The sequence below is a fragment of the Aquarana catesbeiana genome, linkage group LG01 (assembly GCF_042186555.1).
Source record: "Aquarana catesbeiana isolate 2022-GZ linkage group LG01, ASM4218655v1, whole genome shotgun sequence".
Classification (NCBI taxonomy): Eukaryota; Metazoa; Chordata; class Amphibia; order Anura; family Ranidae; genus Aquarana; species Aquarana catesbeiana.
Window position 1 is genome coordinate 844,371,098 of NC_133324.1, and position 72,089 is coordinate 844,443,186.

Below are 72,089 nucleotides of genomic sequence, written 5' to 3' on the forward strand. Positions count from 1 at the left end.
AATGGCGTTCCTGCTGTAGCAAAAGTACAGGAACCTCGTTCCCACGTGTTCCCACAGGACTCGAGCCCTGCATGGAAGGCAATGTTGTGGCATCGTTAGGCAAGGTAGTCAGCCGCAAGGTCCATGCTACTGCTGACACATGGTCCAGTAAGCATGGTCAGGGATGCTATATTTAGTTCACAGAACACTGGGTAAGAGGCCCAGAGATGGTTCACACCATGCCAGCTGGAGTCAGGAATGGTGGTGTGCGATATATGGCTGGGACTAGTCTTCAGCAAACAGAAGTCCTAGAACTCACATGCCAGGTCTGAAGGCAGGGTGCATGTACTGTGCCTGGGTCAGAACAATTGAAGTGATAGGCCCGGTCCAATAATGGATGTGCCTGGACGCATCGGTCTGCTTGGCAGAAGTTGTAGCTAGTTTTATACCAAAAAAGGCGTTGTCTCTGGCAGAGATCACAGGGGTACAGATCACTATAACCCACCAGATGGGATTACTTTTCGCAGATATCCCTGGGGCCTCTCCCCATGAGCAAAAACTGTCCCACACATTATTTAGTGTGGTCCACTGGTGTATAGCCTTATTTTGGCGCACCCCCGGGGTCCCTTGGGACCAGGTCCTTAGACGTATGGCTGCCATCCAACTTATGAAAAAATTTCTCATACAATTACGGACACTATGCACACTTATGATCGGAAATGGAAATCATGGGTTCCATAAACACTCGGAGTCCTCCTATACAATCTAACACTGACCCCTTAATTGAATGGCACTAATTTCTGCTTGTCCAAGTTGGTCTCCCGTAGCCCACTCAGATCCACTCATTAGTGGTTGTAAACTCACTGGTTTATGTTCTTTTTGCTTTTATGTTTTATGTTGTACAAATTTTCTAGCTTTTACTATCACCGCATGAGTGTCAAAACTTCTGTCAAAACTTCTGAGGAGACTCTCAAGTACTTTCTCAGGTTTCAGGACCTTTCCTTTCTGGAGTTCTCCTCAGCTCAATATGTCTCTTTTCGTAACTTCTATGTATTTGACAATTGAATGTATATTTGGTATACTGATTTATAGAACTGTCATATTTCTAAGGTATTCGCATGGACTTTGGACAGTTATTGAGTCTTCAGTTTCCACAATTAATGATACTGACACGCTATGTATTCTGATCTGATCTTCAATAAAAACGTGTATGAAAAAAAAAAAAGGCGTTGTCTCCAGGAAAGCAAAGAGGTAAGGTAAGTCCAGTGGACTGCGTAGGGTAAGCGACGTAGAGCCTTTTCAGCCCATCAGGGAGAAGAAAAACCCCAACAATATGTGTGACCTAGTTGGCGGAGCTTATCCAAGAGTGGGCACAGTAAAGCCTGATGCTGTAGGGTGGCACAGGACCGATCAGGAAGAATCTTCACTGTGGCTCCATCTAATTAAATTGGGTCCAGGGTCCAGAACTGTCAGAGAACAGTGGCGTCTCCAGCTTTCATATTTAGGGCGGGCACATGGGGGGGACAGGGACAAAAGTAGCAAAAGTAGGGGGGCAACTATAAAATGCAATTATATATATATATATATATATATATATATATATATATATATCCTGGGGCCCTTTACTGCGATCCTACAATGGGCCCTTTCACATGTTCTACAGTGAGCTCCCTTCCTACTGTATTGGGTGTATTGGGACCCCCCAGGGTGGCAGAAAACAAGAGATATATGTCACCAGCATACCAAGAAAATATAAGGGTCCAAAGCAGTGGGGGAACTATCAGGGTTGCAAAGGTTGCCTTGCCACCGGGCCCTGGTGTTCTGCCACTGTGGGGTTCCCCAGCCTCCTCTTGCTGTCCTGCCCCTGCTACTGACAGCACTGCTCTGGCATCTCTTGGAATTTACAGGCTGGTTCTCCTGTCCTAAGGACGGGAGAAATCAATCTGTTTTTTCAGTAACTGAGAGTCCTGGTGGAGTCCTTCTTGCAACTCGCTCTTCTCCCTGCCAATGAGGATGCAGGGGAAGGAGCAGATTGGGCGGCCATAGTTGTGTGAGCACTCACATTATGCAGTGTCAGTGAGCAGAGGGAGAGGGGAGGAATCACCCACAGGAGCTGACTGGGGATGCTCTACCTCTCAATAGAGACTGTGTTACTCCGAGTAAGATGCGGTGCATCCAATACGAATGCAAACAAAAAGACATTGCCTTTTTGTAAAAAAAAAAAAAGTTTTTTTTTTTTAATTGGGGGTACATGGTGGGGCACAGCATAATGTTGGGGGGGTCAGGGACCCCTCTCTCCCCCTAGGGACACCATTGTCAGAGAATAGCTTCCTTATGAGTATAACGGTGTAGCCTACAGATGATGTCTCCTGGTCTTTTGGGGTATGTTGGTTTTGGACCCAGTGCCCTGTGTACTCTAGTCAGTTCAAAAGGCTCCAACAGGGCAGAATTCAAAATGCACTGAAATGTGGCTAGCACTGTGTCATAGAGGTTTTCTACCTCTATGGCCAATGGGAAGCCTCAGCAACAACCTGTGGCTCCGGTCCTCAAGATCCTCCAGGCGCAGCTGTAATGCCACAGTGGCAGCAGATCGTGAAGACCATTTCTGTTCCAATATAGTGATATGTTATCCAAGACAGCAAGAGAGGTCTCCCCATGGAGACATAGTCTGTAAGTGATTGCATATACGTGCAGATGGCCTTTATGTCTCACCTGTGGGTTTCCTCAAGCGGGATGATTAATTTTTCAATGTCCGCCTTAGTCAGCAGGGCCTGAATCAGCTCTCTAAGCTCCACATTCTCCCGAAGTGGAGGAGATGCCACTGCATGAGAAGGAGAGTAGGGTGATCTACAGAGAAAAGAGCACTGAGAGGTCTGAGCAGGTGTCTGAGGCCATTAAAGGGGCCAGAAAAGCCAGGAGCACCTGAAAGGAGGTTGGGTCTGGAGTAGCACCTGGTGCTTCTGCCATGTTCACTTGTGGTCTAGAATGCAGATTACTGAGGAAGAACTGCTTGATCTCTGTTCTGCCACAAGTCTTATATATTCTTCCTGTTGCATCCCCGCTCTTGGATTTTATATGGTTTAAATAGCGCTATTTATACGCGCTTTCACATGGACTGTATCTTGACTTGTTACATAAAATAAAATATCTTTTGAGCCTTATGGAACGCTCTTAGATGTCCCTTCTTCTTTTCCATTTTACCGCACCCTGGAGGTAATTTTATCATCTGTCACACTGGAGGATAAGCTGTGGGCTGTCATCTTACACCAGCAGATCATCTGATCCGGGCGTATCCAGCATTGGTGGTAATTATGCCTACTTTGATCTTTCATCTGGTAAGCAGTGTATTTGTTCAGTCACTTTGAAGAGCCTCAAGTGTTTTATAGTAAGAAGATACATTACAGAGGAGAAAATTTCTGCCCTATAGAGGACTTTCTTTCTCATGTTTTTGCGCTGCACTTTTATTGTTTGTTTTTATATATTCTTTTCACTTTCCGCCATTTGATTGCTCTCCTGCCGGGGAGAAGGCTGGATCCTGCCCTGTAGAAGTTGGCCCATCCTTTCAATTTGCATAATCAGAATTACATTAACCCAAAACGTGCAAAAGCAGTTCCATTTATATTGTTATTTTGAAGTTAAACAGATGTAGCAGGACTTTGAAAACCACACAGTCATTGCTGTCAGGAGAGTGGGTTTGAGCATAACTAAGATGGTAAACATGGTCATTCCTGTTTTCCATTAATGCTTCTAACTCTGAGGTCTGGGTAAAACAGCGTGTTCCTGTGTGATTCACATGCAGTTCTGTGTGGTGCAATTTCAGCTCATTCACTTTGAATTCAGCCACCGCATTTAATGATTGGTAAGCTGCAATATGTTACATTTTTGGTTTTGGATTTTATACCGCTGTAAACATTTCCTATGATCACCATGACCAGCCATTATAATCACATGACCAGAAATCTTACAGATTGGTTCCCATTAGTCTGAGACCTGCAGCTATCAGTGACAGGTTTGTGCTCCTAGTTCAGTGCTGCAGTGTAGTTTAACCGTTTTAGAGCATAGGAACATGTACCTTAGAAAATGTATTTAAAGATGTAACACAGCTAAGTGTTTCATGGTACACATTATACATATCATGAATTCCACCATAACCTGAGTTTTCTGTCGCACAATAAAGAAAAATAAACAACAGAAAATGCAACAACAAAAGCTCAGCAAATGACCATTAAATTGGTTGTTCCCCTCTTGAAAAAAAATATTTCATGCATTTTGTACACAAGTATTGAGTACACAAGTGAACTAAAATCATTTTTATATAAACTGAAATCGGAATGTTATGGGACATTGCCCTTTGCATATCATCATTGCAATGTGCATACATTAGTGAATAAGCCCATTTGTTTTTTTGTTTTTTTCAGGTTTTTGATTTTTATGTTACTACAGCATATACAGTATTTAACCTTTCTTTAACACAATGTTTTTAAAATTTGAATCAAGCAAATTGTAAGGAAAACATGAATGAAAGCGTGTATTCAGTGTATGAATATTTGCACACATCTTACATTTACATTGTTACCTATTTGCTCTTCATGTTTAATTATTAGAAAAAAATGTTTTATTGAAGTAGTTTGTACTTGACATTTCATGTTTTGATTGGCATTTGTGTCTTGCCAGCTGTCAAATCTAAAGCCTGCAATACAAGCCAGCAGCAGAATATGCCTTTTTAGGCAAGATATAACATTTTTACAAAAGATATATAAATAAATAAAAGAAGGGAAACTGTAATGATCCATAAAAGGCTAGGCTTTCATTAGAGTACTGCTTGCAAAGATATAATTCCCCCAGGACTTAAATTCCTCACTTTCACACAGAAATCAGAAATGTAAAAAAGGGCAATATTTATTCCATTAATTGACACAACTGTGTTTATTTTGCAAACTAATTAGCATATATATGTTTCAGCATACAGTCTTATGCTGAAATAACAACCACCATGTAAGATAAATTTAGCAGTTTATTTATACCAAGTAATTTTACCAGTCTGTTTTTCTAATTAATGTATAACTCCAAACTTTCTCACCAATAGGAGTAGCATGTAAGGTTTGTTAGAAAAAGAAGGGTTGGCAAGATTTGGAGAGATATGCGTGGTTGGCTGGAGTAAATTAGATGTAGAGAGGAGTGAAGTGGTAGAAGGAAAGCGTGGGAAGGAAGATTGAAGTGTGAAGTCACAATGTAGGGGTGGTGGTGACTAGTACTTGTCCTTCTTAGTGGGGCTCAGGAGGATAGTTGAATATAACCTAAAGAGGAGCCTATAGTGAGTGATGAATTTGGACTAGGTCAGTCACAAAAAAGGAGTGAAATGGGCAAAATGTACTGTTAAACATTGAACTCTTTTGGACATTGGACTGTAAAATGCAACTTTCTATTAATAAAATATCAACTCCCAGTCCTAGAGGAGGTAAAGCCTACACATGGAGAGCAGAGTCTTTGAGACTGGTTGTAGTTGGGAAACAGGTGGTGACCTAGTTTAGATGAGCCATTCTGTCTCGAATGGGAAAATATTCATGTACAGCAATTCAATGTGCCAGTAATCTGCCCCCCCATGTCACACATGCCCAGTAGTAGAGTTGGACCCCCCCATAGACTAGGCTTGGAATTATCAGATGCAGTGGGACCCCTCATGTGTATGTTAATGAGTGTTTCCTTACATGGCTTAAAATCTGAGGAAGTAAACTAAAGTGATTTCCTTGCATAGTCCTGGACCCTCCATCACAGAAAGTGTGCAGTGGACCATGTTCACGGCTGCTGTTAGAAACCCTGTGCAGCCTACCTGACAGATCCTCCCTCTGTGTGTAAATTAAGACTTGGGGCTCATTCATAAAGGTGCTGTGGCCTGTACAGTGTGAATCAGTTTTTTTTTTCAATGTGGCTATTGCTCTGTGCAGGCAGCCTATATGGGGATGTAGCAGCTGTACGAACACAGCCTCAGGTCCTTATTTGACAGGCGTGTGGATGCAGGTATATAGCCTCTGAACATTGACAGTGTGCATTCAGGGCCACTTATCCACACCTGCACTCTCATAAAGTAACAGATGGCTCCCACCGCACAAACAAAAAGCTCATTTACACTTTTTGGGCCGGAGAACCCGTGTGAATTAGCCCTTCATTTTTTTCATTCACAGTTTTTTCAATTGTTTTTGACAATTTTATTTATTTATTTATTTTTTTTTACGATTTGTTATTATTTTAAACATTATATAAATATTTTTTTAAAACTTTTTTTACAATGCTGTTTGAGGGGGGGCTTTGGTGAGATATCAGTGGTCTAAACAGACCCCTGACATCTCACCTTTGAGACATGGAAAGATATTGAGGACACAGATTCTTCATTTCTTCTCTGTGTAGCCTCAGGTACACTGAAGATGAATGTGCCGCCAGCTCCTGTTTATGAAGATGAATGTGCTGCCAGCTCCTGTTCATTCATAAACTGATGCATAGTAAACACAGTTTACTACGCTCAGTTATCAATAGACACAGGGATGATCAGTAGCGATCACTCACTTTATCCATTCAAAAAAGGATGCTCCATCATGACATATGCCCTGTACCCGAGGCAGCCAGTGGGTCAGGGAAGCTGGCAGCACTGTGGAAAGGGGAAGGAGGAGGGGGCAGGCACAATCCTAGACCCTTCCATTCCTTCCCTGATCACCTTACTCAGTCAGAGGGTACGCCCCCTCACTGCCCACAGACTATGACCTGGGTCTTTGGCGAGTTTTATGATAAACTCTATAACTGCTTATCTTTCGCTCTTCATCCTGTTTGACCATGAGACGTTCAAGAGCTTTCTGGCAGATATAAAGCTACCTAAACTGGTTGAGACCGATTTACAAAAATTAAACGCCCCCATCACTGGGGAAGAATTAGCAAACGCTATTAAATATCTACCCTCACACAAATCCCCTGGTCCAGATGGCCTCCCCTATTCTTATTACAAGACATTTATACCAATTTTATCGCCCCGTCTGCTATCCCTATACAAGGCAATATCCCTCATCAATCGTTTCTGTGTTCCTATATTACAGTCATACCTAAACCAGGTAAAGACCCATCCCTTCCAGACAACTACAGACCGATTGCACTTCTAAATTCAGACTATAAACTTTTTTCAAAAATCCTAGCCAACCATTTATCTCAATTTTTGACAAAACTGATTGATAGGGATCAAGTGGGCTTTGTCCCTACTAGACACCCAGGGGACAACACCAGACGTACTATTGATCTTATCGACATGCTGAACAGAGTCCGCAGACCTGCTTTGATCCTTAGCTTAGACACCAAAAAAGCATTTGATAGATTAAGCTGGCCCTACATGTTTGCCACCCTTACTAAATTCGGCCCCTTTATATCTGCCTTAAAACCTCTCTATTCTAACCCCTCATAAAAGGTCCAAAAAGCCTCTTTTATGTCCCAGACCTTCTCAATGTCAAATGGCACCAGAAAGGGCTGTCCTCTATCCCCACTGCTTTTCATCCTGTGTCTAGAATCCCTGGCAGAGGCTATCCGGTCCCACCCTGACATCGGAGGGGTTCCCATGCGTCATAGGGAATTTAAACTATCTGTATTTGGGGATGATATATTACTGACTCTCGCCAACCCACATATACCCCTTCCGTCTCTACACGTCCTCCTATCCTAGTTCAGGCTACAAAATCAATACCTCTAAAACAGAAGCTATGCCTCTTCACATCCCACCTGAGGATTTATTTTCTCATACCACTATCATTGGTGTACCTCCTCCCTCAAATACCTGGGCGTACAACTCACCCCAACCTATTCATCCCTATACTCAATTATTCCTCCTTGCTCAAGGACATCAGCGATATGTTGAAATGTTGGAAACCACTTCCAATATCCTGGATAGAAAGAAACACTAACTGACTAGGTGGGACTTTATATGAGGACATTAAAATAGAAATGTACCTCCATCCCTAATATGTGAATGTAAAAAAGGAAAAAGGGTTTGGGACTTTATATGAGGCATGCAGCTGGGAAGGTAACACAACATAATACTAGTGAGCATAACTGGTAAATACACCATATCTGCGACCACATCATTTGCATAGTAACAAATTGTGTACAGTAGAATATAGTAATTCAGGGAAACTTTATTTCATAATAAAATACAATTTCTTTTTTATCTGCTTTTTTGGGGCTCTCCTCAGGGACAGGCATTTAGTTATGGCATGGGTGTTATCAACAGCCTTGTTTTGTTTCTACATTTTTTGCTGACAGAACCCTGTAGTGGGGGTGTGGTTGGCCTTTGGGCTGCTTTACTTGCCGGGGATCTCAATTCCGGGAGTTGCGATGCACACTGGGAGCCCACCCCTTCCCCTCTTCATCCTTGTGACGCGAGGGTCCGGGCGGACGTCCCACTACGCAACAATGCCACGTTCCCTGTGTCTCAGGTGTGACTTCAATATTTGAGGTCATCACGTCGACCCTGTGCGTTGCACATCCAGGCGTCTATGAGGAGAATTGGCGCCAATTGTTGGGCGGCTTGTTCTGCTCTAACAGCCAGTTTTCTCCTCTGTTTAGCCACCCACGTGACATTGGCGGTTACCTATTGGCGGCACCTGAGTACTTATCAGTCATCATCTTTATTCTAAGATTAAATTCTACATGTTCTTGCCTGCCCTCTGGTTAGTCCCTAAAAATCTTCCTATACATTTTTTATAGATAGCTACACCACATCTGCTCCTGAAGATTGGAAATATCCATGAAACGCATTGAGCTATTAGATGCCTTTCACACTAACAACCTTTTCATACATCTATGATAACATGCCGCTTTGGACCCCACCAACTGTTACTATGCTATTGTGAAGACATGCAACAATGAGTCTGAGTTTGTTATTTATTCACTACTGCGATTGCATTATGTTGCTATGTTGCCATGCTACATTGCTACTATGTATTATTGTGTGGAATATAGGTTCATAAGTTTTACTATATCATACTGTATGCATTCTGGTAGTATGCAGGTTATTTGGTCACCAGTATGGTCTATTCATCAGACATTATTATTATTATTATGTTGCAGTCACGTGCAACGAACAGTCTTTTTATTATGGTACCATTATGACTACATTATACTGCAAAACCATCATGCTGCTTTATCTTTATGTATTTTATTATGAAATAAAGTTTCCCTGAATTACTATATTCTACTGTACACAATTTGTTACTATGCAAATGATGTGGTCGCAGATATGGTGTATTTACCAGTTATGCTCATTAGTACTATGTTGTGTTACCTTCCCAGCTGCATGCCTCATATAAAGTCCCAAAGCCTTTTTCCTTTTTTATATTCACAATATCCTGGACAGGTAGGATCAATGTGTTGAAAATGTTATTCCCAAACTGTTGTTAAACTAATCAAACGTGGTTCCTTAATGTTATCTGGAGGGACAAGGCTCATAGAGTAGCAAGCCCGATGATCTTCTCTCCCAGAAACCGAGGTGGCCTAGGGGCCCCCGGATATTTATAAATATTACTTGGCCTCTCACCTCCGTTCAGTGATATCTTGGTCGAGTTTATCAGCACCAAATAGGTGGTCAGAAATTAAGATGAGCTCTTTGGTCCCTACTCATTCCTGCTCCCTAGTCTGATCGCCCACCCTGCATCAAGACCCCAAAATTCCATAGTTTGTGTCTAGGCCCTATGTTGTTTTCCTTAAAGATTTGGCGTACTTGTATCGCCAAGTTCTCTCTCTCTTCGCCATGCCCCCTGTGACGGACCCCGTAATCAAGATGTCCGCCGCAAATGCTTCCTCTGTCCGGTACCACACAATCCAAGACCCCTTAGCTTTCCCATTTCCTAGTCGTAGCTCAGTGTAGGGTAAAATATGAGACCACACCAGTCTTGGAGTACATCAGGAATACCCTTTTATTTGAGATTTTCACACAAATATATACAGCAGGATGACAAACTGTAACCAGAAACCTAATTAACATGAGCTAATTATCTAATCCTTTAGACAGCCTAAGTGACTAATCGACATGACCTTTAGGACAGACTTGCAGTCTCTTTTAGCTCAGAAGACACAATCAACATTATCAACACAGAACTCCGTCATACAATTGCAGGGTTAATTAGAACAAACAACAATGGGTGAAATACTCTTAGAAGCTGTGGCAAGCCAGACTAGACTCATTTACATTATAGAAGACAACAGACAGGTGGCTAGAGTTGATGACATTAGCATCTAACAGTATGTGTCCCAACAGTATGAATCAGTCACTATTTGTAATATGGCAAATACAGGGTTCCCAGAGTCTGTGTCTCTTGGGGGGGATATGGACCTGAATCCAAAGTAACACCACCTCAATGGTCCCCAGGCATACAATTCACAAAGAACACCATTCCCCCAAATGCCAGGTCCCATGATCGGTCAGCAAGAGGCTAGCATTCAGTCCCCTCCAAAAGCCTCTGTCCTGGCTAGGTCTGTCACACCCCCTTTATCTAATGTACTCTTCAATCCTCTAATCTCAGATGGCCTATCTCATCTCCAAATGATCCCCTGGGTACAGGTTGGCCTGTTTCAACTCCGCCATTTTGTTCACCCAGTCACTCGTAAATTACAAACCTTTGCTGACCTAGATACCAAAAAACATGTTCTACTCCTACCTCCAAATAAACCATTACTTATCGACTCTCTCCCTGTCCCTTACCCTACCTAAACCAATGGCCTTTGAACCCATTTGTTCCCAAGGTCCCCATCAATTGTGATTAATCTCTGCTATCTATCAACTACTTCAGGAGTCTTCTCCACTCTCAGATGAACTCCACACCTACATGCAAAAATGTCCCAAATCATACAACAACCAATCTCCCTTCCTCAGTGGGATAACATTTGGCTCTCAACTTCCGAAATATCCAGGTGCACGGCACAGAGAGAGACAGCATTTAAGGTATTATTTTTCTGGTATAGGACACCTGAGGTACTGTACCGTTTTGATCCATCTCTTTCACCCCTATGTTGGAAATGTAGTAAAACTAGAGGCACCCACTACCATATTTTCTGGCAATGCGAGTTGATCACACCTTTCTGGTCCATGGTGATGTCTCTGCTCCAACGAATATTTGAGTCTCCTCTCCCGCTGGATCCATTACATCACCTTCTAGGCCTTCCTTTTCCTGGTTTAGGGAAAACTTTGAACAATGTAGCTTCATATATCTTATTAGCCACTAAGAGAGTTATTCCAATGTGCTGGCTGTCTCCCACCCCCCCCAAGATCAATTTCTGCAGGTCATTGCTGAAATACGCAGAATGGGGCACATGACAGCCTTAATAGAGGATGCTGTAGCCAGGTTCGACGGGATTTGGGACTTGTGGGACAAATCTGAATTTGGTTCACCTCCCTAATTGTGTCTGAGCCCCATCTATCTTTTCAGCGTTACAATTCCCTGTCTTTACTCATCCTCATTATTATTATGCGTATTCAGTTACAACTCACGGCCTAATACTTTATAACCAAATGGTGTATATTTTTGATATATATTCTTTTGCACTCAAGTGTTTACCTGTTGTCGCCTTTGGGATGTTCGTCATGAGTCGATCTCAACTTTGATATATATCTGTATTCGATGAGTATACTTTTATTACATTTTTGTTTAATTTTTCTTTCTGGATTTTACTGTGCACAATGTGCTTTATTTGTATTCCATAAAACTTAAAAATACAAAAATACAACAAAAAAATGTATTTACAAAATAAAAAAAGGTTTTTATTTTTTATTTTTTGCATACATTTCATTTCATTTTTCTGATATTGCATCGGTAATTTATAGTTCTTACTGATTTAACCACTTCAGCCCCGAAAGGATTTACCCCCTTCCTGACCAGAGCACTTTTTACAATTTGGCACTGCGTCGCTTTAACTGCTAATTGCGCGGTCATGCAATGCTGTACCCAAACGAAATTTGCGTCCTTTTCTTCCCACAAATAGAGCTTTCTTTTGATGGTATTTGATCACCTCTGCCGTTTTTATTTTTTGCGCTATAAACGGAAAAAGATCTAAAATTTTGAAAAAAAATGATATTTTCTACTTTTTGTTATAAAAAAATCCAATAAACTCAATTTTAGTGATACATTTAGGCCAAAATGTATTTGGCCACATGTCTTTGGTAAAAAAAATGTCAATAAGCGTATATTTATTGGTTTGCGCAAACGTTATAGCGTCTACAAACTAGGGTACATTTTCTGGAATTTACACAGCTTTTAGTTTATGACTGCCTATGTCATTTCTTGAGGTGCTAACCCCCCCAAATGACCCCATTTTGGAAAGTAGACACCCCAAGGAAATTGCTGAGAGGCATGTTGAACCCACTGAATATTTTTTTTTTGTCCCAAGTGATTGAATAATGACAAAAAAATTAAAAAAAAAAAAAAAAAAAATTTACAAAAAGTTGTCACTAAATGATATATTGCTCACACAGGCCATGGGCATATGTGGAATTGCACCCCAAAATACATTTAGCTGCTTCTCCTGAGTATGGGGATACCACATGTGTGGGACATTTTTCGGGAGCCTAGCCGCGTACGGGGCCCCGAAAACCAAGCACCGCCTTAAGGATTTCTAAGGGCATAAATTTTTGATTTCACTCCTCACTACCTATCACATTTTTGAAGGCCATAAAATGCCAAGATGGCACAAAACCCCCCCAAATGACCCCATTTTGGAAAGTAGACACCCCAAGCTATTTGCTGAGAGGCATGTTGAGTCCATGGAATATTTTATATTTTGACACAAGTTGCGGGAAAGTGACAATTTTTTTTTTTTTTGCACAAAGTTGTCACTAAATGATATATTGCTCAAACATGCCATGGGTATATGTGAAATTACACCCCAAAATACATTCTGTTGCTTCTCCTGAGTACGGGGATACCACATGTGTGGGACTTTTTGGGAGCCTAGCCGTGTACGGGGACCCGAAAACCAAGCACCGCCTTCAGGATTTCTAAGGGCATAAATTTTTGATTTCACTCCTCACTACTTATCACAGTTTTGAAGGCCATAAAATGCCAAGATGGCACAAACCCCCCCCAAATGACCCCATTTTGGAAAGTAGACACCCCAAGCTATTTGCTGAGAGGCAAGTTGAGTCCATGGAATAATTTATTTTTTGACACAAGTTGCGGGAAAGTGACAATTTTTTTTTTTTTTTGCACAAAGTTGTCACTAAATGATATATTGCTCAAACATGCCATGGGCATATGTGGAATTACACCCCAAAATACATTCTGCTGCTTCTCCTGAGTACGGGGATACCACATGTGTGGGACTTTTTGGGAGCATAACCACGTACGGGACCCCGAAAACCAAGCACCGCCTTCAGGATTTCTAAGGGCATACATTTTTGATTTCACTCCTCACTACCTATCACAGTTTTGAAGGCCATAAAATGCCAAGATGGCACAAAACCCCCCCAAATGACCCCATTTTGGAAAGTAGACACCCCAAGCTATTTGCTGAGAGGCATGTTAAGTCCATGGAATATTTTATTATTTGATACCAGTTGCGGGAAAGTGACAATTGTTTTTTGTTTGCACAAAGTTGTCACTAAATGATATATTGCTCACACAGGCCATAGGCATATGTGGAATTGCACCCCAAAATACATTCTGCTGATTCTCCTGAGTACGGGGATACCACATGTGTGGGATTTTTGGGAGCCTAGCCGTGTACGGGGCCCCGAAAACCCAGCACCGCCTTCAGGATTTCTAAGGGCATAAAGTTGTGATTTCACTCCTCACTACCTATCACATTTTTGAAGCCCATAAAATGCCCAGATGGCACAACCCCCCCCCAAATGACCCCATTTTGGAAAGTAGACACCCCAAGCTATTTGCTGAGAGGCATGTTGAGTCCATGGAATATTTTATATTTTGACACAAGTTGCGGGAAAGTGACAATTTTTTTTTTGCACAAAGTTGTCACTAAATGATATATTGCTCAAACATGCCATGGGCATATGTGGAATTATACCCCAAAATACATTCTGTTGCTTCTCCTGAGTATGGGGATACCACATGTGTGGGACTTTTTGGGAGCCTAGCCGTGTACGGGGCCCCGAAAACCAAGCACCGCCTTCAGGATTTCTAAGGGCATAAATTTTTGATTTCACTCCTCACTACCTATCACAGTTTTGAAGGCCATAAAATGCCAAGATGGCACAAACCCCCCCCAAATGACCCCATTTTGGAAAGTAGACACCCCAAGCTATTTGCTGAGAGGCATGTTGAGTCCATGGAATATTTTATTTTTTGACACAAGTTACGGGAAAGTGACAATTTTTTTTTTTTTTTGCACAAAGTTGTCACTAAATGATATATTGCTCTCACAGGCAATGGGCATATGTGGAATTACACCCCAAAATACATTCTGCTGATTCTCCTGAGTATGGGGATACCACATGTGTGGGACTTTTTGGGAGCCTAGCCGCGTACGGGGCCCTGAAAACCCAGCACCGCCTTCAGGATTTCTAAGGGCATAAATTTTTGATTTCACTCCTCACTACCTATCACAGTTTTGAAGGCCATAAAATGCCAAGATGGCACAAACCCCCCCAAATGACCCCATTATGGAAAGTAGACACCCCAAGCTATTTGCTGAGAGGCATGTTAAGTCCATGGAATATTTTATTATTTGACACAAGTTGCGGGAAAGTGACAATTGTTTTTTGTTTGCACAAATTTGTCGCTAAATGATATATTGCTCACACAGGCCATAGGCATATGTGGAATTGCACCCCAAAATACATTCTGCTGATTCTCCTGAGTACGGGGATACCACATGTGTGGGATTTTTGGGAGCCTAGCCGTGTACGGGGCCCCGAAAACCCATCACCGCCTTCAGGATTTCTAAGGGCATAAAGTTGTGATTTCACTCCTCACAACCTATCACATTTTTGAAGCCCATAAAATGCCCAGATGGCAAAAGCCCCCCCCCCAAATGACCCCATTTTGGAAAGTAGACACCCCAAGCTATTTGCTGAGAGGCATGTTGAGTCCATGGAATATTTTATATTTTGACACAAGTTGCGGGAAAGTGACAATTTTTTTTTTTTTTTTGCACAAAGTTGTCACTAAATGATATATTGCTCTCACAGGCAATGGGCATATGTGGAATTACACCCCAAAATACATTCTGCTGATTCTCCTGAGTACGGGGATACCACATGTGTGGGACTTTTTGGGAGCCTAGCCGCGTACGGGGCCCTGAAAACCCAGCACCGCCTTCAGGATTTCTAAGGGCATAAATTTTTGATTTCACTCCTCACTACCTATCACAGTTTTGAAGGCCATAAAATGCCAAGATGGCACAAAACCCCCCCAAATGACCCCATTTTGGAAAGTAGACATCCCAAGCTATTTGCTGAGAGGCATGTTAAGTCCATGGAATATTTTATTATTTGACACAAGTTACGGGAAAGTGACAATTGTTTTTTGTTTGCACAAATTTGTCGCTAAATGATATATTGCTCACACAGGCCATAGGCATATGTGGAATTGCACCCCAAAATACATTCTGCTGATTCTCCTGAGTACGGGGATACCACATGTGTGGGATTTTTGGGAGCCTAGCCGTGTACGGGGCCCCGAAAACCCATCACCGCCTTCAGGATTTCTAAGGGCATAAAGTTGTGATTTCACTCCTCACTACCTATCACATTTTTGAAGCCCATAAAATGCCCAGATGGCACAAGCCCCCCCCCCCCCAAATGACCCCATTTTGGAAAGTAGACACCCCAAGCTATTTGCTGAGAGGCATGTTGAGTCCATGGAATATTTTATATTTTGACACAAGTTGCGGGAAAGTGACAATTTTTTTTTTGCACAAAGTTGTCACTAAATAATATATTGCTCAAACATGCCATGGGCATATGTGGAATTATACCCCAAAATACATTCTGTTGCTTCTCCTGAGTATGGGGATACCACATGTGTGGGACTTTTTGGGAGCCTAGCCGTGTACAGGGCCCCGAAAACCAAGCACCGCCTTCAGGATTTCTAAGGGCATAAATTTTTGATTTCACTCCTCACTACCTATCACAGTTTTGAAGGCCATAAAATGCCAAGATGGCACAAACCCCCCCCCAAATGACCCCATTTTGGAAAGTAGACACCCCAAGCTATTTGCTGAGAGGCATGTTGAGTCCATGGAATATTTTATTTTTTGACACAAGTTACGGGAAAGTGACAATTTTTTTTTTTTTTGCACAAAGTTGTCACTAAATGATATATTGCTCTCACAGGCAATGGGCATATGTGGAATTACACCCCAAAATACATTCTGCTGATTCTCCTGAGTATGGGGATACCACATGTGTGGGACTTTTTGGGAGCCTAGCCGCGTACGGGGCCCTGAAAACCCAGCACCGCCTTCAGGATTTCTAAGGGCATAAATTTTTGATTTCACTCCTCACTACCTATCACAGTTTTGAAGGCCATAAAATGCCAAGATGGCACAAACCCCCCCCAAATGACCCCATTTTGGAAAGTAGACACCCCAAGCTATTTGCTGAGAGGCATGTTAAGTCCATGGAATATTTTATTATTTGACACAAGTTGCGGGAAAGTGACAATTGTTTTTTGTTTGCACAAATTTGTCGCTAAATGATATATTGCTCACACAGGCCATGGGCATATGTGGAATTACACCCCAAAATACATTCTGCTGCTTCTCCTGAGTACGGGGATACCACATGTGTGGGATTTTTGGGAGCCTAGCCGTGTACGGGGCCCCGAAAACCCATCACCGCCTTCAGGATTTCTAAGGGCATAAAGTTGTGATTTCACTCCTCACTACCTATCACATTTTTGAAGCCCATAAAATGCCCAGATGGCAAAAGCCCCCCCCCCAAATGACCCCATTTTGGAAAGTAGACACCCCAAGCTATTTGCTGAGAGGCATGTTGAGTCCATGGAATATTTTATATTTTGACACAAGTTGCGGGAAAGTGACAATTTTTTTTTTTTTTTTGCACAAAGTTGTCACTAAATGATATATTGCTCTCACAGGCAATGGGCATATGTGGAATTACACCCCAAAATACATTCTGCTGATTCTCCTGAGTACGGGGATACCACATGTGTGGGACTTTTTGGGAGCCTAGCCGCGTACGGGGCCCTGAAAACCCAGCACCGCCTTCAGGATTTCTAAGGGCATAAATTTTTGATTTCACTCCTCACTACCTATCACAGTTTTGAAGGCCATAAAATGCCAAGATGGCACAAAACCCCCCCAAATGACCCCATTTTGGAAAGTAGACATCCCAAGCTATTTGCTGAGAGGCATGTTAAGTCCATGGAATATTTTATTATTTGACACAAGTTACGGGAAAGTGACAATTGTTTTTTGTTTGCACAAATTTGTCGCTAAATGATATATTGCTCACACAGGCCATAGGCATATGTGGAATTGCACCCCAAAATACATTCTGCTGATTCTCCTGAGTACGGGGATACCACATGTGTGGGATTTTTGGGAGCCTAGCCGTGTACGGGGCCCCGAAAACCCATCACCGCCTTCAGGATTTCTAAGGGCATAAAGTTGTGATTTCACTCCTCACTACCTATCACATTTTTGAAGCCCATAAAATGCCCAGATGGCACAAGCCCCCCCCCCCCCAAATGACCCCATTTTGGAAAGTAGACACCCCAAGCTATTTGCTGAGAGGCATGTTGAGTCCATGGAATATTTTATATTTTGACACAAGTTGCGGGAAAGTGACAATTTTTTTTTTGCACAAAGTTGTCACTAAATAATATATTGCTCAAACATGCCATGGGCATATGTGGAATTATACCCCAAAATACATTCTGTTGCTTCTCCTGAGTATGGGGATACCACATGTGTGGGACTTTTTGGGAGCCTAGCCGTGTACGGGGCCCCGAAAACCAAGCACCGCCTTAAGGATTTCTAAGGGCATAAATTTTTGATTTCACTCCTCACTACCTATCACAGTTTTGAAGGCCATAAAATGCCAAGATGGCACAAACCCCCCCAAATGACCCCATTTTGGAAAGTAGACACCCCAAGCTATTTGCTGAGAGGCATGTTGAGTCCATGGAATATTTTATTTTTTTACACAAGTTGCGGGAAAGTGACAAATTTTTTTTTTTTGCACAAAGTTGTCACTAAATGATATATTGCTCTCACAGGCAATGGGCATATGTGGAATTACACCCCAAAATACATTCTGCTGATTCTCCTGAGTACGGGGATACCACATGTGTGGGACTTTTTGGGAGCCTAGCCGCGTACTGGGCCCCGAAAACCCAGCACCGCCTTCAGGATTTCTAAGGGCATAAAGTTGTGATTTCACTCCTCACTACCTATCACATTTTTGAAGGCCATAAAATGCCCAGATGGCACAAACCCCCCCAAATGACCCCATTTTGGAAAGTAGACACCCCAAGCTATTTGCTGAGAGGCATGTTGAGTCCATGGAATATTTTATATTTTGACACAAGTTGCGGGAAAGTGAAATTTTTTTTTTTTTTTTGCACAAAGTTGTCACTAAATGATATATTGCTCAAACATGCCATGGGCATATGTGGAATTACACCCCAAAATACATTCTGCTGCTTCTCCTGAGTATGGGGATATCACATGAGTGGCACTTTTTGGGAGCCTAACTTCATACGGGGCCCCAAAATCCAATCACCGCCTTCAGGATTTCTAAGGGCGTAAATTTATGGGGATATCACATGAGTGGCACTTTTTGGGAGCCTAACTTCATACGGGGCCCCAAAATCCAATCACCGCCTTCAGGATTTCTAAGGGCGTAAATTTTTTATTTCAATCCTCACTATCCTTCACAGTTTCGAAAGGCCATAAAATGCCAAGATAGCACAAAACCCCCCAAAATGACCCCATTTTGGAAAGTAGACACCCCAAGCTATTTGCTGAGAGGCATGGTGAGTATTTTGCAGCTCTCATTTGTTTTTGAAAATGAAGAAAGACAAGAAAAACATATTTTTTTTCTTTTTTCAATTTTCAAAAGTTTGTGACAAAAAGTGAGGTCTGCAATATACTCACCATACCTCTCAGCAAATAGCTTTGGGTGTCTATTTTCCAAAATGGGGTCATTTGGGGGGGGGGGGGTTGTGCCATCTGGGCATTCCATGGCCTCCGAAACTGTGATAGGCAGTGAAGAGTAAAATCAAAAATTTACGCCCTTAGAAAGCCTGAAGGCGGTGCTTGGTTTTCGGGGTCCGTACGCGGCTAGGCTCCCAAAAAGTCTCACACATGTGGTATCCCCGTACTCAGGAGAAGCAACAGAATGTATTTTGGAGTGTAATTTCACATATTCCCATGTCATGTTTGAGCAATATATCATTTAGTGACAACTTTGTGCAAAAAAAAAAAAAAAATTGTCTTTTTCCCGCAACTTGTGTCACAAATAGCTTGGGGTGTCCACTTTCCAAAATGGGGTCATTTGGGGGGGGGTTTGAACTGTCCTGGCATTTTATGCACAACATTTAGAAGCTTATGTCACACATCACCCACTCTTCTAACCACTTGAAGACAAAGCCCTTTCTGACACTTTTTGTTTACATGAAAAACATTTTCAAATGCATTTTTTGGGGAAAAAACACACTTTTTAAAATTTTAATGCACTAAAACACACTATATTGCCCAAATGTTCGATGAAATAAAAAAGATGATCTTGGGCCGAGTACATGGATACCAAACATGACATGCTTTAAAATTGCGCACAAACGTGTAGTGGCGACAAACTAAATACATTTTTAAAAGCCTTTAAAAGCCTTTACAGGTTACCACTTTAGATTTACAGGGGAGGTCTACTGCTAAAATTACTGCCCTCGATCTGACCTTCGCGGTGATACCTCACATGCATGGTGCAATTGCTGTTTACATTTGACACCAGACCGACGCTTGCGTTCGCCTTTGTGCGAGAGCAGGGGGGGACAGGGGTGCTTTTTTTTTTTTTTTTTTTTTTTTTTTTTTTTTTGCTTTTTTATCTTATTTTTAAACTGTTCCTTTCATTTTTATTTTTCTTTTAATCATTTTTATTGTTATCTCAGGGAATGTAAATATCCCCTAAGATAGCAATAGGTAGTGACAGGTACTCTTTTTTGAAAAAATTGGGGTCTATTAGACCCTAGATCTCTCCTCTGCCCTCAAAGTATCTGACCAAACCAAGATCGGTGTGATAAAATGCTTTCCCAATTTCCCAATGGCGCTGTTTACATCCAGCGAAATCGAAGTCATGAAATGCTCGTAGCTTCCGGTTTCTTAGGCCATAGAGATGTTTGGAGCCATTCTGGTCTCTGATCAGCTCTATGGTCAGCTGGCTGCATTCTTGGGTTCCCTGTTGGGACAGGAGAGCCAGAGAAAAACATGGAAGAAGGTGGGGGGGGCATTCCCTCCCACTGCTTGTAAAAGCAGTCTAGAGGCTAATTAGCCGCTAGGATTGATTTTACATGAAAGACGACTGCTGGCTGAAAAGAATGATACCAAGATGATACCTAAACCTGCAGGCATCATTCTGGTATAACCACTCAAAGTCCAGCAACATACCAGCACGTTGCTGGTCTTTGTTGGGCATACATTGTAAACTTCTTTTTCATGCAGCCTGTGGGCTGAACGAAAAAAAGATATTGATCGGTGGGTATGCCCACCATTAGAATACCTCCCTTCATCCACCCACTTCTAATGATGGGCATACATGCACCGTATATATATGCCGAAGCATAGGGGCATCCTCCCGCAAAAGTTAGGAGCAAATCGCTCCTCCGCCCTCTGCTGCCCTCATGCTTCGGCATATATGCTGAAGTATGTATCTGTGGTGGTGAAATCACCTCCGACAGCGCTGGAGTCACGGCTTTATATATATCGTGGGAGCAAACGCTGTTGCTGTCAAGATAAATAAATCCGCGCTGCAACTGAATGGCGTACCTGCTAAGCAAATGATGGTTAAAAAAAAACAAAGTAACATTACAGTATAACAGTAATACTTATTATACCTGCAAAGCAAATACAAAAAAACATAGTAAAAAATAAAACATTTAACGCAACCTGTACCTACCTAAAATATATATATGCTGAAGCATGGGGGCATCCTCCCGCAAAAGGCAGGAGCAAATCGCTCCTCCACCCACTGCTGCCCCCACGCTTCGGCATATATGCTGAAGTATGTAACTGTGATGGTGAAATCACTTCCGACAGCGCTGAAGTCACGGCTTTATGTATCGTGGGAGCAAACGCTGTTGCTGTCAGGATAAATAAATCCGCTCTGCAGCTGAATGGCGTACCTGAAAACAAAAAAGTGGTTAACAATAAAAAAACAAAGTATAAAAAAATTGCATACCTATAAAGCAAACATGATAAAAAAATAACAATAAAACATTGCAGTATAGAATGCAGAACAATAGAGAGAGAATAGAGAGAGAACAATAAAACAACAACTATTTTTGGTTTTTTTATTTTATATTTTTTTGTGTTTTTTTCTTTTTTTTTACTTTTTTTTGTTTTTTTTGTTTTTTTTTACACTTTTTTTTTGTAACTTTAACTTTTTTAACTGGTACCAGGTTTGGGTCTCTCAAAATGCGACAGCATCTTGGGAGACCCTGTGAAAGTGTGTCCTAGTATGTGCAGTGCTGTACCCTACGCTAATACTCCACTAGTGTATGGTAGCGTTCAAAACATTCACCAATGCAAAGACCAGGATTGCCAGGACAGAGGGGACAATAATACTGGGTGTCACGCCTAAATCCGCGCTTGCTGCAGACACAACATCTTTTTTGGGGGGTTCGTTGGGTAGGGGTACTCGGGAGGGCATAAATAAAATGCCTCTCATGCAGCCGGCTTACTGCATTTGATTGGGGATGGTGAGGTGGAGCACCGTCTGGATACAGAAGGGCTCTGACGATCTCTTCCTGGAATTTAAGGAAGGATCCAGTCTGTCCTGAAGCTCTGTATAGCACATGAGCGTTCAGCAAAGCCAATTGAAATAAATAAACAGACACTTTTTTGTACCAGCGTCTGGCCTTACGGGCAATTAGGTACGGCACCAACAACTGGTCGTTGAGGTCCACCCCTCCCATATTAAGGTTATATTCGTGGGCACAGAGGGGTTTCTCCACAACACCAGTCGCCGTAGGAATTTGGACCGTCGTGTCTGCATGAAGGGAGGTAAGAACGAAAACATTCTTATTGTCCTTCCAGTTCATAGCGAGCAAGTTATTACACTGCAAGCAGGCTCTCTCCCCCAGCCTAAGACGGGAATCTACAAGCCGCTGGGGAAAGCCCCGGCGATTAGGTCGCACGGTGCCACATGCTCCAATCTGATGATCAAAAAGGTGGCTAAAAAGTGGCACGCTCGTGTAATAATTGTCCACGTACAAGTGGTACCCCTTTCCGAATAAGGGTGACACCAAGTCCCACACTATCTTGCCAGCGCTTCCTCTGTAGTCAGGGCAGTTTGTCGGCTCTACGTGACTATCTTTGCCCTCCTAAACCATAAAGCTACATGTATAACCTGTGGCCCTGTCACAGAGCTTATACATCTTGACCCCGTATCTGGCACGCTTGCTGGGAAGGTACTGTTTGAATGACAAGCGGCCAGAAAATTTAATCAGGGACTCATCAACGCAGACAACTTGATGGGGAGTAAACAAGTCTGCAAAATGTTGGTTGAAGTGGTTTACGAGGGGCCGAATTTTGTAGAGCCGATCGTATCCAGGGTCTCCACGAGGACGACAGAGTTCATTGTCGTTGAAGTGCATGAACCGCAAAATCTGCTCATATCGTGCCCTGGCCATGGAAGCAGAGAACAAGGGCGAATGGTAAATTGGGTCAGTGGACCAATTTGACCGCAACTCACTCTTTTTATTCAAGCCCATGAGGAGTTAAAGGCCCAGAAAGATCTTAAATTCGGAAACCGTAATTGGTTTCCAATCTCTGGCAAGGGAGGACTGGGGATTAGCGGCGCTGTGTTGACCAGCGTACAAATTGCTTTGGTCCACAATAGATCTATAGAGATCTTCGGTGAAAAACAGAGAATAAAAATCCAGTGGCATAAAGTCAACTGTTTCCACCTGAATTCCGGGTTGGCCAGTGAAAGGGGGAAGTACGGGTGCTGCAGAAGTGGTGGGTACCCAATTCGGATTGGCGAATGCAGCAGGAAGGACACTATGGGCACGACGGGCCTGTATTCGTCTTCTTGGTGGCAGCGGGACACTACTAGTGCTTGCCACCTCGCCAGCTTGAACTGCACTTATGGGACTCGCCACGTCACCACGTGATACTGCAGTGCTGGATGTACGACCAGGGTGTACTAGGCCGCTGGTGCTTGCCAGTTCACCAGAAGGAATAGCGGCACTAGTACTTCTCTGCTTCATACGAGAGCCCTGCGGTTCTTGCACTTCAAGGACAGAAGAAGAAGATTGGGGTCTGGTACGCCTGACCTTAGCAGGGACCACAACTCCGTCGTCAGAGCTATCTGTCATGGAGCCGCTGTCCTCTACAGGATCGTATTCTGAGCCTGAATCTGACAGATGAGTGACTTCCTCTTCACTATCTGTCATGCTCAGAAACCTGTAGGCCTCTTCACTAGTGTACCTTCGATTTGCCATTTTGGGCTCTAAATTTAGGGGTACACTAGTGAGACTCACAGGCAAAAAAGCTCCTGACTGTTAGCGACTGATTCAAAACGCTACCAAAAAACTGTTAGCGATCGCAGGGATCAGGCCTGACTCTGCGAACGCTGCAGTTATTTGTGCTTAGTGTTTTGTAAGTGACAGTTATCGATCGATACTGCACTTGGGTGGGCTGGGCTGGGCCGAGGAGCAAAACGCAGGTGCTAGCAGGTATCTGGGCTGATCCCGCTAACACTGCGTTTTTGGGAACCCTAAACTACTGGGGAGTATAGATCTGATCGGATCAGATATCGATCTGTTCAGATACTATCGCACTAAGGGAGGTGTATGCTGCGTGCGTGGGTTTTAGCGGTACTGGCGCTAACCTGACGCTGCCTGGGGCGACGCAGACCTTATCTGACCCTAAAAACTTAACTTATATCACCGCCGGGCAATTAGGGGGTTAAACCTTTATAAGTTAATAAATGGCGGGTGCCCTAAAACTATAATAAACTATAATAAACTATAAAAAACTATAAAAAACAAACTAACTAACCAGCGTCACCCGTAACACTTATACGGTGATCGCTGGTGAAAGGGTTAACTAGGGGGCAATCAGGGGGTTAAAACCTTTAGCAAGTAGTATATGGGGGTCCCTGTCACTATAAAACACTGACAGCGAACCTATATACTTACCTCCCTAACTAGCGTGACCTGTGTCACTAATACAGCGATCAGAGAAACGATCGCTTAGCGACACTGGTGACGGGGGGTGATCACGGGGGTTAACCTTTATTAGGGGGGGTTAGGGGGGTACCCTGGACCTAAAGGTGGGTACCCTAGACCTAAAGGGGGGCTAACCTGACTACCCTAACACTTATAACTGTCACAAACTGACACCAATGAAAAAAAAAACTGCTATTGGTGTCAGTGTGACAGGGGGTACAGGGGGGTGATCGGGGGGTGAAGGGGGTGAAAAGTGTGCCTGCGTGTTCACGTGTAGTGTTGGTACAACTTACTTGGATGTCTTCTCTCCTCGGCGCTGGATCGAAAAGACCGGCTCGAGGAGAGATGACATCACTTCCTCTCCCTCTGTTTACATTACAGAGGGAGAGGAAGCATTTGATTCACTGGGAGCGATCGGGAGGGGGTGGCCATCAATGGATGGCCTCCCCCTCATCTCTCATCGCCCGCGAACGAGAGCCGACCGCCTATGGCACCGGGGGGGGTACGATCGGACCCCCCGCCCGCAGGAAGGCATCACGTATCAGGTACGTGATTTTGCCTGCCCGTGCCATTTTGTTCACGTATATATGCGTGAGGCGGTTGGCAAGTGGTTAAAAATAAAACAGATATACCCTAAATCACACATTGTTAACTGTAAACCCTTAAAGATAACTATGTATATATGTTCTTTATAAAAAAATGTTTCCAGCAAATACTTTACAATAGAAACATGGAACAGGAGGTGAAACTGAAAATGCTAAATAGTGATTATACAGGTTGAAATGAAAGGGTTAAGTAGTAAAAAAAGAACATGTCCTGGTTAATTAAGAGTTAATACCCTGTGCACACAATAAAAACTTTCCTCTGTCAGCTGAAGCTCTCTCACTCACAAATCTGCCTGACTGGGAATGCAGGAGATAAGATAGCTACTGCTATAGGCCCCCTAACCTGAGGGAGGAGGGGGAGACGGACCTCCTATCACAATTTGGATTAGCAGCAAGCATGGGAAGTGTCATCATAATTGTGGATTTTAATTATCCATATATAGACTGGGCGGAAGGAACCACAAATTAGTCTAAGGCTCGCCAGTTCCTAAATGTCTTGCAGGACAATTTAATGGGTCAGATGGTAGACGCACCAACTAGAAACAAAGCGTTACTAGACCTACTGATTACCAACAATACAAACCTGATCACGGATGTGGAAATAAGGGGGATTTTGGGAAACAGCGATCACAGGTCAATTAGCTTCAGTATAAATCACACAAATAGGAAACATAAGGGGAATACACTGAAAGACACTGAATTTCAAAAGAGCCAACTTCCCTAGGAACCTTGCTAGAAGATATAAATTGGGATAGAATCTTAGGAACAAAGAGCATGGAGGAGAGATGGGTTTGCTTTAAGAGCATATTAAAAAAGGGCATTAGCCAGTGCATCCCATTGGGAAATAAATTTAAAAGAGCGAACAAAAATCCTGAATGGCTTAACTCTAATGTAAAAATGCATATAAAAGCAAAGGAGAAGGCCAAAAATACAAGGCTGAAGAGTCATCATCAGCATTCAGACTTTACAAAGAATGCAACAAGAAATGTAAGGGTGCAATTGCGGCTGCTAAGATAGAACAAGAAAGACACATAGCGAAGGAGAGCAAAAAAAAATCCCAAGAAATTCTTTAAGTATATAAATAGTAAAAAAGGGAGGACGGACCATATCGGCCCCATAAAGAATGAGGGAGGATATCTGGTTACAAAGGATGTTGAGATGGCGAAGGTATTAAATGTATTATTCTCCTCAGTCTTCACAAAGGAATCGGGGGCTTCAGTAACCAAAACTGCAATGTTTATCCTCGTGACACATCACAGGATGCACCCTCATGGCTAACAGAGGACAGAATTAGAGATAGACTTGGAAAACTTAATATTAATAAGTCACTGGGACCAGATGGCTTGCACCCGAGGGTCCTTGAGGAACTTAGTCAAGTAATTGCCATTGTTCCTAATTTTTACTGACAGTCTACTAACAGGAATGGTACCAGCTGATTGGAGAAAAGCCAATGTAGCACCAATATTTAAAAAAAGGGCCAAAATACGTCTCTGGGAATTACAGACCAGTTAGCCTAACATCAATAGTATGCAAGCTCCTGGAGGGGATGATAAAGGACTATATACAAGATTTTAGTAAAGAAAATGGTATCATTAGCAGTAATCAGCATGGATTCATGAAGAATCATTCTTGTCAAACCAATCTATTAACCTTCTACGAGGAGGTGAGCTGCCATCTTAACCAGTTGCCGACTGCTGCACGCCGATGTACGTCAGCACAATGGCACGGGCAGGCATAAGGGCTTACCTGTATGTCCCTGCCTGCCCACGGGCAGGGGGTCCGATTGGACCCCCCCCGGTGCCTGCGGAGGAGGAGCGATCCGAGGTGAGGGGGAGGCCACTGATTCATGGCCACCCCCCACGATCGCTCCTTGTGAATGACAGGCTTCCTCTGCCTCTGTAATGTAAACAGCATCAGAGGAAGTGATGTCATCTCTCCTTGTGTCAGTCTTTTTGTTCCGGAGCCGAGGAGAGAAGTCATCCAAGTAAGTGCACCAAACACAACACTTACAGTAGAACACTCTAGGCACACATTTCACCCCCCATCACCCACGATCAACCCCCGATCACCCCCCTGTCACAGTGACACCAATAGCATTTTTTTGCATTGGTGTCATTTGTGACAGTTATAAGTGGTAGGGCAGTTAGTGTTAGGCCCCTTTAGGTCTAGGGTACCCGCCTAACCCCCCTAAAAAAGTTTTAACACCGTGATCACCCCCCGTCGCCGTCGCCAGTGTCACTAAGTGATCATTTTTCTGATCGCTGTATTAGTGTCACAGGTGACGCCAGTTAGGGAGGTAAGTATTTAGGTTTGCCGTCAGCTTTTTATAGCGTCAGGGACCCCCCATATACTACCTAGTAAAGGTTTTAACCCCCTGATTGCCCTCTAGTTAACCCTTTCACCAGTGATCACCGTATAACTGTTACGGTGACGCTGGTTAGTTAGTTTATTCTTTATAGTGTCAGGGCACCCGCCGTTTATTACCTAATAAAGGTTTAACCCCCTAATCTTATCAGATCTATACTTGTGTCCCCAGCAGTTTAGGGTGCCCAAAAACGCAGTGTTAGCAGGATCAGCCCAGATACCTGCTAGCACCTGTGTTTTGCCCCTCCGCCCAGCCCAGCCCACCCAAGTGCAGTATTGATCGATCTCTGTCACTAAACACATAACTGCAGCATTCACAGAGTCAGGCCTGATCCCTGCGATCGCTAACAGTTTTTTGGTAGCATTTTGATACAGTCGCTAACAGTCAGGAGCTTTTTTGCCTGTGAGTCTCACTAGTGTACCACTAAATTTAGAGCCCAAAATGGCAAATCGAAGGTACACTAGTGAAGAGGCCTACACATTTCTGAGCATGACAGATAGTGAAGAGGAAGTCACTCATCTGTCAGATTCAGGCTCAGAATACGAACCTGTAGACAGCAGCGGCTCCATGACAGATAGCTCTGATGATGGAGTTGTGGTCCCTGCCAAGGTCAGGAGTACCAGACCCCAATCTTCTTCATCTGCTGTTGAGGTGCAAGAACCGCAGGTCCCTCATATAGAGCAGAGAAGTACTAGCGCCGCTATTCCTTCTGGTGAACTGGCAAGCACCAGTGGCCTAGTACACCCAGGTCGTATATCCAGCACTGCAGTAACACTTGGTGACGTGGCGAGTCCCATAAGTGCAGTTCATGCTGGCGAGGTGGCAAGCACAAATAGTGTCCCGCTGCCACCAAGAAGACGAACACAGGCCCGCCGTGCCCATAGTGCCCTTCCTGCTGCATTTGCCAATCCTAATTGGGAACCCACCACTTCTGCAGCACCCGTACTTCCCCCATTCACTGACCAACTCGACATTCATGTGGAAACAGTTGATTTTATTCGCTGTTTTTCACCGAAGATCTCTATAGATCTATTATGGACCAAAGCAATTTGTACGCTGGTCAACACATCGCCACTATTCCCCAGTCCTCCCTTGCCAGATATTGGAAACCAATTACGGTTTCCGAATTTAAGATCTTTCTGGGCCTTTCCCTCCTCATGGGCATAACCAAAAAGTGTGAGTTGCGGTAATATTGGTCCACTGACCCAATTCACCATTAGCCCGTGTTCTCTGCTTCCATGGCCAGGGCACGATACGAGCAGATTTTGTGGTTCATACACTTCAACAACAATGAACTCTGTCGTCCTCGTGGAGACCCTGGATACGATCGGCTCTACAAAATTCGGCCCCTCGTAAACCACTTCAACCAACGTTTTGCAGACTTGTTTACTCCCCATTAAGTTGTCTACGTTGATGAGTCCCTGATTACATTTTCTGGCCTCTTGTCATTCAAACAGTACCATCCCAGCAAATGTGCCAGATATGTTGTCAAGATATATAAGCTCTGTGACAGGGCCACAGGCTATACATGCAGTTTTATGGTTTACGAGGGAAGAGATAGCCACGTAGAGCCAACAAACTGCCCTGACTACATAGGAAGTGCTGGCAAGATTGTGTGGGACTTGGTGTCACCCTTATTCGGAAAGGGATACCACCTATATGTGGACAATTATTACATGAGCGTGCCACTTTTTAGTCACCTTTTTGATCATCAGATTGGAACATGTGGCACCGTGCGACCTAATTGCCGGGGCTTTCCCCAGCGGCTTGTAGATTCCCGTCTTAGGCTTGGGGAGAGAGCCTGCTTGCAGTGTAATAATTTGCTCGCTATGAAGTGGAGGGATAATAAGAATGTTTTTGTTCTTACCTCCCTTCATGCAGACACGACGGTCCAAATTACTACGGTGACTGGTGTTGTGGAGAATCCCCTCTGTGTCCACGAATATAACCAAAATATGGGAGGGGTGGACCTCAACGACCAGTTGTTGGCGCTGTACCTAGTAAGGCCAGATGCTGGTATAAAAAAGTGTCTGTATACTTATTTCAATTGGCTTTGCTGAATGCTCATGTGCTATACAGAGCTACAGGACGGACTGGATCCTTCCTTAAATTCCAGTAAGAGATCGTCAGAGCCCTTCTGTTTCCAGACGGTGCTCCAAATCACCTTCCCTAACCAAATGCAGTAAGCCAGCTGCATGAGAGGCATTTTTCCTATGTCCTCCCAAGTACCCCTACTCAACGAGCCCCCCAAAGAAAATGTTGTGCCTGTAGAAAGCGCGGATATAGGCGTTACACCCGCTATTATTGTCCCTCCTGTCCTGACAATACTGGTCTTTGCATTGGTGAATGTTTTGACTATACGCTAGTTGAGTTTTAGCGTAGGATACAGCATTGCACAGACTGGGCACACTTTCACAGGGTCTCCCAAGATGCCATTGCATTTTGAGAGACCCAAACCTGGAACCGGTTACAGTTACAAAAGTTACAGTTATAAAAAAAATGTAAAAAAAGAAAAAAAATACACAAAAAATATAAAATAAAAAACAAAAATAGTTTTTGTTTTATTGTTGTCTCTCTCTCTATTCTCTCTATAATTGTTCTGCTCTTTTTTACTGTATTCTATTCTGCAATGTTTTATTGTTATTATGTTTTATCATGTTTGCTTTTCAGGTATGTAATTTTTTTATATTTTACTGTTTACTGTGTTTTTTTGTTAACCATTTTTTTGCTTTCAGGTACGCCATTCAGTTGCAGCGCGGATTTATTTATCTTGACGGCAACAGCGTTTGCTCCCACGATACATAAAGCTGTGACTCCAGTGCTGTCGGAGGTGATTTCACCACCACAGTTAAAAAAAAGAGCATATATGCCGAAGCATGGGGGCAGCAGGGGCGGAGGAGCGATTTGCTCCTAACTTTTGGGGCGGATGCCCCCATGCTTCGGCATATATAAATGGTGTATGTATGCCCATCATTAGAAGTTGGTGGATGAAGGGAGGTATTCTAACGGTGGTCATACCCACGATCATCTCTTTTTTTCGTTCAGTCCACAGGCTGCATGAAAAAAAGATTACAATATATGCCCAACAAGGACCAGCAATGTACTGGTATGTTGCTGAACTTTGAGTGGTTATACCAGAATGATGCCTGCAGGTTTAGGTATCATCTTGGTATCATTCTTTTCAGCCAGCGGTCGGCTTTCATGTAAAAGCAATCAGCCTCTAGACTGCTTTTACAAGCAGTGGGAGGGAATGTCCCCCCCCCACCGTCTTCCATGGTTTTCTCTGACTCTCCCGTCCCAACAGGGAACCCAAGAATGCAGCCGGTGATTCGTCCAGCTGACCATAGAGCTGATCAGAGACCAGAATGGCTCCAATCATCTCTATGGCCTAAGAAACCAGAAGCTACGAGCATTTCATGACTTTGATTTCGCCAGATGTAAACAGCACCATTAGGAAATTGGGAATGCATTTTATCACACCGATCTTGGTGTGGTCAGATGCTTTGAGGGCAGAGGAAAGACCCCAATTTTTTCAAAAAATAGTACCTGTAACTACCTATTGCTATCATAGGGGATATTTACTTTCCCTGAGATAACAATAAAAATGATTAAAAAAAAATGAAAGGAACAGTTTAAAAATAAGATAAAAAAGCAAAAAAAAAAAGAAAGAAAAAAAAAAAGCATCCCTGTCCCCCCCTGCTCTTGTGCAAAGGCGAATGCAAGCGTCGGTCTGGCGTATAATGTAAACAGCAATTGCACCATGCATGTGAGGTATCACCGCGAAGGTCGGATCGAGGGAAGTAATTTTAGCAGTAGACCTCCTCTGTAAATCTAAAGTGGTAACCTGTAAAGGCTTTTAAAGGCTTTTAAAAATGTATGTAGCTTGTCGCCACTGCACGTTTGTGCGCAATTTTAAAGCATGTTGTGTTTGGTATCCATGTACTCGGCCTAATATCATCTTTTTTATTTCATCAAACATTTGGGCAATATAGTGTGTTTTAGTGCATTAAAATTAAAAAAGTGTGTTTTTTCCCAAAAAAAATGCGTTTGAAAAATCGCTGCGCAAATACTGTGTGAAAAAAAAAATGAAACACCCACCATTTTAATCTGTAGGGCCTTTGCTTTAAAAAAATATATAATGTTTGGGGATTCAAAGTAATATTTTTTCATGTAAACAAAAAGTGTCAGGACTTTGTCTTCAAGTGGTTAGAAGAGTGGGTGATGTGTGACATAAGCTTCTAAATGTTGTGCTTAAAATGCCAGAACAGTTCAAAACCCCCCCAAATGACCCCATTTTGGAAAGTAGACACCCCAAGCTATTTGCTGAGAGGCATGTCGAGTTCATGGAATATTTAATATTGTGACACAAGTTGTGGGAAAAAGACAATTTTTTTTTTTTTTGCACAAAGTTGTCGCTAAATGATATATTGCTCAAACATGCCATGGGCATATGTGAAATTACACCCCAAAATACATTCTGTTGCTTCTGTTTCTTCTCCTGAGTACAGGGATACCACATGTGTGAGACTATTTGGGAGACTAGCCGCGTACAGAACCCCAAAAACCAAGCACAACCTTCAGGGTTTCTAAGGGTGAAAATTTTTGATTTTTGATTGAAAGCTATTTGCTGAGCGGTATGGTGAGTATTTTGCAGACCTCGCTTTTTGTCACAAAATTTTGAAAATTGAAAAAAGAAAAAAAAATACATTTTTCTTTTCTTTCTTCATTTTCAAAAACAAATGAGAGCTGCAAAATACTCACCATGCCTCTCAGCAAATAGCTTGGGGTGTCTACTTTCCAAAATGGGGCCATTTGGGGGGGTTTGTGCCATCTTAGCATTTTATGTCCTTCAAAACTGTGATAGGTAGTGAGGAGTGAAATAAAAAATTTACGCCCTTAGAAATCCTGAAGGTTTTGTGCCATCGTAGCATTTTTTTAAAATTTCAAATATTTTATTGATTTTTATATGATGAACAGTATATAAGCGCATATATGTGCACAATGAACTCACAAATATCAAGTACTTAGACAATATCATTGTGGATAACCGAAAATGAATGTTGAGATAGAGCTACAGGTTAAGTAGGGCTGTATCATTGAAAGGACTGCCATAGGGGCCCATAGCCACCTCCGTGATATTGGTTATGGACTGACCGGGATGCCCGACACACCCTTCCCCAATGGGATCTTCCTGAAGGTGTGTGCAGTGACCCCCCAGGGTCCACTTCCGTTCCCCTAGAGGCGGTCGCCGGGGAGGTAATGGAAGGCAATAAAGGTAGTGCCCTCCAGTTTGTAGTACATCCCTAAGTGTGGGAGATAACTGTAGTTGTGGGAGGAGCAAGAGCCCCCCGACAGTACCATAAAAATTTTGCGCAGTCTTCCCCTTGGGGAAAACTGCAGTTCCCTATGTGCTAAGGAACAAGAGAGTCCCAGAGAAGGAAGAGAGAAAACATAGAAAATGAAGAGGGGGAGGAAAGAGAAGGATGAGGATGAGGTTGGATCAGGGAGTGGAGGGGTTAATACCAGATCCTGCTGTCATTCCCGGAAGTGAGGCCCACGGTTTCCAGGTGGTCATGAACCTCCCTACTTTATCATTGAGTTTAGCTACTAAATGCTCCTGAGACATAATCCACAAAATTTTCCTAATACAGCTCTTGAGGGATACAGTGGGCGTTTAGCAATGGTAATTTTAGCTCCAGAATAAAGTAGGATAGTACTTGTGAGTGTATAGGCAAACTAGGAACATTCTGATTAATGAGAGCTATGTGTATGTTGGGGACTACTGACGTTTTAAATAAGTTACTGATAATTCGGAAGATTTTCTGCCAAAATGTTCTGATACGAGGGCAGGTCCAACAAGTGTGAATCATTGAGCCCTCGAGCGAACAACCTCTAAAACATAGAAGGGATGTTTCAGGAAAAATCATTGCCAATCTGGAAGGAACCACTTTGATATAACCTTTAGACTGGCTTCTATGAGAGAGATATTGCAAATACCTTTGTAGGAGCGAGTCCAGGATCTGGACCATTCTGCTGGTGTCCAAGTTTGGCCTGTATCCTCCTCCCAGGTCTTAGCGTATACTGGTTTGTCAGGTTTTGTCATGAGCGCCGTATAGATAAAGGAGATGCCCCCTTTCTGGTCCTGGATATTCGAGCACCAGTGTTGGTAAGGGGTAATGGATGGAGGTTCCGAATTGTTACGCCAAATATTAGAAAATGTGAAAATTGGGTGAATCTAAATTTTTCTGAGTCCGGCATGTCGAGTTTTTTCTAACAGTAAGATAGGGTTAGAGGGCCAGTTGGGGTAAGGAAGTGACCAATCTGATAGGGACCTTTATCAGTCCACCATCTAAATGCTTGTATGTTTACTCCCGGAGGGAAGTCAGCATTATGAAAAATATGTGATAGAGGTTTTAGAGGAGAGGTCAGGATAGCTTGTCTGAATAGCTTGGTGCAGAGTGATATGGAGTGTGACAGGGTGGGAGCCATTATGGCTGGTCTGATTTTTGGATCACACCACAGGAGGTAGTCAAGGGTGTTGAGAGGCGTTGCCCTTCTTTCTATAGAGAGCCAGTCTGGTTTTGGACCCTTAGAGAAGATCATTGATATTTGAGCCATTTGAGCAGCCTGGTAGTATCCCCATTGATCTGGAAGTCCCAATCCGCCCTAGGATTTAAGGCAAAGAAGGACGCTGGATGAGCATCTGTATCCCTTCTTTCCCCAGACAAAGCACGTAATATCCAACTGGTGTTTGCGGAGGAAACTTTTCGTCAGTGGGATTGGTAGGGAGCAGAATAAGTATAGGAGGCGTGGAAGAAGCTGTCATTTTCACCACGTGTACCTTTCCCAGCCAGGACAGACCACACCTTGACCATTTATCAAGTTCACCCCTGCATTTATAAATCATAGAGGGATAGTTAGCTTTGAAGAGGCTACTGATATCCAATGTGAGGTTGATTCCAAGATATCGGATGGTCCCATGGGCCCAGGGGAAGTCAAAATTGCTAGCGAGTTGTGAAAGAAGGCCAGTAGGTACCGTAACATTCAGTGCAGTGGATTTATTCATATTAACCGTCAGACCTGACATTGCACTGAATGCGTTTAGAACTTTGTATATCCCCGGAATGGAGATTAGGGGGGAGGTAATATACAGTATGAGGTCATCAGCATAGAGTGCGCATTTATGTTCCTGATCTCCGCACTGTACCCCTTTAATGTCTGGGTTTGATCTGATAGCTATGGCCAGGGTTTCTATAGCTATTGCATATAGGAGGGGAGATAGTGGACACCCCTGTCTGGTGCCCCTGCCTATAGGGAACAAAGTCGAGTATCTACCCATCAGACAAACCTGTGCTGTCGGGTTAGAGTACAGGGAGAGAATTAGATTTAGGCAGTACTGACCAAATCCCCATTTTTGTAGGATGTCAAACAGGTATGTCCATTCTATGGAATCAAAGGCCTTATGTAGGTCAATTGATAAAAGAAAACCTTTTTGAGGGGGGCCATCAACCCAGTGGGATTGTAAAAGGGATATAATATCAATGGTCCTTTTAATCTGGTCCGTACCTTGCCACCCAGGGATAAAACCCACCTGATCTCTGTGGATATATGAGGGAATGAAGCTTGACACCCCATTCGCCATAATTTTGGTTAGGATCTTAATGTCATTATTGATGAATGATATTGGCCGATAATTTCCAACCTCACTGGGGTCTTTCTCTGGTTTGGGGATCATTGAGATATAAGCTGCATTTAGGTCTGTCCCTAAAGGAGAACCTTCTCTAAGGAAGTTGAAAAATTTTGAAAGGTGTGGGGCTAGTGTAGGTGCAAACTTCTTATAGTACCCCGGAAAATCTGTCCAGTCCTGGTGCAGAACCTATTTTTAGAGAATTAATTGTGTCTAGGACCTCTGACTGGGAGAAAGGACTTTCGAGAAAGTCACTGTGTTGTTTAGAGAGGGATGTTGTAGTGAGATTCAGGTTTAGAAGTGACCGAGCTTTATCCAATTTATCTAGTAACATAAATAGTTTTTCTAGGGCCCTATACGGCAATGGACGGTCCGGATGGTGCTGCACGATAGTCCCTATCCTAACAGGAAGAAGCCCTGCATTTTTATACCGTGATGCTGTGAAGATCCACTCATTCAATTACCTGTGTTACATTTTACACAGACATGGTCTTCTCCCTTTCTGGCTCTCATCCAGACTTTTTGACTGGCTTGTGGACACTTTGATGCCCATCTGGCTATAGTGTTGTGATTCAGTTCCCCCTGAACGGTGGGATTGTTGGGTGTCCCCTCGTTTGTGGGTTGGACCAGTGTGGATAGAGTGGGGCCAGCCATACACCCCGGTTCCTTTTCCTTTGGACCTGCGGGTGTTTGACACTGTCGCAAATTTTGATATTAAAATATTCCTTGATGGCTCCTTCTATTATGGCACACTGAATGGGGTCACTTAATAAAGATTCCTGTAGACGCCATCGGAGGGGCCAGTACGTCCCGAGGTTCTTTGAGTTACCAGCGTGACCATGGAGTGGTCGGATAGGGAGGTGTCCACTATCTTAGAATTCAAAACCAAAGGAATCGTAGAGGGCCTAGTGAAGATGTGGTCTATCCTGGCATAGGAATCATGGGGAGCTGAGTAATGCGTGTAGTCTTTAGACTGTGGGTGAATCTCCCTCCAAATGTCTATTAATCCCATTTCATGTAGAAGTTTCACTATGTTAGCACTTTGTCTGGTAGGGCGTTTAGGTTTAGGGATACCAGAACCCGTCTTATCCATGGAGAAATCAAAAGCTGTGTTGGAGTCCCCACCAATGAAGATTGTGCCCTTAAGATGTGGTTGGAGTTTATGCAATAGGGAATCAAAAAAAACTTTCTGACCCTTGTTGGGAGAGTAGTAAGAGACAAATGTATATAATTCTCCATCAATGGTCCCTGAGACTAAAATGAAACGTCCCTGGGAGTCCAACACAGTTTCTGATTGCAAAATATTAATGTGTTTGGCGAAGCAAATGGCAACGCCCTTTGTTTTGTTATTTGCAGAATCGAGGAAAAATTGGGGAAAGTGCTGGTGAAGAAACGTGGGTTGGTAAGATGTGGGGAAGTGAGTCTCTTGGAGGAAGAGGACATCCGTGTGCATAGACTGGTAAAGTTGGTAAAGTTTTCTGCATCTAAAGGGGAGGGGTTGAGTCCCTGAGCGTTATGTGATATGATTTTAAGAGTAGGCTTCCTAGTGTGAGGGTTAGCCATTATATAGAGGAGGTGAGGTCAGGATTGTGTTAAAGATCTTACCTTGCTGGATGAAGGTCGGAGCTCCAAAGAGCCCTAGTGTGGTGAAAGTCGTTGTGTCAAGACCTGGGAGGAGGGATCGAAGTCGAACCCTGAGCCTGTGAGCATTCAAATGAATAAGGGAGGGAAAGGGGAGAAAAGAGATGAAAGAAAGAAGGAGAGAAAGCACAAAAGTTATATCAACTTTCAATATCAAATATACTTGTAAACAAAAGTGAATTTAGGGAATAGAATAGAATTTAGCCCCGACCATCTGAGGTGTTTTTCAGCTGTTATAGTGAGATTCAGGTTTAGAAGTGCCCAAGCTTTATCCAATTTATCTAGTAATTCTGGGGAAGGGTTTAGCTTGTGAGCTTGTGAGAGGGACTTGAAATCTGCTGTGAGTTTAATCATGTCCGCTTTGTTTTCCGACCTAAGCTTGGCTGTTATTTGGATTAGCTTCCCCCTGATTACTGACTTGTGTGCAGCCCACACAATCTCAGGGGAAACATCATTTATAGAATTGATATTAAGATATTCCTTGATGGCTCCTTCTATTATGGCACACTGAATGGGGTCACTTAATAAAGATTCCTGTAGATGCCATCGGGGGGGTCAGTACGTCCCGAGGTTCTTTGAGTTACCAGCATGATCATCGAGTGGTCGGATAGGGAGATGTCCACTATCTTAGAATTCAAAACCAAAGGAATCGTAGAGGGCCTAGTGAAGATGTGGTCTATCCTGGCATAGGAATCATGGGGAGCTGAGTAATGCGTGTAGTCTTTAGAATGTGGGTGAATCTCCCTCCAAATGTCTATTAATCCCATTTCATGTAGAAGTTTCGCTATGTTAGCACTTTGTCTGGTAGGGCATTTAGGTTTAGGGATACCAGAACCCGTCTTATTCATGGAGAAATCAAAAGCCGTGTTGGAGTCCCCGCCAATGAAGATTGTGCCCTTAAGATGTGGTTGTAGTTTATGCAATAGGGAGTCAAAATAAACTTTCTGACCCTTGTTGGGAGAGTAGTAAGAGACAAATGTATATAATTTTCCATCCATGGTCCCTGAGACTAAAATGAAACGCCCCTGGGAGTCCAACACAGTTTCCGATTGCAAAATATTAATGAGGACATCCGTGTGCATAGACTGGTAAAGTTGAAAAAGTTTTCTGCGTTTAATGGGGGAGTTGAGTCCCTGAGAGTTATGTGATATGATTTTAAGAGTAGGCTTCCTAGTGTGAGGGTTAGCCATTATATAGGGGAGGTGAGGTCAGGATTGCATTAAAGATCTTACCTTGCCGGATGAAGGTCGGAGCTCCAAAGAGCCCTAGTGTGGTGAAAGTCGTCATGTCAAGACCTGGGAGGAGAGATCGAAGTCAAACCCTGAGCCTGTGAGTGTTCAAATGAATAAGGGAGGGAAAGGGGAGAAAAGAGATGAAAGAGAGAAGAAGAGAAAGCACAAAAGTTATATCAACTTTCAATATCAAATATACTTGTAAACAAAAGTGATCTTGCTTAGAAACTTGGGGGCCCCTAGACCCCCCATTTCCCAGGGTAGGATGAGGGAGCCCATCCTGACCCTATAAGCTGAGAGGGCCAGTGCCCCACCCTTGGGGCAGCCGGGAAAAGAACCAATGGCAGTAACTGCACTCTTGGCTCCTAATGGAGGTGCACTGGAACCACCACTGCCCTGCCACCAGTAGAATATATCTATAAGAAAGGAGGATGTCAAAAGGCAATCTTCCTTGAGATAACTGTCAGAGCAACCCAAAAAACATGAACAACTTAAATGCAAAAGAAAACTTAACAGAGAATTTGTTCTCTCATCTATTCTCCCCCTGAGGGGCTCAGTCCTCCTCCCTAGAGCCCAGGGGGGAAGGCAGATCAAGATGGGGAGAACCCTGTCTCCCAGAGCATGAGGGAGACAGTCTTTCCCTACTGCCCAGAAGACCACACCCGTTGCGTCTGTAATTCAAATTGAGGGGAGATATGTCCAGATAGGGCAATTTATATAAATTCGTTCCCCCCTCTACTCTGGAAAAACCCATTGGAATGCCCATTAATGGGAGTAAGGCCCCAAAAATTATCCTGAGCAGCTCATAAGAGCCAAGGTCCTGCAAAGGGGTATACGTTTCCCCTCCTCCGCACAGTCCCAAAAGGCGTGTAGTAAAGGCCGTTCCTCGGGAGAGTTTCATCAGAAGGGATGATTACAGTTAAGGTCCTAGCTGTGGAATGTCTGTAAAGCCCAGGGATCCTTGAGAAGAGTAAGTTATAAGTAGGATCAAAAGATTAACTCTGGACCGCAGTTGACAAAAGGAAAGTTCCGGATCAGAGCCCTGATCCTAAGGGGGCCAAAACATCAAGTTGGGAAATTTTCTTTGGTGCGTTTGGAGCTCTGTTTCAGCCAGGAAGGTTGCAGCAGACTCCCTGGTGGTGGCCATTTCATAGATGCGGGAGTATTCCTGCCCTGCTGGGGGTATGATGGGTCTTGTGAGATCAGGCCTAGATGCAATAAGAGGCGTTCACCTTCAGTGAGGGTTGAGAAGCCATAGTTTCTATTTTTGTATACAAAATTCAGGCACAGGGGGAACGACTAGCGGTAGGTAATTTCTTTTTAGATCAAATGTTGGATCAGCGGTTTGAGAGAATGCCTCTTCTGTACCGTGTATGGTGAAAAGTCAGCGAATATCTGAATCCTGTGGCTGAGCAGCTTGAGGTCTTCAGTTCCCCTGGACATTCTCATCACCTCCTCCTTAACCGAGTAAAAATGAGGCTTCACGATTATATCGCAAGGGAGAAGAAAAGAATCCCAATTAAGTTAGTACCTAAAACCAGGGTGACACTGTAGGTACTCTTGAAGAAAGTGTGCCCATTGAACTCCAGGTAAGCCTGCACATACACTAGCACTGAATTTACTTTTTGTAACATTTTTAAACTAACACTGGAATGTTACACATGCATAGTATTACTTTACAATTATAATGTTGTTTTTCTATATTAGAAATACTGGTCTCTTTAGCCATCGCTAATGGCTTTCTATTGGCACCTACTCTCAGAAACTGGGGTTACTCTGGTGCTTCCGTTACGTCCAATACATACTATCATTTTTAACGCACCCTTTTGATTGCTTGCTCTATCAACAGCATCATTACAGTTACAATCTATTGATTTTGTCTGACCATAGGTGGTAAGCTATATTCTATATTAATTTATATTCATCTATATCTGTATACCCAATTTTGTTTTTCTAGCTTCAAACTTCTGTTTCTTGACAAACAGGCTCTGCCCCCTATCTAAATATCTCACATTGGCTCAAATTACTTTTTTGTAGCAATCGGGTATCTGTAACAGCTTCAAGGAGATTGGGAGGCATTAGGAGTTTGTGTTTTATGTACAAGAGATTACTTTTATTGATATTTACACATTTTTTCACATTTTCCACATTTATATATATATATATATATATATATATATATATATATATATATATATATAGGCATTACATGTGTCAATTAAATGGCCTCCCCAGTTACCGGGTTGTACCTTTGGCCCCCGTTTGACCATTTTCCTTTATGGGGCTTTCTCCATGGATCACTACAACAGGCTGAAGTTTTATTACACATTTCTATTTCACATTAATGTATACTCTGTTCTAATTTTTGTTTATAATGTATATGTACTTATTGTTATATTTTTTCATATATATTCAGCAGAACTACCTCTAGCTCCTGAAAAAGCCTTTTTTGACGCGCAACATGTCGAGCGTATAGAGAGCATATAAAGTGGAATACCTACTGCCCCTGCAACTCAACCCACAACCTTCGTTCCTACATTCATAACTGCAATCTATATCTGGGAAGTTATCTTTCCCTTTTTTTTATTTGAATGTTGGATTTTATGTACTAATAGTAGGGTTAAAAATACACGCAGGATAGGATCCACTCTATATACACAATATATTTGTTATATTGATACTGTATTGATTTTAATAATTGTGTCCATTTTTGTAATTTAAACTCAATCAACTCAATCCAAAAATCCTTTTACTTTTCATAGTCTACTTACCTGTGTGCCTCCAAAGTCCAACTCCAGTAGTTTTCATATCTCACATACAAATTATAGGGACGTTGGCACACTTTTTTCAAGAGTACCTACAGTGTCACCCTGGTTTTAGGTGCTAACTTAATTGGGATTCTTTTCTTAATTAAAGTATCGGGGTGGAAGCACCCATTTTTTTCCCTTTGAAAAGGTGACATTTTTAAATGTAATATTCTGCTGCCTCTAATTAATAAAACTTAGATATTTTATTGGTATCCAATATTTTGACTAGTTAGCAGGCTGGTCCAATATGGACTTTGTGAGGACTGCATGGTTAGGCTACATTAATGATGTTCAGGCTAGTTGTCAAACTGATACGGGACAATAAATAGGACTCAATCAATATATAAGTAAAATGAAAAAATTATTAAAGAAAAAATTGAATTTGCACTGGCATGTGGATTTTCTCCAACAATACTCATGGGAAAGTATAAGTCCCATCGGTTTAAGGGTCCAACTATTTCCATCTTTTCAGAATGTGAGCTCTGAGTTCAAAAATGCATGGGAAAAGATCCTAACTCAACATAGTAATGAGCTTATTAAGCTCTTAATTGCCCATTATCAAACCAAACTTGTTAATTTAGATCAAGAAATTATTGCGTTTCAAGCTGCTAGTGACACTCTTAAAAATCATACACAATTCAACAAAAAATGGCAAGAGGTTAAAGATTACATCACTAAAATAAATAAGGAAATTATTTTCAAAAAACAGAACAAATTTACTAAAGATAAGACAGCCTTCATTGAAGGTTATGCCTACCGCTGGCAGACTTCTTTTCAAAACCGCGGACCTAGGAAAACAAATTATAGAAGGAAACAATCAGGAAATGAAATGGTTTTTACTGATGAAGATACTGAAATAGATTCTGATTCTTCTCTGTCTATTTTTCCCTCATAGATACCAATGGGAAGAGAACAAAACATGGCGTCCAACGACACTGGTGCATGTAAGAGACAATATGGTGGAGGGCACTTTACACCCTATCCTAAGAAAAAAACTGATAAACATGATACAAAATTCTTTGACATTTCACTCCGTCAGGGTGTTTCTTCTGAAAGAGGTGGTGGAATAGCTCACAGACTAAATATATGGGATCTAACGCCCAAAAGGCACTGCAAATATTAAACCTGCAGAGTCGAACCAACAATACACTAAATACACCCCAACCCTTGGCATCAACGGGAGGTTTTTCGAGCAACACACCAGCAACCAATACATCTACAAACACCATTCTCCAGCCTAATTTTTCTAATCCTCTAAACATATCCAATTCACTGTCCCTCACTCAGTCACAAGCTTGCAAGAAGCAAAGCACTCTTGACTCTCACATCAACCAAATCATTACACCTACCTTAAATTTTCAAATACTGGGGACACAGCCGCCCCACACTTAGGACTAGATGTTATAAACCTTACCCCCTATCATTTTACTGAACAAGAACTCAGTGTGTTAAAGCTTGGCTTAAGCTTCTGTCCTACACAAAAAATTGACAAATATGAAACTATCAAGGATGTTTACATGAATATTCGTAACTTAACCTATAAATTCTTATTCGACAAAGATCGTTTAAGAGCAAAAGAGGAACAAGACCTCTCTGAAAGTATTAAGCACTTTAAGATGGAGGACTTTCGGGCCCTCCGTGACTTGATGTTACTCCTAGACGAAAACAATGACACTAATATAACCGATAGTACCACTCCCACACCTCTAGTTACCAAATTTAAACCTAAATCTAGACAATTTCCTGACCTATCTCTAAATTCCCAGGCCTGGGCCTTCTTACAAAGCGTTGTGAGCGACATTAAACAAATGGACATTCCCTTTAGAAAAAGCAACCTAACTTTAACACAACGCCAAGCCAGTTTGAAAATACAAAACCACCCTGTTGTGATTGTTAAAGCTGCCGATAAGGGTGGCAATATAGTCCTCATGACTAGGCACTTCTATGAAACCATGTGTCTGAACATCTTATCCAACCAACATTGGTATCGACAAATTCCTCTGTCATGTACTTCCTCTTTTAGGGATCAATTTCTTGACATCATTAATGATGCCTATTCTAGAGGTTTAATTAATAAAGACATCTACGATTACCTGAATGTTCGGTCTCCCAGGGTGGCGACGTTCTATGCACTCCTGAAAGTGCATAAGGACCCTCTTTCGCCCCCTAGGAGACCGATAATTTCGGGTATTGGTAGTCTCACTGAGAATGCCAGCAAATTGGTAGATGCTACACTAATGCCTCATGTTATGGCTCTACCCTCATACACCAAGGATACTCTAGATTTACTCAAACAAATTGAAGGCTTGTCGGTCCCTCCTGACTCCCTGCTTGTGACCCTGGATGTGGAGGCTTTGTACGCCAGTATCCCTCACGAGCGGGGAGTCGAGATGGCCCGCACCTTCCTCTATGAGGAGGATCACCACCATTGGAGTTACAATGATTTCATTTTGAAACTACTTAATTTCATTCTGACTCACAACTGGTTTGAATTTATGGACTCCCACTACCTCCAGGTGCAGGGCATGGCCACGGGCACCTGTTGTGCCCCTGGCTACGCAAATCTGTACCTGGGGGGGTGGTAACGTCACCTTTTCTCCCATGAGCCTCTAACCAAATTTACAGATCACATTTTATGTTGGAAACGTTACATTGATGACATTTTCATCATTTGGACGGGCACTCACAAATCTCTAAAGCAATTTATCCAAGCTTTGAACACTAATCAGTTTAATTTAAAATTTACTTACAATTGCGATGTCAGAACCACTAACTTTCTAGATCTTGTGATCTACAAGGACGCTAACAACACACTAGCAACAAACCTATTTCATAAAACGACAGCCGGGAATACATTGCTGCACGCCGCCAGTGCACACCCTCCGGCACTCATCCGGAGCATACCATATGCGCAATATATCCGACTTCACCGTAACTGCACACATACATCAGATTTCCAACATCAAGCAAGCTTGTTAAGATCACGCCTACTAGTACGAGGATATAGCCGATCCCTTTTGCGTCAGGCTTTCAATAAAGCCAAGTGCAAAACACGAAATATACTATATACAACTCGAGTCCGATCCAAAGAGTCCACTGTCAAAGTATTTACTAAATTTTCATCTCATCATCACGATATCAGAAAAATTATGAACACACATTGGCACTAGGGATGAGCCGAACACCCCCCTGTTCGGTTTGCACCAGAACATGCGAACAGGAAAAAAGTTCGCTTGAACATGCGAACACCGTTAAAGTCTATGGGACACGAACATGAATAATCAAAAGTGCTAATTTTAAAGGCTTATATGCAAGTTATTGTCATAAAAAGTGTTTGGGGACCCGGGTCCTGCCCCAGGGGACATGGATCAATGCAAAAAAAAGTTTTAAAAACGGCTGTTTTTTCAGGAGCAGTGAAGTCAAACAATAAAAGTGTAATATCCCTTTAAATTTCGTCCCTGGGGGGTGTCTATAGTATGCCTGTAAAGGGGCGCATGTTTCCCGTGTTTAGAACAGTCTGACAGCAAAATGACATTTTGAAGGAAAAAACCCATTTAAAACTACCCGTGGCTATGGCATTGCCGACAATACACATAGAAGTTCATTGATAAAAACGGCATGGGAATTCCCCACAGGGAAACCCCGAACCAAAATTAAAAAAAAAAAAATGACGTGGGAGACCCCTAAATTCCATACCAGGCCCTTCAGGTCTGGTATGGATATTAAGGGGAACCCCGGCCAAAATAAAAAAAAAAATGACGTGGGGTTCCCCCTAAATTCCATACCAGACCCTTCAGGCTATTGCATTACCGACAATACACATAGAAGTTAATTGATAAAAACGGCATGGGAATTCCCCACAGGGAAACCCCGAACCAAAATTAAAAAAAAAAAAATGACGTGGGAGACCCCTAAATTCCATACCGGGCCCTTCAGGTCTGGTATGGATATTAAGGGGAACCCCGGCCAAAATAAAAAAAAAATGACGTGGGGTTCCCCCTAAATTCCATACCAGACCCTTCAGGTCTGGTATGGATTTTAAGGGGAACCCGCGCCAAAAAAAAAAAAAAACGGCGTGGGGTCCCCCCAAAAATCCATACCAGACCCTTATCCGAGCACGCAACCTGGCAGACCGCAGGAAAAGAGGGGGGGACGAGAGTGCAGCCCCCCCTCCTGAACCGTACCAGGCCACATACCCTCAACATTGGGAGGGTGCTTTGGGGTAGCCCCCCAAAACACCTTGTCCCCATTTTGATGAGGACAAGGGCCTCATCCCCACAACCCTGGCCGGTGGTTTGGGGGTCTGCGGGTGGGGGCTTATCAGAATCTGGAAGCCCCTTTAACAAGGGGACCCCCAGATCCCGGCCCCCCCTGTGTGAAATGGTAAGGGGGTACTTACCCCTACCATTTCACTAAAAAACTGTCAAAAATGTTAAAAATGACAAGAGACAGTTTTTGACAATTCCTTTATTTAAATGCTTCTTCTTTCTTCTATCTTCCTTCATCTTCTTCTTCTGGTTCTTCTGGCTCTTCTGGTTTTTCCTCCGGCGTTCTCGTCCAGCATCTCCTCCGCGGCATCTTCTATCTTCTTCTCCTCGGGCCGCTCCGCACCCATGGCATGGAGGGAGGCTCCTGCTCTTCTCTTCATCTTCTTCTCTTCTTCATCTTCTTCTCTTCTTCATCTTCTTCTCCGGGCCGCTCCACATCCATGGTGGCATGGAAGGAGGCTCCCGCTGTTTGACGGCGTCTCCTCGTCTGACGGTTCTTAAATAACGGGGGGCGGGGTCACCCGGTGACCCCACCCATCTGACGCACTGTGACTTGACGGGACTTCCCTGTGACGTCACGGGGAATGCCACAGGGAAGTCCTATCATGTCCCGTGTGTCAGAGGGGGTGGGGTCACCGGGTGGCCCCGCCCCCAATTATTTAAGAACCATCAGACGAGGAGACGCCGTCACACAGCGGGAGCCTCCCTCCATGCCAGCATGGATGCGGAGCGGCCCGGAGAAGAAAATGAAGAAGAGAAGAAGAGAAGAAAGAAGAAGAGAAGAGGATGAAGAAGAAGATGAAGAGAAGAGTGGGAGCCTCCCCCCATGCCATGGGTGCGGAGCGGCCCGAGGAGAAGAAGATAGAAGACGCCGCGGAGGAGATGCTGGACGAGAACGCCGGAGGAAGAACCAGAAGAGCCAGAAGAACCAGAAGAAGAAGAAGATGAAGGAAGATAGAAGAAAGAAGAAGCATTTAAATAAAGGAATTGTCAAAAACTGTCTCTTGTCATTTTTAACATTTTTGACAGTTTTTTAGTGAAATGGTAGGGGTAAGTACCCCCTTACCATTTCACACGGGGGGGCGGGATCTGGGGGTCCCCTTGTTAAAGGGGGCTTCCAGATTCCGATAAGCCCCCCGCCCGCAGACCCCCACAACCACCGGCCAGGGTTGTGGGGATGAGGCCCTTGTCCTCATCAACATGGGGACAAGGTGTTTTGGGGGGCTACCCCAAAGCACCCTCCCAATGTTGAGTGCATGTGGCCTGGTACGGTTCAGGAGGGGGGCCGCACTCTCGTCCCCCCCTCTTTTCCTGTGGCCTGCCAGGTTGCGTGCTCCGATAAGGGTCTGGTATGGATTTTTGGGGGGACCCCACTCCGTTTTTTTTTTTTTTTGGCGCGGGGTTCCCCTTAAAATCCATACCAGACCTGAAGGGTCTGGTATGGAATTTAGGGGGAACCCCACGTCATTTTTTTTTTAAATTTTGGCCGGGGTTCCCCTTAATATCCATACCAGACCTGAAGGGCCTGGTATGGAATTTAGGGGGACTCCCACGTCATTTTTTTTTTCAATTTTGGTTCGGGGTTTCCCTGTGGGGAATTCCCATGCCGTTTTTATCAATGAACTTCTATGTGTATTGTCGGCAATGCAATAGCCACGGGTAGTTTTAAATGGGTTTTTTCCTTCAAAATGTCATTTTGCTGTCAGACTGTTCTAAACACAGGAAACATGCGCCCCTTTACAGGCATACTATAGACACCCCCCAGGTACGAAATTTAAAGGGATATTACACTTTTATTGTTTGACTTTAAGCATTATTAAAATCACTGCTCCTGAAAAAACGGCCCTTTTTAAAACTTTTTTTTGCATTGATCCATGTCCCCTGGGGCAGGACCCGGGTCCCCAAACACTTTTTATGACAATAACTTGCATATAAGCCTTTAAAATTAGCACTTTTGATTTCTCCCATAGACTTTTAAAGGGTGTTCTGCGGCATTCGAATTTGCCACGAACACCCCAAATTGTTCGCTGTTCGGCGAACTTGCGAACAGCCAATGTTCAAGTCGAACATGAGTTCGACTCGAACTCGAAGCTCATCCCTAATTGGCACCTCTTATTAGAAGACCCAATTTTGAGTAAATACATCAACACACATCCCGAAATAGTATTCAGACGTGCAAATTCATTGAGAGATAGACTTGTGTCTAGTCACTATAAAACTCATAACTTATCCACATCCAAGTTACCATTGGGAACATCACCTTGCGGCAACTGTGCTTTTTGTCCCTGGATACTGCCTGGACATCACATCCCACTCCCCAATGGTGAGGTCCACTACCCTAAATTTTTGGCCACATGCAGCCCACAGGGTGTGGTTTACCTCATGACCTGTGTCTGCGGAGCTTTTTATGTAGGGAAGACGGCCAGACAGTTAAGACAGAGAATTAATGACCACATATACTACTCAGGAAACGGCAAAATGCTCACTCCCATTAGTCGACACCTCGACTTATACCACCGTTTTGATACCTCCTCTGTCTTCTTCACTGTTCTGGCCATGATCCCCAAAAGCCCCAGAGGGGGTGAGTGGGATAAATTCATATTGCAAAAAGAGACCCTGTGGATTGAGCGCCTGAACGCTACTAGAGCGCCAGGACTCAACGAGTCTCAATCATACAGACCATTTCTTTGAATACTCCACATTAAAGCTCCTTAGTATCCTCACCAATACACATATACATAACTAACATACCAGTTAATAACTTTATACTTCAAACAGAGATCTAAAAAGACTTTCTCCAATCTTTGATATTAAAATTTAGGTCATATTCCAGGATCATTACAACTTAGTCATCCATTTGGATACCAAGACTCTTTGTGAAACATTATGTATTTTAAAGATGTTGATATTTCAAACCCTGTATATTATGTCACTTTATTGTTTCAATATGTATTGTTTTTTCTTCCCTCTGTTTTGATCCCATGGCACACCCCCCTGGTTATGATCGCCGGCAGGCATTATGGATTTTGCCCAGGTAAGCTCTACTGCACAGCACCGCAGATCTGGTTCCCTCCTCCGACTGGATGTGCGGCGATTGACAGGGACACGGGGACCCCTCGGGGTTCCCTGCCCAATCCCCGCCTCTGCTGCTGCAGCATTGGCTAGATACTGCCGCACTGGTGCTGTCTGCCTGGCGCATGCGCGGTAGCTGAAAGGGCTCTGTCCCTGCTCTGCCGTGCTCACGTGGTTACGGCGCTCCTGGCGCATGCGCAGTGGCCAGCAGTTGGACCGGGAGCCGCTGAGCCCTTCCGAGCTGGCGTCTTCCGGTCAGGGACGCTATTTAAAGACACACAATCGCTCCTCTTGGTCAGTGGACGCTACCTCATTCAGAAGCTACACCAGACCCTGCACTGTTTCCCATTGAACTCTAGGTAAGCCTGCACATAGCCTAGCACTGAATTTACCTTTTGTAACATTTTTAAACTAACACTGGAATGTTACACATGCATAGTATTACTTTACAACTATAATGATGTTTTTCTATATTAGAAATACTGGTTGCTTTTGCCATCGCTACCCGCAAGGCTTTCTATTGGTGCCTACTCTCAGAAACTGGGGTTACTCTGGTGCTTCCATTACGTCCAATACATACTTTCAGCTTTTTAACGCAGCCTATTGATTGCTTGCTCTATCAACAGCATCATTACAGTTACAATCTATTGATTTTGTCTGACCATAGGTGGTAAGCTATATTCTATATTCATTTATATTCATCTATATCTGTATACCCAATTTTGTTTGTTTATCTAGCTTCAAACTTCTGTTTCTTGACAAACAGGCTCTGCCCCCTATCTAAATATCTCACATTGGCTCAAATGACTTTTTTGTAGCAATCGGGTATCTGTAACAGCTTCAAGGAGATTGGGAGGCATTAGGAGTTTGTGTTTTATGTACAAGAGATTACTTTTATTGATATTTACACATTTTTTCACATTTTCCACACATATATATATATATATATATATATATATATATATAGGCATTACATGTGTCAATTAAATGGCCTCCCCAGTTACCGGGTTGTACCATTGGCCCCGGTTTGAAGTCTGTACCTGGGGAAAGTGAGCGCTGAGAGTCCTGATCCGCAATGGATTCCTCTGTGTCTCCTGTTGTGAGGGAGCCTCGTGGGGCCGCCGCCATTTTAGCATAGCTGGCCGGGAGGGCCGCTGCGGTCATCTGGCCCGAGAAACTTCTCCGGACTTGCGCCGTTATGCTGTGCTTGTTCCCGGGGGTCACCCCCCGCTCGATTATCCTTGTGAGGTGTCCGGGGGTCCGCTCTGATGGAGCGGAGCTCTAGACGCCGGTGGCCATCTTAGAAGCTGCCATGCATGCGCCTTCGCCATCTTAGCTTTTAATGGACTTCAAAACTGTGATAGGTAGTGAGGAGTGAAATCAAAAATGTACTCCCTTAGAAATCCTGAAGGCGGTGCTTGGTTTTCGGGGCCCCGTACGTGGCTAGGCTCCCAAGAAGTCCCACACATGTGGTATCCCCGCACTCAGGAGAAGCAGCAAAATGTATTTTGGGGTGCAATTCCACATATGCCCATGGCATGTTTGAGTAATATATCATTTGGTGACAACTTTTTGCAAAAAAAAAAAAAAGTTTGTCATTTTCCCGCAACTTGTGGCAAAATATAAAATATTCCATGGACTCAACATACTTCTCAGCAAATAGCTTGGGGTGTCTACTTTCCAAAATGGGGTCATTTGGGAGGGGGTTGTGCCATCTTGGCATTTTATGGCCTTCAAAACTGTGATAGGTAGTGAGGAGTGAAATCAAAAATTTACGCCCTTAGAAATCCTGAAGGCGGTGATTGATTTTCGGGGGCCCTGTACGCAGCTAGGCTCCCAAAAAGTCCCACACATGTGGTATCCCCGTACTCAGGAGAAGCAGCAAAATGTATTTTGGGGTGCAATTCCACATATTCCCATGGCATGTTTGAGCAATATATCATTTAGTGACAACTTTGTGCAAAAAAAAAAGTTTGTCATTTTCCCACAACTTGTGGCAAAATATAAAATATTCCATGGACTCAACATGCATCTCAGCAAATAGCTTGGGGTGTCTACTTTCCAAAATGGGGTCATTTGGGAGGGGGTTGTGCCATCTTGGCATTTTATGGCCTTCAAAACTGTGATAGGTAGTGAGGAGTGAAATCAAAAATTTACACCCTTAGAAATCCTGAAGGCGGTGATTGGTTTTCGGGGGCCCAGTATGCGGCTAGGCTCCCAAAAAGTCCCACACATGTGGTATCCCCGTACTCAGGAGAAGCAGCAAAATGTATTTTGGGGTGCAATTATGCACATAACTATGGCATGTGTGAGCAATATATCATTTAGTGACAACTTTTTGTAATTTTTTTTGTCATTATTCAATCACATGGGACAAAAATAAAATATTCAATGGGCTCAACATGCCTCTCAGCAATTTCCTTGGGGTGTCTACTTTCCAAAATGGGGTCATTTGGGGGGGTTGTACTGCCCTGCCATTTTAGCACCTCAAGAAATGACATAGGAAGTCATAAACTAAAAGCTGTGTAAACTCTAGAAAATGTACCCTAGTTTTTAGACGCTATAACTTTTGCGCAAACCAATAAATATACGCTTATTGACTTTTTTTTTTACCAAAGGCATGTGGCTGAATACATTTTGGCCTAAATGTATGACTAAAATTGAGTTTATTGGATTTTTTTATAACAAAAAGTTGAAAATATCATTTTTTTTCAAAATTTTCGGTCTTTTTCCATTTATAGCGCAAAACATAAAAACCGCAGAGGTGATCAAATACCATCAAAAGAAAGCTCTATTTGTGGGAAGAAAAGGACGCAAATTTTGTTTGGGTACAACATTGCATGACCGCGCAATTATCAGTTAAAGTGATGCAGTGCCAAATTGTAAAAAGTGCTCTGGTCAGGAAGGGGGTCAAACCTTCCGGGGCTGAAGTGGTTTAAGGATCACTAAAGATCTTTTTTTTTTAAATAACAAACACGTTATACTTACCTCCACTGTGCAGCTCATTTTGCACAGAGTGGCCCCGAACCTGGTCTTCTGGGGTCCCTCTGTGGCTGTCTCGGCTCCCCCCCGCAAGGACTCAACACCATCATGCGAGCTCCCTCTCATGGTGTTGAGTGCTTGCATATGTGCTCCCGTGATGCAGCCAGCGGCCCTAGCTGCTCACTGTATCACTCGGCCCCGCCACCCGGCGCCCCACATCATTGGATGTGATTGACAGCAGCATGAGCTAATGGCTGCGCTGCTTTTAATCCATCCACTGTAACCGATCAACAGCCAGGCTGAGCGGCGAAGAGGAGGTCAAGGGGCAAGCGCGGGACTTTCGAGGGGTCAGGTCAGTAAAACGGGGGGCTGGAGGGGCTGGTATTGTCGGATGGTTTTTCACCTTAATGCAAAAAATGCATTAAGGTGAAAAAACTTTTACCTTTACAACCCCTTTAAACACTAGGGGCAATCAAGGGGTTAAGTGTGTTCCCTCAGCGTGTTCTAACTGTAGGGGGATGGGCTACCACTGACATGACAGAGATCAATGTTCCCGATGACAGGGAACAGAAGGTCTCTGTCATGTCACTAGGCAGAACAGAGAAATGCCTTGTTTACATAGGCAGTTCCCCGTTCTGCCTCTCCTGGCCGTGATCACGGGCACACTCCCACGGCACGCGGTGGTCATGTGCACGTCCGCTATAATGCCTTTGCGGACTGACGTACAGGTACACAAAAAATATATAACAAAGTTGCGCTACCAACAACACACAAATAAATTATGAAAAATAATAACAGCAGCCAGCATCAACAATGATTTGAATTGTGAAAAAAGCAGGAAATATGTAATGCAGCGCTAAAGGAATATATCAACCCCAAAAACACTCTTGGGGAGAATATTCACCAAGTGAACTCATGAATATAAATATAAAACTAAAAGTGAATAAATAAAAACGTGTTCATAACGTTTAACATAACAGAGGGATCTCATATGAGAATTGCACAGTTGCATATACTAAAAAAAAAACATAAGAAGTGAATACACCAAGAAGTTCATCTAATTTAGGTAAGACAACTCAATGGTTCAGCATATAATGAAGTTTCTAGATGTTTCAAAGAAGCAATCAATATACTCTCTTTATGAAAAATAAATCGGTGCAATTCTCCTTAAACGGCACAAATAACAGGTATGCATGGTAGATAAGACTTCACATATGATACTTGTAGATGTACATCAAACATCAGGGAAAGGCAATGGGTACTTTTTCCCCAGGGTGTGGACCCACACACTAGCGGTGGTGAGTTGATCAAGCATAAAACGATCCTCCACGATAAATCATCCAACCAGGATCTCTCCAAGCAAGGCGGTGCGTAAAGACATCAACTTCCAAGAAGTTCCATGAGAAGTAATCACCATCCGAACATCGGAGAGAAGGAGTATTCATTCCACTTAGACCAGTTCCACTTGGACAGAGTTGCAGCAGACTCAAAGATGAGCAGGGACATCAGTTTGCGTAGGAGCACCATTCTGCCGACATATATCAGCGTGAGCCGGTCGGCAAGCAGTTAAAATCAAGGGAGGGTAAGTGCAGATCCGCGGGATGGGGAAATCCAGGTAAGTGTTTAGGGGACCATGGAAGGGGTAGGGTTATTTTATTCAGACATGAACATGTTACTTAATGTCTAAAGATTGAGTATATGTTAAAACATCCCACATTTTTTCAAAGCAAGAAACCTTGCTAAAACCTTTCAATGAAGGATCATATACTGTGGACTAGGAAAACCACTTATAAGGTAAGGCTGTGGATATACTGTAGGTTCTTATTGACTCTTTATCATAGGATCTAAAAAGTAATTTAAAGGTAACCCAGTACATATAACATTCTGCAAGTTTTGGCTATTTTGACTTTGTCCTACACTTTACCCCATAGATCAGGTAGTATCTGGGGGATTTCCTTTTTTCTATTATTAGTGAAACTATCCCAAACTATACTATTTTAACGTAGGTACTTATAAAATGATTTTTTTTAGCTTTAAAATATTTTTATTTATTCAAAAATTCGAATACACAATCATGTATACAGAACAATAAACTATGTACTAATGTACTACCATTTGTTCTAAGTAATATATGGGTAAAATAGATAAGAGTAAAATAATAACAAACAAACAAAAATGGGAAAAGAAGAAATATAGTATACTTCCATCTATATCAGTGATGGGGAACCTATGGCACGCGTGCCACAGCTGGCATGCCGCGCTCTCTCTGTGGGCATTCAGTGCACCGCCAGGATAGGAGAGGGACTCCCCCAGCAAGGTAGCCTCTTGCACTGGCGGTGCAGGCATGGAGTCGTCATCTCGCTTCCTATCATCAGTGCGATCAATCAGGCAGCGGGGCGGCAGATGTGAGCAAAACCCTCCCTGCATGCACTGAGGGCAGCCCAGTGGGAAGGACACAGAGTGTATGCCTCTGTAAGCAGTGCCGCGATACAGAGGAAGAAAAGAATGACTCCTCCCTTCCTGGACTTTGAGGCCAATAGGAGAGCGGCTTCCTGTGCAGGGGCTCGGGTGGAGGGCGCTAAAGCAAAACAATGTGGAGGACTCTGTCTGCACATACACAGGTAGGACAGTGCTATGGGGGAAAGGGGGGGCACAGAGGACACTGCTGTGTATGTGGTGGGTATGTGAAGGGGCCAGAGGACACTGCTTTAGGAAGGGCCATAGCAGTGTCACTATTGGCCTTCACATCACCCCCCGATCCATGTATTCTGAGCACAATGCATGTCTGATCCCTGTATTCTGAGCACAATGCATGTCTGATCCCTGTATTCTGAGCACACCGCATGTCTGATCCCTGTATTCTGAGCGTAACGCACTCCTTTGAAAAAGCAGAAAAAGTTTTTTCTGGGCAGAATCATACATTTTTGGTCCCTTAGGGCTCATTCAGAGGGATGATCAGTCCCATCCACTGTACAGAGCCGCTAGTAGGCTTAATTCCATGTTGGCACTTTGAAATAAATAATTTGGTTTTGTGCCGCTGTTTGGGCACTCAGGCTCAAAAAGGTTCGCCATCACTGATCTATATAAACATGTCTAAAATGTACAGTTAACAGTTCAACTCGATAATATCATTCTCAAAATATAAACCTTTGTTTACCCCAAATGGGTTCAAGCTGTAAACAAAGTTTATTTATTAAGCTCTTGTAATGTATATGATAGAGGTAAGTTATTTTTGATTTCCAAAAATTAAACAATTAAAGGTTACAGGTTTTTAAATAATTGGAGGCTCTAGGGTGATCCATCCAAGCCTGCCATTTTTTTATAACTAGTCATATGAAAGTTTTTATAAGCTAACATCAGCTCATATTGTGCTTGTATATTCAGTCTGATAAATACAGTACATTAGATATGTTCGGAACATTAGGAGATTTCCATAAAGTATATATTGATAGTCTAGCTGCTATAAGTATGTGGGCTACTATTGTTCTAAACATTTGTGGGTAACAATCTAAATGTAATCCTAGGAGGGCCATATCTGGAGAGAGATCAATTAATATTCCAGTGAAATCTGCTAAGAATTTAGAAATAGTGTTCCAAAAACTTTGTAAACGTTTGCAGCTCCACAGGGTGTGGAGTAGATTCCCTATATGTTCATTACATCTCCAGCATAAAGGTGAAGAAAGGGGGTACATTTTTAATAATATATACGGAGTCAAATACCATCTATTTAGTATTTTTTGGGAATTATCCCAAAAATTATTATTATGTTCAATACAGGATTAAGCAATTCTAGATGTTAGTAATGCCTTCCGCCATTGTTCTCCTGTAAAAACCTGTGATAAGTAATTTTCCCATTTAATCATATGAGGATTCTTGTACCTCATAGGATAATCGGAGAGGAGTTCATAAAATAGCGAAATTCCTCTTCTCTCCTGATCCTTATGGTTAGTTAAAAATTCCCATATAATTGTAGGAATCGGTATTTTATGATTTGGGTTGAAGTTATGTAATCGGTCTATTTTACCTAGTACCATTACTCTGTAACTTGGGCGCAAATCATTAAACATATAATAATCTTGAATATTCCATTCATGTGTCTTAATGCGTATTTTACAATATTCCAATATTTTCACAGGTAAATGTAATGACGTTTGTTTTTCCTCACTTTTAGTTTTGGACAGGATATGTTTCCATGTCATCAAGGTGGCTTTAATGCTGAGTAGGTTGGGAATAATAATTTTATTAAATAAATGAAAAGCCATAGATAACGCGTACATATTGTGTCCTAAAGTAAATTCTTTTTTAATGTTTACCCATAATTTATTCTCTGAAGCAGTTAGGAAATATTTCATTTGGTCCATTAAGGCTGCGTAGTAATAATTTCTTATATCTGGTAGGCCCATTCCACCTACTACCTTGGTGGATGTCAGTATAGAAAAAGCCACTGTAGGTTTTTTCCCATTCTATATATTTTTTTTAGTTTTGTGTTAATTTGCGTAAAAAATTTGGTAGGGATTAAAATAGGGAGGGTACAGAAATAATATAGAATTTTGGGTAGTGTTACCATTTTAAACGCTGCTATAAAATGAACTTTTTAGTTGTTGCCATGCCTAATATGCCTTTATATTGCTCTGTATGTTTCTGAGTTTCTAGAAAAATAGCAGAATGCCAGTTAATTTGGAATTTGGAATTTAGAATTTTTTATTTGCAAGATTTGAATGCTGTGCTTATCAGACCCAGTAGAGTGGGACTAATAGTATCAAAACAGCTAAAAACTGCAAAATGTTTCTCACAAAGATGCACTCCATTGGATAGCTGAGCTAAAAAAACACATGACGTTACTCTTCAGCAACAAGAGCCAAATCTTGGCAGTTCCAGACAAGTTACCTTTGTCTCGCCCTAGTGGACATCACATAGTCTGTAGTCAAAAAATTCAGTTGAAGAACTTCTTGCAGAGAGCTAAACCAAACAGAGATTAGCCTTAATGTGGAGGTTGACAACAGGTATCTGACATTTACTGAAAAAATAATTTGGATTTTGGAAAGCTCAAAGTTGCACACAATCAGAAGTAAGCTAATACATTAACCTTGCTTTGAGCACAAGAGATACAAGAGATTTAAAAAATAACACTTGAATTACTGAGTTCCATATAACATGTTTTCATTTCTGTTAGAAAACTTGCATGTGCATTTTCTTAAAGCATAGCTAAACCCAAATAAACATGTAATACCTGTATATTACAATATACTAGTCCTTAGACATAGCTGCATACATTTTTTTTATTAGCTTTTACCTGGTGATTGTGCCTATCATGTTATGCATACATTGTTGTTTGTTTGCATTTTTAAAAAAATGTGTCCCTTTCTCCATAGCTAGGAAATGCTCTGTAAAGCTAGTCCTACCTTGTTTTCAGTGTATCTTTCTCTCTAGTTTTTGTTCTTAGTACATGTAATTGCTGGAGCTAGAAACACTATGATTTTTTACCTATTTAATGTTCATGCATGAGTTTTGGATTAAAGCTATCTACGATCTGCAAGATGTCATTTGGATAATGTCACTGTCTGCTAATTCTACTGAGACTGTAAGTTACAGCTATCTTGTCACAGCTGAATCAGATATAGGGATCACAATTCAGTGCTTAGATTGGAGAGGCAGAACAGAGCCAGTTACACACCCTGTCCTATGATGACAATGCACATTCACTCTGCTATAAAAGGGCAATAGAAACAAGACAGAACTAATGAACTATCCTTACTCCTGATCAATAGTCATGTTTTTGCACTTAAAAACAGATTAAACAAAACACTTACAATGGTATGTGTAACCGATCATTATAGTATATTGAATCACTGTAAGGCAGCCCATGCAGTAGTATTTTTTTTTTGTTCAACCAGTGGTGGATGGGGGAATCCTCCCTGTGTAGCTATTGTATTCTGACAGTGGGGAAACTGTCAGAATGCACTGGTCAACTCTGCAGTCTATAGCCTGCGGTGCTGATCGAGCAGGAATAGATCAATAGATCAACTTCTGTACAACTCTCCTGTTGGATTTTCCCTACAACCACGGTTTCCATACATGGATCAAAACATGGCTGGTCCCTGCTGAACCAGCTGAATTTGAATCCATGTATGACCAGCCTAAGGGTTTACATATCATTTAATATATGAGGGGGGCTGGCTAGAAACCATCTTTGTTACAATCCATTGCTTACTGTCTTTGTCTTGTTTAATAAAGTTTATAAGACATTTCACACTTGAAATTATAAAAAAAAAGTTTCATTTCTAAGAAATGTATTTTGATCTGAAACACTCAATAACAAAACTTTTCAATACCTCTTTCCATCAATGCTGTGCGCCTACTGAATGGGTTTTATTATTACAGTAGTTAAACAGATTGGTATACACAGAACTGACCATTCAGATTTTGGCACATGGTGGCAAGTTGAAGTGGGTATTCAGTGGGGTCATACATTTGTCTTCTTTCTAGCTACCAGGTCCAACTCATTAAGTAAACCTCTAACTTTTTCTTGTCGATTCTTCATATATTCCATATGTATGTATTCTTTGGGAGAATACTACAGTAAGGAGTGACACGCCATGGAGGAGCACTGCAAATCCTGACATACATAGTCAATGGGTGATTTGTCTAGCCAATAACCATGCATAACACAATCATTGTATTTTAATTAGACTTGTAAAGAAAGAACAGATTTTTGTCAATAGACCTTACATCAATGAGGACGTACAGTATGTGCATGCCCATTATGCTGCCCATACATCTGTGTATAAGGTAAATGTCAGACATGCATTAGCGAGTAGGTACATGTGTGTTTGCATGAGCTCAGCGAACCTGGCCCCCTACAATCAGCAGAAATAAAAGCTCAAGTGTGTTTCTTTAGTGCTACGTTTGTGCTGTTTTGTGCTGTAAAAATTTACATTTGTTCTGCTTTTATTTTGAATATATTAGCAATAGTTTTTTCCAGACTATGACATCACCTAGCCCCCCTACAACAGCCAAATGGCACAAAACTGGTCTCATTGGTTAGTGCTACCTTTGTGCTGTTTTGTGCTGTTTAAATTTCCATTCTATCTTTTATCGTTTTTGCGTTACTAATGATTTATTAAAGGTCACCAAAGGTCACTCAGCCCCCCCTACAACACCCAAATGACACAAAACTGGTCTTGTTGGTACGTGCTACATTTGTGCTGTTTTGTGCTGCTAAAATTTCTGTTTTATCTGTTATCATTTTTGCATTATTAATGATTTATTAAAGGTCACCAATGGTCACTCAGCCCCCCTACAACACCCAAATGACACGAAATTGGTCTCGTTGGTTAGTGCTACGTTCGTGCTAGTTTGTGCTGCTAAAAGTTTTATTTGTGCTGTTATGGTTTTTAAGTTATAACAGTTTTTTTTTTCCTTGTCAAAAGAAGTTTATTGAGTATACAATGTTATAAAGATACATAAAGTAAGTTTACAAGGATCTATAAAGTAAGCTCATTGTTTTACAGTAGGGTTTATATAGGTAAATATCATGAAATTTCAAATATTAAACATTGGGTTCACGTAAACCTAAATTAAAGATATATATCATTTCCTTAGTTACTTTTGTAGGTATTTAAATGATTTATACCTACTATACATATTGTTTACAAATAGAGTGTATATAGGTCAAATAAATTCTGATAATGAGCTTTAATCGTAAGGTGGAGAAAAGGAAAGAGAAAGAAGAAAAAGGGTTGAAAGGTAGAGGTATGGTCCACAAGGTTGTCCCGCTCGTCAGTTTATTATTCTTTTTAGTTCTCTTTGAAGCCTTAGAATGGGTGTCTCTGTAAGTCATTTAATCTGTTACCATGGCAACAGGACAGAGTCATTGAAGTTTGACAGGAACTGTTGTTTTATCCAAGGATGCCAAAGTTTTTCAAATTTTGGAATTTGATTTTGATCGATGGCTACCATCTTAGCATGGGACATTGTATTATTCATTCTGTGAATTGTTTCTGCTAGTACCAATGTAGGAGATTTCCATGCCTTGGCCACTGTTTGTTTTGCAGCCGTTATTAGTTGGATCATTAGTTTGAATTGAGAGAGTGTTAACCATTCCGGTTTTAGATTAAGTAAAGTTAAATATGGATCTGGTTGTATTATTTTTTTAAATATTTTAGATGCAATCACGAAGACTTCCTTCCAGAAGGTTTGGATTACTGGGCACGTCCACCATATGTGTAAATATGTGCCTATTTCTGGGCATCCTCGAAAACAAAGAGCTGAGGTATTAGGTGAATATTTTGCCACTCTAGTGGGTACATGGTACCAGCGAGTTAGGACTTTATAATTTGTCTCCAGTGCTAAGATGTTGGGTGAAGATGACTTAGATGTGAGCCATATGTTAGACCAGTCCGTGTCTTCTAAAGTTCGTCCCAGGTCCTCCTCCCACTTCTGAACGTAAGAGGGTCTATTAAGATTTGCTACTCCATATAATTGATTATAAAGTGATGAAATTGTACCTTTAGCAAATGGATCTTTTGTACAGATTGATTCAAAAATGGATAATTGGGATAATGGTGTATCCCCCTTTAGGAATGGTGTATAGAAATTTTTGATTTGGAGATATCTAAATATCTCAGAGTTTGGTAGATCATATTTTTCTCTAAGCGATGGGAATGAAAGGAATGATTTAGATGCTGTGAAGTCATTTAGTGTCTGAATGCCTGATGTTGTCCAAGCTTTAAAAGAATTTGGGTAGATCCATGCCGGATAAAAGGCCGGATTTCTGATAAAGGAAAGGAGAGGATTGTGTGGAGATTGTAACTGATATTTGGTTTTTAGTTTATCCCAGAGAGATAAGAAGTGTTTAGTTATGGGATTATGAATTTTAAAGCGGTCTTTAGGATCAAGCCATAATAAATTTGATATTAATAGAGGGTCATTTTCTGAAGCCTCTATAAATACCCATAATGGGATTTCCTGTTTTGCATGGTATTTGGACAGACTGGCCAAATGTGCTGCTCTGTAGTAGTTAGTAAAATTAGGGTACCCCAGGCCTCCTTTATTTTTGGGAAGATGTAGTGTGTGTATAGGTATACGTGGTTTAGAAGAGCCCCATATAAACGAAGTTGCTCTTTTTTGTACTATTCTCAAAAAATAGGAAGGAATTGGAATAGGGAGGACTCTGAATAGATAAAGCAATTTGGGTAGAATAGTCATTTTGATTGCATTAATCTTCCCCATCCAGGATAAAGGAAGTTGTGACCATTGTTTTATTAGATTTGTGATCTGTCTTAATACAGGAGGATAATTGGTTGAGAATAAGTCAGAATGAGATGCTGTTAAATGAATTCCAAGATATGGGATTGATTTTTCTGCCCATGTGAATGGGAGTGCAGCCCTAGCCGGGATCAATTCCATGTTTGTGAGTGAAATATTAAGCACTAGGCATTTCTTAGGATTAATCATAAGGCCGGATAGGGCTGCAAATCCATCAAGAGCTGGTATTAAGTTAGGACCAGAGACCTGTGGTGATGATAGAAAAAGTAATATATCGTCTGCAAATATACATAATTTGTGTGTAATACCTCCTACTTCAATGCCAGTTATAGTTTGGTTTGTTCTGATGTATTGGGCCATGGGTTCGAGTATAAGGGCAAATAATAAGGGAGATAATGGGCAACCCTGTCGGGTACCTCTTTCAATATTAAAGGCTTCAGATTTGTATCCAGCATATTTTATATAGGCTTTGGGTTTATTATATAATGCTTTGATCCATGTTAAAAAGTGGGGTCCAAAACCCCATTTTTGTAATGAATATTGCATATATTGCCAGGATACTGTGTCAAATGCCCTCTTAATATCGAGAGATAGAAAACATAAAGGGATTTTCCGTTTTTTAGCAATATGTGCCAATAACACTGCCCTGCGTATATTATCGCCTGCCTGTCTATTTGGCATGAAGCCTACTTGATCTCTATGTATTAATTTTCCTATAATGCTATTGAGGCGTTTTGCTATTATTTTTGCTAATAATTTAATATCGAGGTTTAACAGAGAGATAGGCCGATAATTCACACAGGAAGTATCATCAGAAAGGGGTTTTGGGATCATACAAACAATTGCCATTAGTGTTTCTTGCCGAAAAGAATGTCCATCTAGAAGTTTGTTAAAAGTTTTAGTGAGAATGGGAGAGAGTATTTCTGAGAATGTTTTATAGTATAAAGCCGAGTAGCCGTCTGGGCCTGGTCTTTTGTTAAGTTTTAGGTCTTTTATGGCGTTAGCAACTTCATCTATAGTTATAGGCTCATCCAAACTGCTTTTTTGATTCTGAGATAACTCAGGTAAGGTTATTTTTGAGAAGAAGGATTCAGCCTCTGTAGGATTAAATTCATTGTTTGTCTTGTATAAAGTTGCGAGATGTGAGTGAAATTTATGGACTATTTTAACTGGATTACAAGTGTAAACATTTTTTGATAATTTCAAACGTATTGGTTTGAAAGATTTGTTAGTTGAATTTAATGCCCGAGCCAAATATGTACCTGGTTTGTTTGTATTCATGTAGAAATTGTGTTTGGAGCGTTTGAGGGATTTATCAACTGACTCAGTGAGAAATAGATCGTATTCCAATCTAGATTTTTCCAGATGAGATTTTGTACTCTGAGATGGATTATCTTGAAATGATATGTAGGCTGCATTAAAATTGAGTTCTAGTTTTTTTGCTAGATTTTTGCGTTCCCGTTTAAATAGTGCCATTTGTCTTTGTATTGTACCACGCAAGACAGGCTTATGAGCTTCCCACAGTGTTATTGGGGAGATGTCTGTTGTATTATTAATTGATATGTATTCCTTTAAAGCTTGTTCAATGGCCATCTGATGTAGTGGGTGTTTGAGCATTATGTCCGGTAAGTACCACGTTGGGTCATGCGCTTTTGGTATGGCTGAGGCTATAGTAGTGTATACTGCATTATGGTCAGACCACGGAATCGGAATTATATCTGATGCAATAATTTCTGGTATCATTCCTATTGTTAGAAAAATATGATCTATTCTGGTGAAGGTTTGATGAGGGTGCGAGAAATAAGTGAATTTCTTTTTCCTTGGGTTACTTTCTCTCCATGAATCTACCAGATTGTATTTGGAAAGAAGTTGAGAAAAAGGTAATCTAGAGGTTATTTTGGATGGTGTAAAAGGTGATTTATCTAGAAATGGGAGGAGGACCTGGTTCGAATCCCCACACATTATCACTGTTCCTATTTTGTGTGTATTAATCACTTGTAATATATGTGAGAGGAATGGTGTAGGTTGTTTGTTAGGAGCGTAGTAGGAAATCACCGTGATTGCTGTATCCATTATATAACCCATGAGTATCAGGTATCTACCTTCTGGGTCTTTAATTTCTGATGATAAGGTGAATGGTGTGGATCGGTGAAATGCAATTAGAGTTCCCCTTTGCTTGGTACAGGCAGAAGCCGTGTAAATTTGTTGATAAAAAGGAGAAATATATTTTGGAGTAGAATCTTTGGTGAAGTGTGTTTCTTGGAGGCATACTATGTGAGCCTTCTTGTTATGGAAAGTACGGAAGGCTTTGGTCCTTTTTTGAGGGACATTTATTCCCTGAACATTCAGGGAAAGTATATTCAGTGGTGCCATGGCAATAGATCAAATAGTTTTGACTTACTTTTTGTTATGCAGAGCTGACTGCGCAGATCAACCTGTGTGGACTGAAGAGATGAATAGATAGAAAAGAAACCAGTGAATTCTGGAGTAAAGAGTAAACAAAAAACATGAGATTAGATGATACATTGTATAAATTATTTTTTGCAAGTAATCACAATTTACCCGTGAAAGAGAATAAATATCTCTCTCAGGGGAATAAGTGCCTTCGTCACACTCCCACATAATATGGTTGGGAGAATGAGGAGGGCTAATGGGGGTACACGGATCTTCCGCTTACAGGAGAGAAGTGCTATGTCAAAAGACATCAAAATGATGTTTCATTAATTGGAGTGCAGAATATAGTTTTTGTTGAAATTATTTATTCCAGGGTGGTTGTATATGGTTAGTCTTGCCCTAGGCTAAATAATTCAGTTAGAAAGGTACTGTTAATAACTTTGGAATTGATGAAGATAGTTTGAATTATTTTGGGATTTTAACCCTTTTAGAGTAAACAATTACATATTTTATTCATATGTAACTGTTTAGATATGTTAACTCATAAAATTGAGGTTGTATTGCTTCAGATTAGAATAAACAAAAACATAATTCTAGGAACTAGTTAGGTAATAATATATTTGTTTTAAGAAAAGAAAGAAAAAGCTTCCATTACTTCTGGATTATTGAACATATTTGTCCTAAAAAGTAATAAATCTATTATTATTATTACCTGATAATATATAACTGAACAAGTATTTCCTTATTTCACTTATATATTCTAAGGCTATATGAATCAGAAGTAATAAGAAATATAACTGGAATGTAACATGATCCCACACAGTGTGTGACTATCAGAATGCAGTTACATTCAGTTATAAATACAGGTTTTTTATAGAGAACCATCTCTTAGTATAATAAATGAAGAGATATCAGGAATTAGGATGTCAGTCCATTAAATCTTCTTGGTCCATGGATGATGTGGCATAACGGCCTCTTTTGTGAGAATGATGATTCCCATTTTGTTCTGAAATTTTCTGGGTGCTGCCTGAAGGTGAAGATGATGCCATTCTTCTGCGTGTGGAAGTGTTGCTGCTTGTGGGTTCTGTCAGATTTAATTTTAAAAGCGTTTGTTGTAGTTCATCTGCTGATCTGCTTCTGTAAATTGTACCTTGGTAGTTAAATCTGACTGAAAAGGGGAAGCCCCATTGATACATAATGTTGTGGCGTTGCAGTTCCATTAGTTGGGGTTTCATGGATCGTCTTTTAGTAATAGTAAGTTGGGATAGGTCAGCAAAAATTTGATAATTGTGTCCTTGAAAATTAAGTTCCTTTTTTTCTCTTGCAGCAATTAGTATGTGTTCTTTCGTTCTGTAATAATGAAATTTTGTGATTATATCACGTGCGGGTCCATCTTTCTTTTTGGCTGTGAGGGCTCTGTGTACTCTGTCCAGTTCTAAACGTTCAATAGGGATATCTGGCTTTAGTTCTTGTAATAGAGCAGTAATAGTAGATTGCAGGTCTGTCACAGTTTCAGGTATTCCCCTTATGCGCAAGTTTGAACGTCTGGCTCTATTTTCGTAATCTTCGAGCTTAGTTTGAAGTATTAAATTCTCTTTTTTTAATTGTTCCAATTCTGTTATATTTTCTTGGGTTGCAATTTCAATTTCATCCATTTTTATTTCTAAGGCTGCGGTGCGGTTTCCCAGCTCTCTTATTTCTTTGGTTAGGCTTTTTGTTATTTGGTCTGAGGTTTGTTTTAAAGCCTTATGAAGCATCTTTTCAAATTGTAATAATATTACTGGGGATACTGAGGAGGCTTGTGGAGAAGTTTGTGAGAGGATTTGTTCTGTATCTGACTCAAATGGAGAGTCTTGCTGTGACATTTTCTGTCTGTGAGAGTGCCCTGATGCTGTATCTTGTGAGGTGACTGGAGCTGCTTCAGCTGCAGTGAGTGCCTGTGAGCTCTTTGTGAGGTGATTTTTATTTCTGTCACGGTTTCCTCCCAGTACCATATTTCCTGCCCAAACTTTCACAGTTTTTTCCCTGGGGCAAAAAGGTTCAAATGGATACCTTTTGAGTCTGCAGGCTCCGCTTTGTCCTTCTCTTCTCTCCTCAGCGGTGTGGAGCTCTAACAATGCATGTCTGCTCCGCTAGGCTCCGCCTCCTGCCCCCCCAGTTTTTTTTTTCAAACCCCACTCACTTTGCCCCCTCCTACAATCAGCACAAATGAAAACTTGAGTGTGTTTCTCATTTGTTAAAACATTTTATTTTGTTTTCAGTAACAATACATGCATGTGTAAGATGTTGAACGTTGTCTGTGATAGTATACATATTACAGAGAGATACAATAACGGTTACAGTGTACAGTGACGGTAACAAGCTTATTTGAAACTGAATATAACATGCAACGGTATGCAAATGTTGCTTTGTATCACCCGCCTCCCCTGAACACCCCATCTGGGAACTAACTGTGTTCCATGGGGGGGGATTCAGTACGCCTGATTCGTAATTTGCGGCAGGTACGGTCTGATTTGAATGTCATATATTGAGAAAAAGAGAAAAGAAGAAAAAAAAAAAAAGAAAGTAATGAACAGCGGATAGTGGTAGAATAATATTAAAGACCCTTATCTACTAGGAATTACAGTCCAGTGAACCTTGAGACGTAAAATAAAAAGAGAAATGTTGTTGGTTGTATCTTCACCTATAACCCTGTATTCTTTTGTAGGTGACTTATGTTGTTTGAGTTTGAAGCCAGGGTTTCCAGGCGTTATTGCATCTTGTAACAGTATTATTGTATAGGGCTGAGCTAAATTCAAATTCTTTAATTGTAGTCAGTTGAGATCGAACATCCGTAATAGTTGGGGTTAGGGAGCATCTCCACTTGCGCATAATGAGCAATCTAGCAGCAAATAGTATATGCATTACTAGGGTTCTGAACTCTTTTGGATAAGAGTCTATTCCTAGGCTAAGAATTCCTAATGATGGAGAAGGGTTGAATTTGTGCCCCATTATGTCTGATATAAAGGTGAAAAACGCTTCCCAAAATGGGTAAATTTGTGGGCATTCCCAAAGGATGTGAAGTAGGGAACCTTTAGTGGAGCAACCCCTCCAACAGAAATCATCATCTACATTTGCAAATTTATGTAGTTGGACTGGGGTTAGGTACCATCTACGATAGAGTTTTTGCGAAAGTTCCCAGTAGGTGATGCATTTGGAGGTTTTCTGGTTGTAGTGAATGGCTCTGCACCACTGGTGATCAGAAAATGTGATTTGTAGGTCTCTTTCCCATCTTTTATATGTTGATGTTTTGGTAAACTGGTCTTTGTTATGCAAGGTGTTGTATATGAGAGTTATCCCTTTAGCTTTGAGGGAGGTAGATGTCCAGAAGGACCATACTTTGTGTGGTAGTTTAGTGCATGGGGTAGAGTTTTTTTGTAGGTAGGACGATATTTGCTTGTGTGTGTACGCTCCCTGTAGAGGTATGCTGTGTGTTTTTTGTAGATCCGGGAATGTTAGGAGTTTTTTGTTGTGTATTAGCGAGGTGATTGGTTGGTGCCTGATGTGGGACCAGTGTTTTAGGGATAAGTCTGGTATGAGGAATTTGAAGGTTTCTATCGGAATGGGTATGGTGTGGTCACCGTCTAGGGATGGGGAGTTGGAGGCTAAAGTTTTCCATGCTGCGACAGCAGCTGAAATCGTGGGATGTCTCACTTCCTTGGTTTTATTAGGGAAGGACTGGGTTAGGAGGAGAGAGCTCAGTTTGCCCTCAGTTATGAACGATTGTTTGACGTATTGCCATTGTTTATTGCAGGAGGGTGTGAACCAGTGTCTGATTTGGTCAAGAATCACTGCCGTATGATAGTCAGTTACGTCAGGGAAGCCCATTCCACCTACCGATTTGTGTTTAAGGATGGAGGCATATGGACAACGGATTTTCCTTTCTTGCCAAACAAAGGAGCAAAGTGTTTTTTTGAGGGTGGCGAAAAATGTAATGGGTGCAACAATAGGTAGGGCTCTGTACAGATAAAGAAGTTTAGGTAAGGTAAGCATTTTGAAGGCAGCTGTTCTACCCGCCCAGGAGAGATATTGTTTGCTAATCATGTGGAGGTCTTTCATACAGATCTGTAGAAAGGGAATGTAGTTGTATGTATACAAATTGGAGGATGGGGTAGTTAGATTATTTCCCAAGTAAGGCATGGAGGTGGTCACCCATTTATAGGGGGCTAAAGCTTTTAGACAAGGCTTAATAGCGTCAGGTACCATCACACTTAGGTGATTTGACTTGGACTCATTTACTTTGTAGAATGAACAAGAGTTAAAGATGGCTAGGATTTCTTGTACCTGAACCAGGGAGGAAGTCGGGTCTGTTAAAGTTAATATGATATCATCTGCGAATAAGGTAATTTTGTATTCTTGGTCTTTGACACAGATTCCCGCTATGAGAGGTGAAAGGCAAATTTTTTGGGCTAAAGGTTCCATCAGCAACGTGAAGATTATTGGGGAGAAGGGGCATCCTTGCCTGGTGCCATTAGTGATGGGGAATGGGTCAGAAAAGGTCCCATCTGAGAGGACTCGAGCTGACGGTTGTGAATATAGGGCTAAAATGGCTGATAAAATATTGCCTTTGAAGCCAAATTCATTTAGAGTGCAATTCATATATCCCCAGTGGATCCTATCAAACACTTTTTCTGCGTCTAATGTTATGAACAGAGATGGGATGTTATTGGTTTCAGCGTAATGGAGGAGATTTGTTATTTTACGGGTTGCATCAGGTGCTTGTCTACCTATAGTAAAGCCGACCTGGTCTGGATTAGGGATGAGCTTCGAGTTCGAGTCGAACTCATGTTCGACTCGAACATTGGCTGTTCGCAAGTTCGCTGAACAGCGAACAATTTGGGGTGATCATGGCAAATTCGAATGCCGCGGAACACCCTTTAAAAATTCAATGGGAGAAATCAAAAGTGCTAATTTTAAAGGCTTATATGCCAGTTATTGTCATAAAAAGTGGTTGGGGACCTGGGTCCTGCCCCCCAGGGGACATGGATCGATGCAAAAAAAAGTTTTTAAAACGGCCGTTTTTTCAGGAGCAGTGATTTTAATAATGCTTAAAGTCAAACAATAAAAGTGTAATATCCCTTTAAATTTCATAGCTGGGGGGTGTCTATAGTATGCCTGTAAAGGGGCGCATGTTTCCTGTGTTTAGAACAGTCTGACAGCAAAATGACATTTCGAAGGGAAAAAGCCATTTAAAACTACTCGCGGCTATTGCATTGCCGGTCCGACAATTCACATAGAAGTTCATTGATAAAAACGGCATGGGAATTCCCCACAGGGGAACCCCGAACCAAAATTTAAAAAAAAAATGACGTGGGGGTCCCCCTAAATTCCATACCAGGCCCTTCGGGTCTGGTATGGATATTAAGGGGAACCCCGGCCAAAATTAAAAAAAAAATGACGTGGGGTCCCCCTAAATTCCATACCAGACCCTTCAGGTCTGGTATGGATATTAAGGGGAACCCCGCGCCAAAATTTAAAAAAAAATGGCGTGGGGTCCCCCCAAAAATCCATGGAGGCATGGAGGGAGGCTCCCGCTGTGTGATGGCATCTCCTCGTCTGACGGTTCCGGGGGGCGGGGCCACCCGGTGACCCTGCCCCCCTCTGATGCACGGTGACTTGACGGGACTTCCCTGTGACGTCACGGGGAGTGCCACAGGGAAGTCCCGTCATGTCCCGTGCGTCAGAGGGGGGCGGGGTCACCGGGTGGCCCCACCCCGTTATTTAAGAACCGTCAGACGAGGAAGCACCGTCACACAGCGGGAGCCTCCATCCATGCCAGCATGGATGCGGAGCGGCTCGGAGAAGAAGATGAAGAAGAGAAGAAGAGAAGAAGAGAAGAAGATGAAGAAGATGAAGAAGAAGATGAAGAAGAGAAGAAGATGAAGAGAAGAGCGGGAGCCTACCCCCATGCCATGGGTGCGGAGCAGCCCTAGGAGAAGAAGATAGAAGATGCCGCGGAGGAGATGCTGGACGAGAATGCCGGAGGAAGAACCAGAAGAGCCAGAAGGACCAGAAGAAGAAGAAGAAGAAGAAGATGAAGGAAGATAGAAGAAAGAAGAAATAAGAAAGAAGACGCATTTAAATAAAGGAATTGTCAAAAACTGTCTCTTGTCATTTTTATTATTTTTGACAGTTTTTTTAGTGAAATGGTAGGGGTACTACCCCCTTACCATTTCACACAGGGGGGGGCGGGATCTGGGGGTCCCCTTGTTAAAAGGGGCTTCCAGATTCTGATAAGCCCCCCACCCGCAGACCCCCCCAACCACCGGCCAGGGTTGTGGGGATGAGGCCCTTGTCCTCATCAACATGGGGACAAGGTGTTTTGGGGGCTACCCCAAAGCACCCTCCCAATGTTGAGGGCATGTGGCCTGGTACAGTTCAGGAGGGGGGCCGATCTCTCATCCCCCCTCTTTTCCTGCAGCCTGCCAGATTGCGTGCTCGGATAAGGGTCTGGTATGGATTTTTGGGGGTACCCCACACCATTTTTTTTTAAATTTTGGCGCGGGGTTCCCCTTAATATCCATACCAGACCTGAAGGGTCTGGTATGGAATTTAGGGGGACCCCACGTCATTTTTTTAAAAATTTTGGCCGGGGTTCCCCTTAATATCCATACCAGACCCGAAGGGCCTGGTATGGAATTTAGGGGGACCCCCACGTCATTTTTTTTTTAAATTTTGGCCGGGGTTCCCCTTAATATCCATACCAGACCTGCAGGGCCTGTAAGGAATTTAGGGGGACCCCCACGTCATTTTTTTTTAAATTTTGGTTCGGGGTTCTCCTGTGGGGTATTCCAATGCCGTTTTTATCAATGAAGTTTTATGTGTATTGTCGGACCAGCAATGCAATAGCCGCAAGTAGTTTTAAATGGCTTTTTCCCTTCGAAATGTCATTTTGCTGTCAGACAGTTCTAAACACAGGAAACATGCGCCCCTTTACAGGCATACTATAGACACCCCCCCCTACGAAATTTAAAGGGATATTACACTTTTATTGTTTGACTTTAAGCATTATTAAAATCACTGCTCCTGAAAAAACGGCCATTTTTAAAACTTTTTTTTTGCATTGATCCATGTCCCCTGGGGCAGGACCCAGGTCCCCAAACACTTTTTATGACAATAACTTGCATATAAGCCTTTAAAATTAGCACTTTTGATTATTCATGTTCGTGTCCCATAGACTTTAATGGTGTTCGCGTGTTCGAACGAACTTTTTTCCTGTTCGCATGTTCTGGTGTGAACCGAACAGGGGGGTGTTCGACTCATCCCTAGTCTGGATGTATGAGGTGGGGCATAACTGGAGTTAGTCTTTGGGCTATAAGTTTTGCGTATAATTTGAGGTCTGTATTCAGTAAAGAGATGGGGCAAAAGTTGGATGGGGTAACCGACTCCTTCCCTGGTTTAGGCAAGGTCACAATGTTTGCAGAAAGCATTTCAGCAGGAAAGGCGCCTGAGGACACAGCAGTGTTGAACAACTGACATAAGTGTGGAGCTAGAGTGGTGCCAAACATTTTGTAATATTCAGTTGAAAATCCATCTGGGCCAGGGGCTTTACCAGAGGGGAGTGTCGATATGGTTCCAATGATTTCGGTGGTAGTGAATGGACTGTTTAGAGACGTAAGATGTTCCGGAGATAGTTTGGGGAGTTTCAGTTTGTCTAGGAAAGTTGTAATGTTAGCTTCTGTGGGTTGTGTTGTTGCGGGGTCATCGGTAAGGTTGTATAATGCTTGATAATATGCTCGAAAGGCATTTAATATGTCCTTCTGGTGATATAGTTTGTCTCCACTAGTGGGATGAATAATGTAGGGTATCCTGTGCTTAGTTCTTCTTTGTTTAATTTGGTTAGCTAAGAGCTTGCCGGCTTTGTTCCCGGCCACGTAAAAAGTGGTACGTAGTTTCAACAGTAATTTAGCATGTTTGGCATTAAGGAAGGACCTAAGGTCATTTCTGGCTTGAAATATTTTATCGCTAATTGTTGGCATTGGATTGGATTTTGTTTATCAGTTCTAATTTGGTTATGTTGTCTAGTAGTTCTGTTAGCTGCTGTGTCCTTTGGCGTTTGGCTTGGGAACTCAACTTTATGAGCGTGCCACGTATATATGCCTTATGGGCTGACCATATAGTAGAAGGGTGTGAGACTGACGATTCATTTAACTCAAAATATTCCTGTAGGCAGTTTTGAATGAGAGTTGTATTGCTGGGAATTGCCATTAGATGCGGGTCGTTTCTCCAATTGGTGAAGCTGGAATGTGTAGGTTTGTCCCCAAGAGTCAGTGAGACAGGTGCATGGTCTGACCATGTTATGGGCTGGATGTCCGTTTCAGTGGCATCTTGGAGTAGTTGCTTGTCTCCTACAAATAAATCTATTCTGGAGTAGGTGCAGTGGGGTTTCGAGAAGAATGTGAAGTCCCGTTCCATGGCGTGTTGGCACCTCCAAATATCAAACAGATAATTAGTGTGGAGAAAGTGAGCCAGAGTCGCTGGGCCCAGTTTCTTGGTAGAGGGACCTTTAACGTCAATGGAGGCATCGGGTGCTAGGTTAAAGTCTCTGCATAGGACGGTTCGCCCTTGTTTGATGCCTTGCACTTTTTTCCATAGCTTGCGAAGGAAACGCAGCTGGCCCGAATTTGGGGCATAGATGTTTACCATTGTGTAAATGGTATTGTTAATTTCTCCTATGAGGATGATAAATCTTCCTTGCGGGTCAGGGGTAACTGAGATTAGTTTAAATGTAACTGTGTTTTTAATAGCTATGAGTACTCCCTTCGTTTTGGTTTGAGCATTCGCGAAAAATATATGTGGGAAGTTTTTGTGAGACATGGTGGGGGATTTGTCCTGGCAGAAGTGAGTTTCTTGCAGACAGAGAATGTCACAATTAAGTTTTCGCTTCTGACCAGAGGGAGTATCTTTTCCCTGTATGATTTAGGCCCTTAACATTTAAGGAAGTGATTTTGATTGGCATGGTGAGAGGATTGTGTTACAGAGGTGGCAGGGCAGGTGATGGTTCCCAAGAGGGTCTCTATGTTGGGAAGGGGTTGGGCCGGGTGTGACCCTGAGAGGTACTGTTTGGGTGTTAGAGTGGTGTAGTAGTCAACTTACTTTTGAAGAGATGAATTGGAGGCTTACGATAGGGGTAGGTTACAAAAAAGCTGTTTTAAACGACCACTGCTGGTGAGGAGTTTGAGTAGGTTGTGGACTACAAAAGAGTCAGAAACAAATCAATACAGGGATAAACAATATTATAACAGTAGAACAACAGTATTACTGTACACAATAACTCGGAATAGGGGTAGAACTTTGTGTGAGCGGTATATACCGCGACTTATATTGGGGTTATAAGGTCAAAGAAAGAGGGCTCC